Raw genomic sequence first — 72089 nt, 5'->3', positions numbered from 1 at the left:
AAAAATCAATAGCGTTCCTATACTCTAATAATGAAGTGTCAGAAAAAGAAATAGAAAAAATAATTCCTTTTGCAATTGCAACACAAAGAATAAAATACCTAGGAATAAATTTAACGAAACATGTGAAAGACCTATATAATGAAAACAAAAGACCCTATTAAAAGAAAGTGAAGAAGATACAAAGAAATGAAAAGATATTCCGTGTTCTTGGATTGGAAGAATCAACATAATATGGTTAAAATGACCATATTACCTAAAGCATTATATAGATTTAATGCAATCCCCATCAAAATCCCATCGGCATTTTTTAAAGAAATAGAACAAAAGAAATCATCAGATTTGTACGGAAGCACAAAAGACCCCGAATTGCCAAAGCCATTCTGAGAAAAAAAGAACGAGGCCGGAGGCATCGCTCTGCCTGACTTCAAATTATACTACAAAGCGACAATCATCAAAATGGCATGGTATTGACAGAAAAACAGACACACGGAACAGAATAGAGAGTCCAGAAGTAAACCCATCTTTATATGGGCAAATAATTTTTGACAAAAAAAGCCAAAAACATACAGTGGAGAAAGGAAAGCCTCTTCAATAAAAGGTGCTGGGAAAATTGGAAGTCCGCCTGCAAAAGAATGAAACTAGACTGTTGTCCGGAATCAATCAAACACATAGAAGAAAACATAGGAACGAAACTCAAGGACTGTGGACTTAAAGAGGATTTTATGAGTTTGAGCTCAAAGGCAAGGGAAGTAAAAGCTAAAATAAATGAATGGGACTACATCAAACTAAAAAGCTTCTGCTCAGCAAAAGAAATTGTCAACAAGGTAAAGAGACAACCATCCAAATGGGAAAATATATTTGCTAGCGATGCCTCCGATAAGGGCCTAACATCCAAAATATAGAAAGAACTCATACGACTCAATAACAACACAAATTCAAACGATCCAATCAAAAAATGGGCAGAGGACCTGAACAGACACTTCTCCCTAGAGGACATACAAATGGCCAACAAATATACGAAAGGATGCTCATCGCTAGCTATTAGGGAAATGCAAATCAAAACCACAATGAGATACCATCTCACATCTGTGAGAATCACTATAATCAACGGGACCTGTAATAACAAAGGTTGGAGAGGAAGGGGAGAAAAAGGAACCCTCATACACTGCTGATGGGACTGCAGATTGGTCCAGCCACTATGGATGAGTATGGAGGTTCCTCAAAAAAATAAGAATTGATCTACCATATGATCCAGCAAGCCCTCTACTGGGTATTTACCTCAAAGACTTGAAATCCCATATCCGAAAAGATATTTGCACACCGATGTTCATAGCAGCACTGTTCAGTGGCCAGGACATGGAAGCAACCAAAGTGTCCTATGATAGATGATTGGCTAAAGAAGCTGTGGTACATATATGCAATGGAATACTACTCAGCCATAAGAAGAGATAAAATACTGCCATTTGAGACAACCTAGATGGACCTCGAGATAATCATGCTAAGCGAAATAAGCCAGACCGAAAAAGTTGAAAATCACATGATATCACTTATATGTGGGATATAAACCTAAAAGCAACAAATGAACAGGACAAGCAGAGACTCAGGGACATGGACAATGGACTAGTGGTTACCAGAGGGGAGGTGGTGGGGAAGGAGGGAAGAGGTAGACAGGGTAAAGGGGGTCAAATATAGGGAGCTTGGAGGAGGGTGAAGTGGGGATTAAATATATGGTAGCTGAAGGAAACTGGACCCTTGGTGGCAATCACACAATAGAATATATAGATGTCAAATTATAATGTACACCTGAGAATTATATAATTGTATTAACCAATGTTACCCCAATAAACTTAAAAAAAAAAAAAAAGGAAGTGTGGAAGCCAGCTACTGGAATGAAAAGAAAGAATGATAGCAGTGAAAGGAAGAGTAAACAGCTGATTGATGTGAAAGATCAATTACTAATATTTTTTTCTTTTTACCTGGATTGTTTATAGGGAAATGCAAATCCTGTATTTTAATTCTGAATTGGCTATATATTTAAGGAAGTACTAAAGCCCCTCAAAATGTATGCATGATACATAGAACGCATGAGCTGGCAAAGGCTCTGAGCACCGTTAGAGACTGTGAGGAGACTGAGTAAGCAGTCGAGGTGAGAGAAGTATCAAAGTATTTTCACTAGGCCACATGACTAGTGAATTGCGAAGTTCCGATGCATACGCAGACATTCTGAATGCAAGTCCGGACCTTTGTCACATATGGCTGTCTTGTGCCAAATCATCATAGATTCTGAAATGTTCATTAAGTATACTAAAACTCTGACATTGTTTTTTGAAAAACCAGGATGTATTTGTGGCTCTTATCTACCTTGCCAAGAAACGTGAGTTCTCAAGCAAATCAAAACATAGAATATAATACGTGCTTTTCCGTCTGTAGCTAGAATTATAACTAATCCAACAATGAAGTTTTTTCAAAAACTCTGTGGCATTAGAGCACTTAACACATTCTGGAAAAGAAATGGTTAGTACTGTATTTAATTGCTGGTTGATAATTCAGAGCCACAGACTTGGAATATAATCAGTGTTGTTCACTGCCCACCTCTGCATATATATACATAGTCAAATGTCCTGAAATTTTCTCTCTTTGAATAAAAGATGGAAATGCTTGCTTAAAACTCCCATGATGCTTACATGTTTTGCAAGAGCAACAGCTAGAAGACAGGCAGAGATGAGGAACTTCAGAGTTACTAAATTCTATGAAAGTAAATAGAGAAAATCTGTAACGTTTTCCTCCTTTAACATACATTTTTGCGTTTATGTAACCTTGTCACAGATCATGGGCAAAAGGCAATGAAATATAGGAAAGCATGATAAGTTTATGCCTTTGAATATAATAAATTCTATTTAAGAAGCAATTGAAATAAAACACATTTTAAATTCATTTAAACGTCATTTAAAATGAGGAAATTTCTTTTAACCGATGTATTTTAATTACTTGGCCATAAATGTAATTATAGCACTATTTATTTATTTGATATTTCAATAGATATATCCTGAGTACCTACAAATACCTGGCTGTATTCTAGACATAAAATGGTGAGCAAATCAGACATTGTTAAGCCATATCCTAAGAAATTCTTTAAAATCTTTCATCTCTATGATAAGACGTTCCCTGTTGCTAATTATTAAGAATGCAAAAATGCAATAAATACTCTTCACAAATCAGATTTCAAACAAGCCAAAACATGCAACCAGGCTTTCTCAGAAAAAGTAGCAAACGGGAATAATGCTGTGTTGGCATCAGGAGTCTTGCTAGTCCCAGCTCCACCTTGAGCTGGCTTCAGAAGCTCGAGTCAGCCACTGCACATCACTCCTCATGTTACTTATCGAGCAAATGAGATTTAAGAAAGAGACAGTGATTCTTGAGAGGAAGCAGTATTCTGTCACCACCTTTCCACTCAACTTATGAACAAATTATTGGAAAAAGTGAAATAGAAAATCAAAGTTATCTTAACTTCTTTATCATATATAATGGTATTTTATTACTCCTCTGTATTTTTTAAAATCATTATTTTGTAAGGACAAGCTTTTTCTGCCCTCCAAATTAAAATGTATTAGTGACCCTTACTTATGACAAGCTAGAGGCCACTCGATTGTCCAAATTAAGATATGCATCGCTAAATGTCTAAGTAGTAAGCTGCATATATGTGCGTGTGTGTGTGTGCATGTCTGTGTATATATATACACATACATACATTTCTCTGACACATACACATAGTATTTCCCTAACTATATATATTCAGGTTACATTTCACAAAACAAAGAACACTTTCATTAGAACATTTTTAATATCTGACATTTAATGATGTGAAATAAGGTTATTCACTATAGCCGTTCCTAATATGTTACAGTTAAGGATTTTCTCTAGATTAATGAAATGAATTTTGCCATAAAAAATTAAGCGACAAAGAAATATTCTTATGTTAGTTTAAAAATAAAATAAGACATGTACTAATCGCTGAGCATCTGTTATTTTCTGGACACTCTGCTAGGCATATTTTGTATATGATCTGCACCAGAGTGATGTGTGATGTATTTTTTTTTAACTATTTTACAGATGAAGAGTTTCCTGAAATTCAAAAATCTTTATTTTGAGTGCTCTGTCATCAAAAAGCAAGATCTTAGCATATAATAATAAAATAAAGCTATCATAATAAACTGCTTCCAGTTTTTATATGTCAAATTTATCTAGAAAAATTTGATATTCTTAAAAATATTGTTTTTAGTCTCTATAAAATTCTGTTTACATTCTTTTGCCAAATATTATTTGATTGTACAAGCGTTTTCCATTGGTAAGAAGTATGAAAGAAAGGATATGTGAAAATATTACCTTGTTTTCTAAAAAAAAGACAAGTCCAGGCAATGGATGAACTGCAATAGGTTATCTCAGCATGATTTAAACCTTGTTTCTCCATGATATGGTAGTTCTGTGCTTTAAAATACCAAAACCATTGAATTCTATGAAATCACTATGATCACAGACTGTTTTTCTGCTCAATTTTTGTAACTATGCATTCTAAGGAGTATTTCATATGATGATTTAGAACATGATGACATGAAATGAGAGTTTTATTGTGAATACTGATTATTAACATTCTGTTTTTTATGTAGGCCCACCTTTGTTATGGTCTAGTTATGTGGTTCACGGAGGTTCTTAATTCTTGCCTGGTCTCAGTTCTCAGTTTCTCATGTGTATAAATTTAGGTGGCTACAGGCAAAAATAATTTCCAGATCTATTTTCTGGTTTTCTTTGAACACGTATCTGAAAAAACATTTGAATATGTAATAAAATTGCATTATGATAAAAATAAATGTGCCTTATTATTCAAATGAATGTATAACTGAAGCTTGGTAGCCATCTATCAATTATAAAAACTTGTTTACTGGAATGACAAACCACATAATATAATAAGACTCATATCCACTACCTATTAGCACTGTAAATTGCACAAATCACCTTCATCTTCAGTTTTTGTATCTCTGCGATGGTGACAATTAAATATATTTGTGTATGTGTGTTGTTGTAAATGTTTAGAAATGTTTATGTAGATAGAAGATACTAAATCAGAAAATACAAATACAGATCAAGTAACTCTAGAAGCCAGACGAGTGATTTAAATGAATAAAACAAAACTTGACATTAAAAAGATTAGATAAAATATGGATTATGTCCTTCTGGAGAATTCAAGCCTTTGCTGAGAAAGCAGTTGATATGCAGCTCCAGCTAATTTTTAACATCAATCGTTATATGTTATTTATAATCATTGACTAATTTAAAGTGGTTTGTCGTGTAGAATTATTTTTCGGAATTTATTTTTTAATATTTCTGATTTTTATATCTCCTAGCAATTGTGTTATTTTGCCTATTGATTTTTATAACGGACTATCGGCCATATCATTTTGTACGGATATATTTTAAAACTTTGTCTCCCGAGGGCGAGGAATCTGTCTTATTCAGTTTTCCATCCCCTTCAGTTAGCTTGCGGCTTGACAACTATGCTTGTTTATTTCTTTAACTCTTCAGAGAAAGTCTGGATCAGTCATTTGTGTTGGCTAGATCTGCTCTTAATGTCTCCTTTAAACCCACTACTTTTTTATTTCACTCCCTTACTCTCTACATCTTTATTTTATTTCCATTGGTCTTCCTTTAGCCTAGATTAATCATCAATTTTTCTCCCATCCTGAATTCTATGATCCTTAAACTACATTACCAGTATTGAATTCTCTGATCCTTAAACTACATTACCAGTATTGTCCTTCCCTTTAATATTAAATGTGTAGAAAAACAAATAACCAAAAAGATTTACATTTGTGGATTCTGCTCTATAATTTCTGCATTCAGCTGACTGTGGCTTCATTCATGTCATAATCTCTTTCTTGGATAATTGTAATTTGTTTCCTAACTGGTCTTTCTACTTCTAACCTGATATTGTCCAAGTCATTATCCACATTATTCTCAGAATTATTTTGCAAAAACAGATATGACAAGTCATATTCCTGCAAAAAAATATTTTATGTCTTCTTATTATATGCACAATAATGTCCAAGGTATTAACAAAGGATTCAAGGCCATTTCACACCTTTCCTGGTGTTTTCACTTTTTGCCTCTCATTTTGCCTTATCCATAACTTTTCTTGAAAACATTATTTAATTTCATGTCTTCTTGACTTTACTATAGACCTCTGACAGAGAATGCCCTCTCTTCACATTCCTTGACTAATGAACTTCTCTACATTTTCCAAGATATCTTCTGTGAAAATATCCTCCAAGCCTCAGTAAGGTATAGTCATTGCTTATTTGGTGTGTTGTTCATTAATGGAGTATTTACACTGATGCTGTACTTTAGTCAATAACATAGATTCATCATTCATTCATTCATTTAATAGTTATTTAAACTCTTTAAATGAACATTTATTACATAAAATATTTAAACTTATTTAAATAAACTAGATGAACTATTATAGGCTCTCAGGATATAGTCCTCAGGAAATTTACTTTCTTTTTAAGGGATACAGATTTATAATTGTACAGTGTAACAGAAACACAATTGTAGACAGGCATCAAAACAAATCATAGTTAAAAACAATAAAATGTATAGTATTTAGATTGTATTGTATGCCAAGAAGAAAAATAAGTAAAGAAAGTAGAGTAGGAAATGTTAGGAGGAGTGTGAGATAACATGGCCAGGAAAAGACTTATGAGAAAGGTAAATAAAGACTTAAGAAGAGAAGAGAGTGGGTGGTTTATGTGCGTTTATCTGGGAAAGAATTCCAGACTGAGGAAACAGTAAATGGAAAACTCTCAGGTGGAAACTCACCTAGTGTGCTCAAAGAATAGCAAAAAGGTCAGTAGGATAAGAGCAGGAACTAAATGAAGAATATAGAACATGAGATTAGAGAGGCATAAGGGGGTATGATGAAGTAAGTTATTTTAGGTCATTTTGATGATTTGGATTTTAATACAAATGAGTGACAGAAAACCAATGGAAAACTGTATGCAATGAAGTGAAATGCTATGAATTGCATTTAAGAGTGTCACTCTGACTTTTCATTTAAAAATAGCCTGAAGCAAAGAAGCAGTGAAACCCATTAGGCTATTCTTATAGTCCAAGGAAGCTATAATGGTGGCTTGAACTACAGTGGTAGCAATGAAAGTGATGAAAGTGTCAGATTCTGAATGCCATTTGAAAACAGAACCAAAGAGAACTGCTAATGAGTCAGATGTGGGATGTGAGAAAAAGGAGAAAAGTCAAGGATGACTACTAGTTTTTGGCCTGAGGGATGTCAGAAAGTCAATTGTAATGGAAAGTTTGTAAGGGTGGCAAGGTTTTGGGGACAATCAGGTGTTCAGTTTTAGATATCTTAAGTTTGACATTCTCTATTAAGACATCTTAGGAGACAGGTGATTAACCTGTTGGGTATACAAATCTGAAATATAGGGGAGAGGTTGGGTTTGCATCTAAATTTGAGAGACATAAGCTAATGATAATGAAAAACCTGATCCTGGATAAATTCAACAGAGAAGTGAGTATAGGCAGAAAAGAGAGGTCCAAGAACTAATCCTAGGACACTTTTTTATTACACATCCTCAAAATAAAGAGAAACTATCAATGAGTATGAGATAGAGTGGCCACAAAGGTAGAAGAATTGGGAGAGTATAATAACATGGGAGCCAAAGATAGTGTCACATATGTCGAATGCTGTGATAGCACGAGAGAAAGACCTAGAAAAAACCATTGGCTTTAGAAAAATAAATGTCAATTTTGACCTTGCTAAAAGTTTTTGTGGACTGCAGATGTGAAAATCCGATTATAAAAAAAATGAGAGAGAATAAATTGAAGATACCAAGTATGGACAATTTTTGAAAAAGTTATTCCTCCTACCCCTGCAAGTGTAGGAGAGAAATGGTGTAGTGTTACCAAGGGAATGGGCAAGAGAAGGACTATGTTTTCTCAGATTGGAGAAATTAAAGAACGTTGACAGGAAGGATGTAAAGAGTGGAAAACTGTGATGCAATGCAATTTCCTTGAGTTGATAGGAAGTTATGGTTTCTTGTGCACAAGAGTAAGATTTGGCTTTGCTAAGAACAGGTAACAAAGAATATGGAACAAAGAATAGGAAATAGGTAACAAAGAATATGGAAATATAAATAGATGGGAAAGTTATGTTTTGTCATGATTTTGAAAATCTCATCTCTAATTGCTTCTATTTTCTCAGTAAAATAGGAAGAAAAGTCACCTGCTGTTGGATATGCAGATGAGGAAAGGTGTTGTTGCTTTGATTATTGCATAAGGTCTAGGAAAGTGGGAGGAAATACATAATGTGACTGCTGGATTTCATTTTAAAGTGAGAACACTTATCATGTTTTAGTATTTTTTTCTCAGCTATATTCACAAGGACAGAGGTAGAGCTTGGATTAACATGGGAGATGATTTAAAGTCAGTATAGTAAAATAAGAGACAAGGGATTTGAGTGTATATGTAAAGGTGTGATAATAACGCTTACCATAAAATTCAAAGTGGAAGAAGTTTAAAGAGCAGTGAAAGATTGACGGGCTCATTGGAAAGTCTAAGGTTCTAGTGGAATCAAATAGTTTTTTATTTCAGTTATTAAAAGAGATTTATTTCATAGGTAGAAAATGGTATAAGAGAGTGTGGAGAGTGAAATTAAGAATATGGACTGACGAAATTACTTACATGACCATGTCTAGTTATTTGTCTTTCTACTTTCATGATCTATCCATTAGCAGGATCAATGCCATCTTCATCTTTGTATAATCATGTAGTCTTTTACATCATCTAGCACAGTGGCTCTAAATCCTGGATGATTTTATCTCCCCAGAGGACATTTGGAAATATTTTGAGATATATTTTGTTCTAATAGCTAGGTGGTTGGTACTATTGGCATCTTATGGGTAAAGGACAGCTATGCTGCTAAATATCCTACAATGCACAAGGTAGCCTTCTCAACAAAGAATTATCCTGCCCAAAATGTCAATAATACAAAGGTTAAGAAACTATGGCCTAGCATATAGTGTGTGCTCAACAAATGCATCATGAACTTGTGAGAAATTATGTGATTATAGTCGTATGTTACATAAAGACATTTCGGTCAATGACAGAAGGCATATAAACAGTGGTCCCTTGAGAGTTTAATGGTGCTGAAAAATTCTTATCACCTAGTGACATCATAGCCATCATAATGTGGTAGTATGATGCATTATTCACATGGTTATGGTGATGCTGTTATAAACAAACCTACTGTGCTGCCAACCAGCCATGTAAAAGTATGACGCAATTATGTACAATACATAATACTTGATAATGACAATAAACAACTATGTTACTGGGTTATGTATTTACTGTACAACTAATCATTACATTAGAGCGTACTTTTTCTATGTATTAAAAAGTTTCCTTTAAAACACTACGCCATGTTATACGGAGAGCAGCCTCATGTATCTCCTGTTTATGGAGTCTCGATGCATCATTTTCACTTGTGCTTGAGTTAATCTTGTGTTGTTCTGTATAGGCTTGTAGCTTTGAAGCAATAGACTATACCATGTAGCATAGGTGTGTAGTAGGCTATACCATCTAGGTTCTTATACATGTACAATAGACTATACCATGTAGCATAGGTGTGTAGTAGGCTATACCATCTAGGTTCTTATACATCTAGGTTCTTATAAGTTCACACAATGATGAAATTGCCTAATGATGCATTTCTTAGAACTTATTCTCATCATTAAGTGGCACATGACTGTATATGTAAAGTAAGAATCATTAGGAGTAAGAGTGTGTCCTATGTATAAATAAGCACTTTGAGTTTTATGCTTCCATGATGTCTGCCTGTTCAGAGAACATTTTTCTTATTCTATGATTCTTAATTTTATAAGTTTTATAGCTATATTTTAAATATAAGATGCTATTTTATATTTGAATAATATCATAGAAAAATTATAATTATCTACATAAATAATGCTAAGATAGTTACCCTTATCTAGTTATTTATAAAAGTAATCAATTATATGTTATATTCTACATAAAACTGGATCATTATATAAATCCATACTATTTGTTTATAACACTTTCTTTTTTCCCCTTGTTTTGGAAGTTCTTAACAGTGCCTCAAATATTACAGAGGTATTTAGTACCAGCTTTAGGATCCTAAGAAAATAATGTAAATTCTCATGTCTTCAGTTTCCTTATCTGTAAAAAAATCTTTAAAATGCCATATGAATGACATTTAGGGTCTTTTACAGTTTCAGTCCTTTTATTATACTTTTTATCTTGCTTTATCATCTGCTTTTTCTTGAAGGTATTATTTATAAGGCTTCAGCTATTACCTTTGCACTTCATCCGAGTCTCATGCCTGAACATTTCAGATCTGTCACCCAATATGGGAAAGAGCTTTGGATGAACAAATTCTGTTTATGACTAATAGTCCTAGAACATCTTGCTTTGATTATATCTTGCTCCTCATACAGGGTTGTCTTATAAAATTTTAATGGATGAAATTTTATTTTACCTTATAAAATAGCAACTCTTTAGTTATGCATTGGAAAAGCTTGGGTTGCCCACATGGCACTTTGTTCCTTGTCATTGTGTGCTGATGCTTACCTGGCTATGGCACCTGGTGTTATTCTAAAGCTCTGGCTTTTAAATTTTTTCTTGGACAAGCCCTTTTCTCTAAAATATTGTTAGTGATTTCCTTGATGTAGGTTTTGCACACTTTTCTCACCCAATTGAGTTCAAAACTATGTAATTAATGTAATTCAAATGATTAATGTAATTAATGTAATTCAAAATTGGTGAATGAGAGTCACAAGGAAATATTGTATTTATTATACAATATGTAAAGCATTTTGCTAAGAAATTAAAAAGGAAATGTTGAATGAGTAGAAAATGCTTGCATTTGTATTTCTTTTCTTAGAAATCACATGATTTTGCCTGTGGACTTGGCAACTGAGAGCTAATACACAGGGCGCATTCGGCAGCCACGACCTTTTCTAGTTGGACCTATGACTTTGGGATTAGTGCATCCTTTCTTTTTATGGCTCTCACCTTGTTTAATATAAACACAGTCTTAGAATAAATGTAAGTTGAATAGTTCAAATTCACAATAGACATTAAATTAGGTTTTCTAAGCAATAAAAAACATGTAAGAATTAGGAGTGTTCCTCTCCCTCTATATCTAGCATGACATAAATGCAAGTTATATTATGAAGGAAAATTGTTAATTATACAATACTTTTCTTACTTTATTTAGAAGGGTGTCTACCTGTGCTTAAGTTCCAAATACACATATTACAAGCAATGCCCAGAAAAAAAGAACATTGTAAAAATGAGTAGTGTCAAACACAATCAACCAGTTATATTTTTGAAAATCGATCACTAAAGAGACAAAGAAACTTAAAGGCTGCTTTTGTAAATAGGCACGTACTAAGTACTTTTGAGGCCTGCTCCTCTCTGTTCTTAAGCTACAAATCTATGTTTCTTCCATCTTCTGTTCTTCCATGCACATTAGCTGACAAACACTGTCACTGCAAAATGTATAAGCCCAAACTTGAGCAGTCCCATTTTAATAAACTTGCACTATTATCATTTTTCTATAGAAGCAGTTACTCTCTAAATACTCCTCTCCTTCCTAAAACACTTCAACAAATCCTCATTATCTATGGAATATAATCCATGCTCCTTAAGAATGTAGCATGCTTTGCTCTTCATTACTTGACCCCTTTCTCTTTCTCTGTTCTTATCTCCATCTACTCCCTTCTTTGCACTTCATGACCCTGATTCCCTACTTAATTTAGTTGTAGTGACTTATTTCTGATAAACAAGACCCTATTCTTCCTTTCCTTTCAGCCTATAATTCTCTCCTCTCCTCGGGTTAAATCCTTCTTCTTTTGGCTTCGAAGTCCTGCTCAGGGCTCATGGCTTCATGAAGATCCTCTTTGCCTCTCCTATCTATCAACTGAAATGAGCTAGGTATTTCTTTTGTGCCTATTGTATCTTATTACAGCTTTATGAAAATATTTATTCCATTTTATTATAAGTAGGTTTCATATTTGTTTTTCTACAAGGCTTTCATCTCCTTGGGTACAAAAATTATGCCTTTTTATTTATTGTTGCATTCTTGGCAACTAGCAAAATGCCTGGCAAGCATAGATGTTTAATATGAAATATATTTTACTCTTCACCTTCAACAAACTTCATGTCCACTTATCTTCAGCATTCTGCATGCGTAACTATTCTTTAGATCTAGGCATTGTCTAGAAATTCTTTTCTAATGCTGAAATTCCCATCTGATAAAAACGCAAATCTGTACTTCTTGAGATTGCTCACTCTCATTAGGCCTGCTTTTTGCCTTTTTTCCTATCTCTAGTCATTCAAGCCCTTTTCAGTGCTGTGGTTTATTTCTCAGCTACTGGCTTCTCTTTCTTCCTAGCTCAATCAATACTTTGTGATTAGTCATTTTTAGCACAAATACATTCGAACCCCTCTCTCCACCCCAACAATTCTATTGACCTATTGATATTATACTGCAACCATCTTGCCATAAATCTACTTGGGTAAGGAAAACAATCTGATGTCTACTTTCATCTAGATATTACTGCTGTGGATCCTTTTATTCATTTTTATTTTCACAATAAGGAAAAATTTTTCCTCTTTTTAATATCCCTAATCCATATCCACTTCCTTCATTGTAATTTGAAAACCCCATCCTCTATTTTCTGTAAAAGTTAGACCATTTAATTTCAACTTTCCTACATTGTATTTCGAAGTATGTATTATATTTGCTCATCTTCTCCTCCTTTTCCCCTGTCTCAGAAAAATTGGTACATTTGTATAGGTTTACAAATAATTCTTTTGTTTCTGACCCTGATCCTGCTGTAACTTGCTCCATGGACTTATCTCATCTCTTGGTGTGTTTCAGCATTTTTTTTACCAATAGCGCTTTTCTTTTAAGCTACAAATCTCTATCTTAAAATTACCTTCCCATGATTCTGTCTGTCCTTATAGTCATAGATACCATTCCTTAAGTATCCTTACCTCTTCTAAAATCTCAGTAGAGTAGTGTTGCTTTTAATTCCTCGCACATTATTTACTTCTTAACCACTTGGAGTGTATCTTAATGGTTACAGCAATAGTGATTTCATAAGTCTGAAAATATTTTCTCTGTTTCCACCTAACTCCACATCTGTGTAACATTTTCACCCTTGACACCACTTGTTTTGTCTAGCTATTTATTTCTATAGTTTCCATGACCCTCTATTCTGTTCTCCTTGGTACTCTGAATTGTTCCAATTTCCTTTTGCTGTACCAGCCCCTGAATCACAGGGTATACTAGTATACTTAAGTTCTATTCTTGGACAATTTCTCTTCTCACTTGACACTTTTCTCCTAAGGAAGTTTATTTATTCCTTTGTCTGAAAGAAAAAAAAATCATTTCTACAGTTGTACTTATCTTTTGAGCATTATATTTAATTCACAATACCTCCTAGATACCTTCAAACTTACCATGTATAAGATTTAACTCAGTATCTAATGTCAGCTTGTTTCAACTTGTTTTTTTTTTATCTTTGTTTATAACATGGCTAATTTTTTAATTATCTAGGCATACTTTATTCATTCATTTTCTTGATTTAACACATTTCTCATATTTTGAGAAGTTTGCCTTCTTGTTGCCCAAGATCTCAGCACCATCTCCCTAGTTGAGGTCATTATAATGTTTTATTTAGACTATAATAACATGATATGATAACCTCCTTTCTTAGGTTGCCTGACATATTGTCATAAAGACATCTCAAAATTCTATACATCCTTTTAAATGCGAATTAAAATAATGGCTCCTTAAACACCAGTTTCCCCTGCCCACACTCAACACCAGTGCCCCATTACTTCAATCTAGGCATAACAAATTATGCACATTTAAGCCCAAATGCTACATTGATGGCTAAAATTTATAACAAATCTCATGAGGTTAAGACATTGGCATTGCATATAATCAAATAGAAACACATGTAGTCAGACACATCTGGTTTTCAATGGTATCTTTGCCATTAACAAACAATGTGATTTTGGCAAATTACTTAACCTTTTGGTGTCTCATGGATTGATCTTGTCAGTTTCTCCATTGCAGCATAAAACACTAACGACTGTTTAAGTTAGCATAAAATTGCTTTTGTGAAGCTCATGTGTATATCTGGTGCTCATATAGAATTCCCCCACAATTAAGATCATGAGAACCACAAAGTACTTAAGATATCTAATTGTGTTCTCAGTAACTTGAGAATGGAGCCATAGTGTCATGGTCCTCCAGTGACTATCTTTAGTTATTAGACAATTGCATTTCCTACACAAATTTCCTTGATCAGATGTGAATTACTCTCTTGTTAAAATGCTCCCAAGAATTTCTGGGGACAGATATTAGGCAGAAATCATTTTCTAATCATGTGGACTTCTTGGAATTGCAATTCACTATTGATTTTATCAAGACCACAAAATTAGCATGTCATTAAATACAGTATATAAGCAGCTACAAAAGCAGACAGACCATCATCCACTTAACTTCTTCACTTCTTGTCCTCCACCTTGGAGAACAGGTAAGAATTTCAGATATAAATTTGATGTATCCCCTCTGTTACTTTATTTCAAAATAGATTGAGATATATGAAGAAAATAATTGCATAAACATAGTTTTTGAAATAAGGGTATTTAAAGTAATGCTGATATTATTTTGAACACAGGTTAAAAAAAGCAGAAGGGCCTATAAAGATTTGGTAAAAATTATAACGACAGCATAAGCTGTATGAGTCTAAGAAAATGTAGTAATAGTGATTACTGTTTTTTAGTACAAGGCTAGTGAACAGGTTATTTTAAAAGATCTATTTTCTGAATTAAACAGTTTTCTAATTTAATTAAACATGCCACAATCATAAAAGCAAGTATATTTAAATTATTATAAAAAGATATGATTATTGGGAAAGCTTTATCCAAGCTTTATTTATAATGTAGCATATTGAGTCAAGAAGCTGTAGGAGTTGTTTGGGAACATGCACTAGTTGAAATGTTTATGAAGAATTTTTTTTAGAGAAAGAAGGTATTCATCAAACTTGTTTACAATATGCGACATCTCACCTTATTCATCAATTTATAATATTTCAAAATAATATTAAAATAGATACAAGAAATACAGAATTAAGTTTTAAAAGATGCTGTGCTTTGTAAGAGTATTCTAGAAGAGACAAAAAAAAAAAACAAAACAAAGAGAAGATTTGAAAGAAAGTACCTTAGAATATATTAGCCAATAACAGAGCTCTAGCTTAAAAATTGGTATATAAAATGGTAATTGTAAAATATAGAAAATACAATAAGATCTTCCCAACCCATAATAATCTCTAATAGAATAATATATTCTTTTTTTTGAGATCTGACGATGAAAAATTATTGTTAAACTTATAGAGGTCTTAAGCAAAGTAAAGAATTATATAGCACACCTGAGAAAAATCTAGAAAAAATATTTCTTCCCCTAATAAAGAGACCTATTTTCAACCTTTCTATATTAGAAAGAACGTTTTTCAGGTGGATTAGGTACTTGTTCATAAACTATTTTTATTTCAACTATTTTATTTAGTTTCAAAATTTGGAGTTGAAGATTGTATGTCAAGGGATATGGGTGGCACAAATTTATTACAAGAAATTATGGAACTGCAACAAAACCAAGCATTTGGTACCTTTGGTCAAAAGTGTTAACATATTTTATGTTATGCTACGAGAAGTGGTAGGCTAGAGTGGGGACTGGGCAAGAGAATCTGATGCTTTGGTAAATCATTAAGAGATCAGAGGGAAGAGAGGCATAGTATATGACCTCTAAAGTTATGTGGCAAAAAGAAGAAGGGACATCTTTAGGTGTGTGAGGATGAAGACTGTGTAGGGGGCATAAATAGAGGAAGAACAAACAAATCAGTCCAAGAAAGCACTTGGATAAGTGGAGCAAATAAATGAAATGCTCAAATAAAAATCTGTCTTATTGGAAATAAAGGAATATGATTAAACCAAAATATTCATGGAAAATGTTTAGTTTAGTAAAGGGAAGGTAAAAATAAAATATGATCTTCTATGTATACATTTTCTTTGATCAGTTTTCCCAACAGAACTGAGGATCTCACCAGGGCTGAGAACTTAATATTTTGTTTGCTGCTATAATCTCAGTACCTAGACAGCATCTGGCAATAAAGGGTGCTAAGTAAATATTATTCATTTTTGAATAAATGAATCGATTAATAAAGCTTTCTATAAACATTTTTAATTAATTAATTAATTAATTTTAACTAGTTTCAAGTATACAGTACATTGGTTAGACATCTATATAGTTCAGAAAATGATTCCACCAATTGCTCCCTCCCTCCCCTGGCCCTCCACCTAGCCAACGTATTAATGCTAACTGCATCCCCTATGCTGTGCTCCCCATCCCCATAAATATTTATAAGTTTTTTTATCTTTTGAAAAAAAACTCAAAGTACTGTGAATAAGATGAAAAAGAATGAGGTAAGGTAGAGCTGATAGTTGAAAAAATCTGACTGACTGCCAATGAAGTATGAAATTGATATGTAAGAGTCAGAACCAGTGGTCGATTATGACTTCAGTTATATGCTAAAATTTCTACTAATTTTTTTTTCTAAAATGCAGACATTTTAATTTTATATTATTTTTGGTTTCTTTAAAAAGGAAGTAAATAAGAAAATAAATTGACCACTGTGTTATCATTCCCTCACTTCCCATTCACAGGACTCGATAGCCATGAAGATCCTCATCCTTGCCTGCCTGGTGGCCCTTGCTCTTGCTAGGGAGGTAAGAAAATCTCTAAATAATTAACATGTAGTGGACTATCTGCACCCATATAGACAACATCACCAACATTTTAAATGTACAAATAAAGCAAAATTAAACAATTTTTTGCTTTTACTTCAAAGAAAATCATTTATACTCATCTACTATTTCAAGTGTCCTATAGGGCCACAATTCTAGGTTAAATGCTATCCACACCACTGTGCCATCAGTCTCTAAAGGAAAAAATAACAAACTAATAAGCAGCAGACAAAAATAAGAAGAAACAAATATGAAAACAACAAAAAGAATAATATTGCACAAATACAGCTGTGTAAATGTGCAGCCTAGATAAATGTCTTATTCCCATGATGAAACATATGTGCCTCTTACCCTAGGGTACTTGACCAAATTCTACCTGTATCTATCCAAAGACATCCAGAAGATGGAGTATCAGGCCATAACTGTGAACATATTTATAATCATAATAAAAAGTATTTAATACAAATTAAAATAACTGCTTTCCTGTTACCCACACAAAATTATTCTTCATTCAGGTAAAATTAAAATACACCATTAGAGTTACCAAATATAAAAGACATAAAAACAATTACCATTCAATACTCTCAAAAGCTACATAACATTTTTTATTTCTTAAATTTGTGAAGGAGGTAGCTCTGCATAAAAAGGTAAGATGTAAGTAGGAAAAATGTTTAATAATGAGTTAGCTATAGAAACTAAGATTTTTTTTTTCTTTATAGAAGGAAGAAATCAGTGTATCCAGTGAGGTAAGATATTTTTATTCAGAGAAAATTTTCCAACCATAAAATAGTATTCTCCCATGATCTAGGAGAAACCAGTTGTTGACTTTTTTTTTCTTCTTTACAGACTGTAGAAAGCCTTTCAAATAGTGAGGTAAGATAACATTCATTCTGAAGAAATTCCTCGATTTTTTAACAGTTACATGCTGTACTATCTATTGTGTTACTTTAGGGCATTTAGGACAATGCAGCTAGTTCTGACATATAAGTTCTGATGTAAATTTCCATTATATATGTTTAAGGATGGAATAAATGCTGCAGAATTCAGTAATTGAGCACTTTCTAAGTTGACTTTCTACTTGAAATTGTGTCACTGCATCCCCTCACAAATGAACTGTACGGTCCTTTTTTTCTGTCTTGATCTCTCTCCATACTGACCTAATTTGCTGTTTTGACATTTATTGAGTGCCTTCTGTGGATCAAACATTGCCTAGGAGCTGCAGTACAAACTAAAAAGTGGAAGCCCATAGGAAAAAGCTGGCAATATAGTGAGTGGGCAAACATGCGAATAGATACATTTTGTAATTACAATACTCAATTTAGTAAATAAGAGGTAATAAGACTTAGTTTTAGTCCTAAATCTGCCCAAGAGAGTTAGATAGATATTTACCCTTGTATCATTTGAGGAGAGGAGGGTCTGTGATCATCTGTTAGTTAAATGTACATTGGTCTATACTGTCTCTTCACAAATGATATCAGATCCTTAGGAAGGTATTTAGTTTCTATAATTCATTTGAAGCCTAAACATAACAAATGAACTAAGAATGATGACCAGAATGTATCAATGGCCATTATAATGTATAATTAATGAATATTATTCTTTTGGAATTAGATAGAGTATTAGAGTTCATTTGTTATTGTAGGAAGAAACAGTGATAGAGAAAAATCAGCATCTATTAAATGCCTCTTTTTGTACTGTTTGCTAGTTTTCTTTTCTGTCTGACAGCATTCATCTTTCTTCCTTTTATACAATAGGTTTATAAGGAACAATGTAACATATAAGTTTCAGTAATTATCCTGAGTTTTTAATGATATTATTAAACAAGGTGTCCACATTAATCTGTTAAATGCCTTCATTTTCTGACTCATATTGACAAATAAAAATTGTTCATTAAAACTTAACCTAATTTTATTTTTGTTTTTTGGAAGGAATCTATTACACACATCAAAAAGGTAAAACTCCCATATTTAAATGTACGTATTTTCAAAATTTCCTGCATTTAATTTTTATAGATGATAACATTTCTTTTTATGTGATTTGTTTTTTAGCAGAAGCTTGAGCAGTCTGAACGTGAGAAACAGCAACAAAGAAAGGTAATTTGTTTATGATATTTCTAAAATTATTATAAAATGTAATACATACAAAATAGGTGTATGGTCAGTCTAAAGAATGTTAATAAGATAAATGCCAATATAAGAGATAAAACTTGATTAAGTCAATATATTTTCAAGACATAAGTGAATTTTTAAAACTCATAATCAACTTGCAGAGTATAGAATAAATACTTAAGAATGATTATTGATTTGCTCACTTTATTAATGCTATACCTGTTTTCCATAAACACATAGTAGTAGAAACATTTTCAGGCTGAGAACTAGGTTCCCCTTATTCTCAAGATGCATATGCTGATGAAAGATAATAGGAAGGCAAAATGTTTCAAATCCTAATTTGATCATTTATTAGCTGTAGACCTTGGCCTTAAGTTTCTCTGTACTTCAATTTCCTTATCTATAACAGAATATTCATAACTCCCAAAGGTTTATAAGCTGTGACACTGTAAATATTCAATAATTTTACATTGACATTTCATAGACAGTTTTATATTCATATTTATAAATTCATGCAGTTCATAAAAGAATTTCCATTAACAGATGAGAGAAGTAAGGTACAGAACAATTGAGTACGCAATCGTGTGACAATATCGCTGTTATTAAATAGTAGATCCTGCTTAAAGATAAAGATTTTTGGACAACATAAAATTCTTTATTTAATTGACTTATATGTATAGTAACATATTTATCTAATTGTAATATTTCAGATTCCCTGTTTTATCAATGGAGTTGGTTTGTTTGGAACTTACACCAAATATTTTTTTAAATCAAAATTAATTTACAAATTGATGCCTCTTTGAAGACTCACAATGGCTACCTTCTACCAAGGAAAATAGTGCTCAAAGTTGGCTGGTGTTGAGTAACTCCTTGAATTAAACCACAGAGTAATGTTTACTTTTTGTTAAAACGAACAAAAATAAACCTTGGAGTTATTTAACTAAGTCTTTTAAAGTATATTTTCCTTCATTATATGGAAACAATTTGATCTATTATCGACACACTATATTGACAAGTCCATGCCATCTGAATACCAGAATGCAAAGCCACAGCTATTGAAGGCAACTCAGAAAGAGAAAGGAGTTTCGAAATGCCCAAATATTGATTTTAGTTTGATCTGTGTTCACCTCTGAAGAGGTTAATGAGAAATCTCTCCAATGAATATTTAACTCATTAGTCTTCTTATGACCCCAAATAATTTCTTAACCAACATAAGTAAAATATTTTCTTTCTTTTCACTCAATTATGATTGTTCAAAACAGAGGCAGTTAATTCATCATGAATGGCAATTACAGCTCAATTATGAACTCAAAATTTTTTTTTCTTTCTTTCTAGAATGGACGCCGGGACGAAATCCACTCCTCTGTCCAGCCACAGCCTGTACTCTATCCTTACGCTGAGCCCATCCCTTACACTGTTCTCCCACAAAACGTCCTGCCTTTTGCTCAGCCTGCTATGGTGCTGCCTTTCTTTCAGCCTGAAATAATGGAAGTCTCTAAAGCTAAAGAGACCGCCTTTCCTAAGCGCAAAGTGATGCCGTTTTCTGAACGCCAAATCCCAAATCTCACTGATCCCAAAAATCCACACCTTTCTCAGCCTCAGGTCCAGCCCTTGATGCACCAGGTCTCCCAGCCTCTTTTTCAGATTCCTATGCTTCCTACTCAGCCCCTGCTCTCCATTCCTCAGCCCAAAGTCATGCCTTTTACCCAGCAAGTGATGACCTACCCTCAGAGAAATATGCCCATCCAAGCCCTTCTGCAGTACCAAGAGCCTCTGCTTAACTCTGACAGCGAGTTGGACCCTGTGGCTCAACCATTTGTCCCCGTTTACAATTTGCAACAAGTAAGTCCAAATTCACTAACTCTGCTGTTTTATTCATAATGTGTGTATACTAGAAGTGAGAGATCCAGAATAAAATAAATGAATTATGAATGAATCTAAAATGTACATAGTTTAGATCAGAGATTCTCAACACTAGTTATACAATAGAATAACCCAGGAAACTTTTTTCCTCCATAATCCCAATGTACAGGCCTATTCACAGAGATTTTGATACAATAGTTTTAATTTCCTATGTAGAAGATACTGAATATTGGGAAGAAATTATTTCAGAGATTCTGATTTAATTATCTGTTGGTAATATAGGTAAAGAGGATCAGGCTTATTAAAGAAAGAATTAAATTTGATAATCTGGGTTTGGAATAAAGAGGGTTCATTATTTTCTACAGTTCTGAAGTTTTCTTGTGCACATCTATTCCCACATGTCTTATTTCTCATCTTGTTTTTAATATATGTACATGTGAGGGCAAATGATTAAAATGCTTACTTCATTACTCAAAATTTCTAGTAAAAGTGTTCTCGTTTGTTTATTTTTTAAGGTCTGAGAAGATTTCAAAATTAATGTTCCTTCCTCGCTTTTGGTAAGATTTTGGTAAGATTTGAAGATTAGACTGATTATTTTTATAGTTAACACCTTTTTACATTTTATTCTCCTGGATAAGCCCAAGATAGTGACAAACTCCATCAATATACCACCTTATTTATTAATTATCAATGTGTCATGGACATGTAAATAGTTAACTATTATTTACTGACTTGAAATTATGTATCTTTTGTATTTCAAATAATTTTAATTTTAATAATATGCTACTGACAGATTTGACTGTTCTGCTTTCAAGTGCCTATATTGTTATGCTTGATTAATATCATTTTTAGAAAAAAACTGAAAATAGTTTTTTCTACTTTTATGTAAATATTTTTAAACTTTAAAAAAAATTAACTTGCATTCTCATTTCTACCTTACACTCCATAAATTCAATTGTTTTTATCTCATTTAATATTTATATATTGTTTTTAGTTCATAGATCAAAATAAAATTAATTAGTCCAAATGTGAGGATTTAAAAGGAGAGAGAATATAGCTTTAAGATTCTTAAGATACAAATCTTTTTCTGATCATTATAGACTAGACATTTCACTGAGACATTTCCAGACAAGTTGCTATTTGGTCTTAGGAGACTTTTGCATACCATCTAGAGCACAACATGGTGCATTTTAAATAAATTTCCCTTATGAATTAGTCACATCAAAATTACAAGTGGGAGGAGATAATTAGTTATTATCATACAATATAACTAATTCTATATTTGTTTTCTATTCCACAGAACTGACTGTGGCGGGAAATGTGGCATCTTTTCAATTTTTGTATCATGTTATCAAAAATTAATAATTTTTAAAATAATTTTATATGGAAAAAATAAAAATTTATTATTTTAATTTATTTTATGTATTATATAACATCTATTTTAACTTGAGTTTGACTTATAACTTCTATTTTCCAAATTTTAATTCAATAATTACCAAAAAAGTTCAATTTTGAGTTGGAAGTAGTACATAACTATATCAAAAATATATATAAAAATAGTTTCTGGAGTTGTGCTTATTATCATTATTTCCTAAGCAGTCATTTCAATAAATTAATCCTTTATGCATACTTAAGTGTTCTTGTCTTTATTATAATTTTTCAAACTTAAGATTATTACTTTTGTCAAAAATAGCCATGGAAAAATGGAAATTAAATGGAATGCTTTGAATTGAATATTAAAAGATATCAAAAGGTGGAAGAAAAAGGTAATGTGATCAGACGCTGTGTTGGCTCTAGAAAGTCTTGTTTCACCCAGCATCGTATATAAAAATGTATGGTCACCCTAGGAAAAAAACCTTCAAACGTGAAATTTAATTCACAGCTCTGCAACATGGTAGCTAAGTGGTGCTTTGAAAATTACTCAATCTTTTGGAGCTTCAATTTCTACACTATAAAATAGTCAATTCAAAGGGTTTTATTGAAGTTTTAAGGTGATTAGTGCACTGCACAATATATGATGTGTTCTCCGTTGCTCCCCGTTACTGATTCCACTTACTTTAGAGCAGCAAGAGCCAATTCCACAATCAGAATGAGATGGGTTACATGGTTTAGCCAGCAATGCCCAAGAACCTGACTTACATGAAGTTCTGATATTCATTGTCTGTGACTGTGGAGTAATTGTTTCATTGTGATAAATCATTCCTACACCAACTCCTTAACTTGTACACTCAATTGCATCCCCTTGAGTTTATACAATTATACATCTCCAGCAATTATTCCGCTTTTCCTGCATCCTCAGTGTTTTCCTCACCTCAAGATCAAATGCAAACCTGACTTATGCTATAACATCTCCCATCTTTAAAGAAGAAAATTCTCCACTCAGCAGTAGACCTCCAAACCACTCCCAGTTCTTTAGGTTACTCTGTGGCAACTATCATAAAAGTATCCATACCGCTCTTTCCATTGTCTCACATGACATTCTCTCATTAACCTGCTCCCATCAAACTTTTGTCCCAATGAAATCACTTTTTTTCAAGGTTACCAACAACTGTGTTTCCTAATCTGGGTCGATTTTATCCAGACTCACAGTGCTATTTGGTAGAGTTGATCCTCCCTTCATTTTTTGAAATACCATACTTCTCAAATCTGGCATGGCCGAGCTTAACTTTTCATCTGGGTCCAGTCTCCAACTTGCTCAAATTTAATCGAGCATATTTCAATAAAAAAGACAACTGATACAATAGTATGTAGGCAAAAGACTTGAATAAGCACTTCACCAAAAGAGGATATCTTAATGGCCAATAAACATTTATGAAATGGTAGTAAACCTTTCAAACCTTCGGTTTCTCTCTTAACTCACTAGCCACTTCACAGTCTCCTTTTTAGTATTTCCTTTTCTAAACCTTTAAGGATTGGAGTACTTTAGGGGTTAGCCTTACTTTGGCTGATATTGTTTAGTTCCATGGCTCTCAGTCCATCCAGAGGCTGAGAGCTTCAAAATGTATACCTCTAAACTTACTTCTTTCTTGAACTCCAAACTTATGCACTCCACTTGCTTTCTTGGCCTCACCTGAGCATCTAACTAATATCTCAAATCTGGCATGGCCAAGCTTAACTTTTCATCTGGGTCCAGTCTCCAACTTGCTCAAATTTAATCGAGCATATTTCAATAAAAAAGACAACTGATACAATAGTATGTAGGCAAAAGACTTGAATAAGCACTTCACCAAAAGAGGATATCTTAATAGCCAATAAACATTTATGAAATGGTAGTAAACATCATTAGTTCTCAGAAAAATGCAAATTAAAACTGCATATAATATTATGATAAACCACCAGAATGACTAAAATGAAAAAAAAAAAAGGCAATATCAAGTGTTTGCAAAAAACAAACAGAAGGAATGCTAAGCAATGCTGATGTAAATGAAAATTTGCACAAGCACCTTGAAAACTTGTGTCAATCTCTGTTAAAAATAAATATCTGCATTATCTTATGACTAGAAGTTCCACTCTTGAATATATAGCCAACTGAAATAATATATATGTGCACTAAAAGTATGTAACCAATATTCTTAGCAGTATTATGCTTAAAATCTAAAAATAAAATCAACGTTAATGTGAATCTAGTGTATTTTATATAAATAAATTATACAATACAATGGAATATTATATTGCAATTAACATAAATGAGCTACTGTCACACAAAACACCACGGATGTATTTTATATAAATAATATTGAATAACATTAACCAGACACAAAATATAACAGAATGTACAACTCCATAAATATAATCTTAGAATCTACGAAAAAGTGATTTCTGCTGAAATAAGTTAGACTGGTGATTATCTGAGGGGAGATAGATCTTGATAGGGAACATAAGGGGTGCTCTCAGGTGCTGGTAATAATCTTTCTATTAACCTGTATGATGGGTACTTTGTGATAATTCATTTTGATGTGTGAGTTTTTCTATGTGTGTGTCGCTTTATTAATTTAAATATATATTACATTTAAAATGATGTGTTTCTCCAGTGTCTTACCCACCTGCTTCTTTATCCCTGCAGGTGGGGCCTCACCAGTGCAGAATCACCTTTTGCTTCTGGACATAAACGAAATTCCATAATAGGGAATAGGGCCTGCTTTCTGCAGAAGCTGTGGAGTGTCTGGATAACGCTATTGTGAAATACATGGTTTTAGGCCCTATTGAGGTAAAATTTGAAAAACAAGAAGCGGTAGATGGGAGAGAACTTGCAGCTTAATTCTTGTTTCATTTTCTTTTCTGTATATTGTTCAGAGGTGCAGTCCTGTGTAGCCTGTGTTAATTACATAATCATCACCTCAGGTTTTTGATTGCTGAAAGAATTCAGAGGACTTAAACAGTTTATGCTAAGAGAATAGCTTTATGACAGACAAATGACAGTGTACAGCAACAGCAGGAGAAGGATATGCATTAAAAGAGGTGCTGAGGTCTCAGAAGCAAACTTGTTTGTCCTCCCACTGCTTGGTAGCACAGGATATGCTTTATCTCTAGGCCTGAAACCACTAATGAAGGGCATGAGAAACCCCTCAGTACTAGGAAGTTCAAAACTACTTGTCATGAGTGTCTCTTACAAGCATATTTTATGTCATATAAGCATATTTTAGCTGCATGAGTGTCTTAAGCATTGAAAACCACCCCATTTCACTCCCAGCTCCTAGACTCCACTGAACCTGGTGCAAACTATATGTAATCATTACTAAACAATCCTTACAGGCTGATAATATCCTGCCCAAAGCAAGTCACAGACGCGTGGTTACAGAATATTATTTATCTTTAATTATTAAAAACCATAGTGTTGCCCAAGGGTTATTAACTTTGGAGACAAGTGTATAGTCAATCCAGACTAACTGCGAGTAACCAATGCTATGCATAGATCTTCTGGAGAAATTTTGCATGCTGATAAAGCATAATCTATTGAATATCCTTCAACTTGTAGCGAGTGGCTCTTGCATTGCTTTGCATCTTTTCTGAACTCCATTTACTTAGTGCACGCATATATATAAGTCGTAATTTCTCCCAAACTTCAGCAAGCAATCAATCTGAAAAGAAGCTAAAGATGTAGAAATTTAGGAGTATTTATAAGTATACAAAGTAAATGAACTACAAAATATCATGACAAAGTTGATATTGGATGTAATAAAATACTTCATCATGATAGAATGTATTTTCTCTCTTTAATAATTACCAACTGGATTGAAGAAATGTCTGATTCTTAAAATCTAAAAATCTAAACCAATCTAAAAATCAATCTAAGTATACTAAAAAAAATATAGAATTTTCTGTATAAATGAGTATAGTGGGTGGAATTTTGTCCTTTCAAAAATTATGTTCTAGTCCTAAGCCCAGTGTCTGGGAATGTGACCTTATTTGGAAATACGGAGTTTGTAAATGTAAGCAAAGTAAAATAAGTTCATAATGGATTAGAGTGAGTCCTAAGTCTAATGGTTGTTGTCTTTATAAGAAAAGGGAAATTTAGACACAGACATACACAGAGAAAAGATAGTCATGTGAAGACAGAAGCAGAAATTTGAGTGATGCATTGCAAGATACAGCCACAAATTAAGTAGTGCTAAAGATTGCCAGCAGCCACCAGAAGCTAGGAATTCAGGGAACAATCTCTGGAGCCTTCAGAGGTAGCATGGCCATATCAACATATTGATTTCAAACTTGTAGCCTCTAAACTATGAGAGAATAAATTTCTATTCTTTTAAGCACTATGTTATGGTACTTTGTTATAGCAGCCCTAGGAAGCTAATATATTGAGGCATGCAGATTTCAGTTACATTTTATTCAAAAATCAGTTGAAAATATTTGATCAAATTATTTAATGAATGGAGAACCATAAAAAAAAAGTCTGCTTTACTGATATTATTAAAAGCAAAGTTTGCAAATGGGAAGACGTTGAAATTAATTCCCAAGGAAGAAATTTTTGAAAAATGATGAAAGCTCAAATAATGTACAACACTTAATTTTGAACTTCCATAATTATTTTATGTATCTTATTATGGAGGAAGAAGAGTTTAATGACTCTTGGATAAGGAAATGAGCATATGTTCCAGTATAGGAATATCATGATGCCACAATCCCTTATCCAAAGAGAGAGGTCCTTGATCCTAGCAGAGCCAATTAGCATTCTTTTATTGATGTCTGGACATTCAAGGAAGCTGCGATGTAGTCACTTCCTCTGGGAGTGGGACCTGAAAGGACCGTAAAACCCTGAGATGTGGACAAACCACATTCCTATCTCCTGCAAATTTAGTCCAAAGAGAAGTGATAGTGAAGGTTAGTTAGGGTTAATGACCACCTTCAAGTTCCTAAATTCAACTGTAGTTCACTCTTGAATTTTTAGTTGCATAAACTAATAAATTCCTTTCTTGTTTTCAGACCTAATTTGAGATAATATTTATATATGTCACTTGGCTTCATGAGATTCCTGACAGAATAGAATCACATTCCTGTATGTCATGGTACTATGCTAGTGGATTTTTCACTGCTATGGCTATAGAGCTTAAGTTTTTAAAGAAAAAAGTTCAAGATTCAGTTTTTGAATTAAACAATTAAAGTCTTAGTCAGTTCAGGTTTCCATTACAAAATACCATAGACTAAATGGCTTAAATAACAAACATTTATTTATCACAGTTCTGGAGGCTAGAAGTCCAAGTTCAAGGTGCCAGTTGATTCAATGTCTGGTGAAGGCTCCTTTTATGGCTTACAGATGGCCATCTTCTTGCTAGATTTTCACATGGCAGACAGAGAAAGAGAGAGAGAAAGAGATTATCTCATATCTTTTCTTATAAGGGCACTAATCCCACTCATGAGGGTTCCACACTTATGGCCTTATTGCCTCTAAAATACTCACCTCTGAATATCATCAAATTTGGTATTAAACTTTCAACATATGAGATACTAACATACTATAGCAATTAAAATGACAAGAATTCACAAACTTGGTAAGTCTCATGTAAAATCTAGGACAGTAGGGTCCTAGTTATTGAGAAAAAAATATATATCAGAAGATATGAAAGATTTAAAACAGCAGTCCCCAAACTTTTTGTCACCAGGGGCCAGTGCTTCTATGAGAATCTAATGCCTGATGATCTGAGATGGAGCTGAGGCTGTGATGCTAGCGCTGGGAAACGGCTGCCAATATAGATGAAGCTTCACTGGCTCGATTGCCACTCACTTCCAGCTGTGTGGTCCGGTTCCTAACAAGCCACAGATGGGTAAGGTCTGTGTTCTGGGGGATGGGACCCCTTATTTAGAGAACCCCCAACTTCTGAATGCTCCTGAAACTCTCAATGTGCCTCTTTTTTCATGATGAAATCGCGGTTGCTTTGTTTACTGTAGCTATTAGTTACCTTAATTTCCCACTACTTGCTTTTGCTTCAGTATAACCAGAATTCAACCTTGATATGACTGGAAGTAAGTATAAAAAACTAGAAAGTTCTTTTCTTAATGTACAGTGTAGTATATAGACTAGGGTCTTAGACTCTAAATCTGGCCAACAAAGAGAAGGAGAATGTGCGTTTTGTATTGAAAAAAAAAAAAAAACCTAAACCATATTTAAAAAATTAGGAGATTTTACACACCAATTTATGTTCCTAGTTTCTCCAATGAGTCCCCAAATCTCATCACACTTGATGTATGTATTTCTGCATGACCATAATAGATTGGAAGGTGTAGCAGAGGAGAAGACATATTCTTCAGATCACTATCAGCATCATTTTTCTGCAACTGTGTTTTACCTCACTTGTTACTTGTTGGGTTCTAGAAGAGAATTTGGTAACCATAATGAAAAAAGAAACATTAAAAAATATCTGTAGATAAATATGCTTAATTTTAATGACACATAGTTTCCCCATGTCTATAGACAAAAAAAGTAGATGACTATGCTTTAATCTTTTCCATGAAAAATAGACTTTTATAAAGAGTCTTTGCTGCCTACTTACAGTTGACTGAGAACTTTAGTGGAAGCACACAGTATTTGAAATTTCATTTCTGACCTCAGGGAAGGTAGGAAGAGCATTGTGTTACCAAACCAAGTGATAGCAGAGGAGATAGCAGGTAAACTCTTGTAGTAAGACGATAATTAAAATTTATCATAGATGTAGTGCAAGGGTAGTAATTGCATTAGAAAAGATCAAACCAGAAGTGATTTCTTTGTGAGGCTAATTATTATATCTCTAGGAAAAATCGAATGGCAGTCTCATCAGAATGATTTTGATATATAAATATAAAAATATTCTGGTGAACAGAAATCTGGCTGAAGCTACCATCAGGTAAAGTGATGATCCACCGCACTTCCAATTTCCAAATAAGAATCCATTTATGAATCTAGAGAAAGTCGAAGCTCTTTTGAAAAGATCTTACTATAACATCATAGTAACAATCCTGGTCTTTGCCTTCAACATTTGAGTTTTGGAGCATTTACCTGGAGAAAGGGAATTATCTGATTTTCTTACAGATTCTCTGTGATTCATTCTCAGCCTTACTTACTTACTATTTGGAATGGAGAATATGATGATGTGTTGCTTATATTGGAATTTCTTTTAGTCAAGTAATAGCTGATGTTGTCATTAAAGTTTATCTCCTTTTATACCTAGTGATAGTCTAAACTATTCATGGTAAGTCTTCAGTTCAGAGTGTATTCTTTAAATAGATATAGTTAGAAACTGGTCTAATCCCCATACTACCTCCTTGATGTAAGGAGTAAAACTGCCAAAAAATACTGACTAGAAACCATTCTTGTGTTTCTTTCTATAATTAAATAATAATTTTGCATATCTAGGGGAATTTTAGTGACTGTTAAAGGCCAAAAAAAGCAAGATTAGTGAATTATATCATTATCCTATTTCCTCATTTGCTTTTGCAATAGCTTCTTAAAGAATAACAATAAATTATGGCAAATTTAATGAGGTGGTTGGTAATAACCTATTACAGTTGGTATTTTAAATGTAGTGTCAGATAAATTTCTAATACCTGCTTTATAGCTAGTAACCTGACAAATCCACTTTTCTCCATTCTCACTTTAAAACTAAAGAAAAAGAAGAAAATAATACCAAAAATGATTTGCTTTCATCTTGCAAAATAGAGGTTTCCACCTCATGGGACAGTTTTAAGGACAGGTCTATTCCAGTCTTGCACCACAGTTTAGTCTATAGGAAACATGACTGTCTTATCTTGTAGTTCATCATGCAGTCATTAAATTGATGACTTTGTTCTTATGGGGTTCACAACGCAAGAAATATTAAGTACTCTTGATGCCTTGGGAATTGACATAATGACAGAAGCTGAGAGATGTATTTTATGAAGACACAGGGGCCTGCACCCTTCATTAATTTCCTACAGGTCTAGTAGTCTGAGAATGTCGATAAACCTTCTCTAGATTGAAAAACAAATTGTTTCACATTGTACTTGTTAACTCTGAGTGAAAGCAGAAGACTGATTGCTAAACAACTTTCTTTTGATTTTCAAGGTAAAAAAAATCATATCTGGGTCTTATGAATGTATGTGTGTGTGTGTATACACACAATCAGTAGGATGCAGAACAACTGCTGACCATCTAGATAGTTGAAGCTATGGTATGAGAGGCCTTGTCACTTGTATGTTATGGCTTGGTAGATACAATTGTTCTTAAAGGGTCATGAAATGTTGTGTTGAAAAGCAAATCCCATCTGGGGCTTTGAGAATATCAGAGTAAATAACTTCTCATTTTAAGAAATAGCTCCTTGTTTGGCTTTGAAGGACATTGAAGAGCCCACCATAGATACTAGATGACCTGTGTGTGTGCTGAGATGTGCATTTAAATTGCTATCTAACCTATCTAACTATAAACTGCAGTATAATAAAGTGGAATGGGCTCAAACAAATCCTGACAGCATAAGTAAATTGCATAACCAGGTTGTTCAAATTCCCAGTGTGCCCACAACAGCCACACTGCTGTTTCTTTCTGGGAAATATTTCATGTCTTCATAGGAAATATTCTATAAACAGCTGGCTTCAAATGAAAGATCTCAGATCCAGTTTATAATCTGCCATTGTCAGACAAAAGTGACATTTTAATATTTTTTCATTAAAATGTGATTGAAAGTGTCATAAAAATTTAATGAAAAAAATTACATACGTAAAGATTTAAGATTATGTAAAAATTGTTGAATGGAATAATGACAGAAAACATAGATTGTGCCTTAAAATGTAATTTATTGAGAAGAAAAAAGTCTCAGGCACTGCACACAACTATTTGAAATGATGATACTTACAGAAGAAACGATTCAAAAAATGTTTAAGCAAAATTTGAATAATAGAAATTTAGTAAAGACTTTAAATACATTCTGATCCAGTGGCCTTCATACTGGCATGATACAACTGGAATTTAAACAATAAAGTGTTAGGAAAATTTAGCTTAAAGAAAATAATAACATGCTATCTAATATGCAGTAGAGAACTCAAGAAGAAAGATTGCCCTCAGTTTGGGAGAGTCTTGTTATTCTAAAATAATAGTCAAAGCTTTTTTGTAGGAAGGTTGTACATAGTAGACAGGAGAAATTTAGAGAATGCAATTTTCAGTCACATCTGTAAATAGAAAAAGTAGCATTTATTAGTTACATTACATATTTTTGAGGGGAAGAGACATTATTATGATATGATATATTTAATAGTCATTTTCTCTTCATCTTGAAGCTCACAGTGTTATTCTTGTTTTCCTGTTACATATCTATTGATCCTGATTTTTCAGTTTTAGAGACAATTTATTGCTAGATAAGTTTTGTTTTTTTGTTTTTTTTTTTTCAGTAAGGTAGTTAGAAGAAAGACCTTCCACATAGTTCAGAGTTTTATCTTTTTCTTAGTTTGATTTGTTCAAAGGGAAGTTTCTACTATTGGAGAAGGAAAACACACACACACATTAGAAGCTCCAATATAGAGTATAAAGATAATTAAAACAAATCTGTAGACATTTGAAACACTTGGTTTCACTATGTGACTAGCTAAGGATTTTCTTTTGTAGTGATTATAAAGAATGGATCCCACTGTTGTATTCACCAGAGTTTCAAAGTCATATTTTCATGGAAAATTAGCAACATCCACACTTGTACTTGTATAGGAGTTTCAATATTATAAATTATATTAGTTAAAATTAGATAATTTTGTTTTTATTTAAATATAATATTATAAAACAAAAAATTGCAAATGTGCAAGACAAATTATTATCTTAGCGATAATGTGTTCACAAGTAGCTAGACTGCAGGAAACAAAACAAAGCAAAAACTTCATAGTGTATAATCACATCTTTGTACTAAGTTCTCATAAGGAAATAGGATCAATGGTTAGACAGGTAATTTCCAAACTTACCGAGGGCCATAACTATGGAGTTCCTGAAATTCATTTAAGTTTTCTGAAGAAACAAAAATTGTTAAAATGATGTGATGAAGGTAGTTAGTAATAAATTTTTACTAAATCAAATGAAATGTCTGCTACTTACTGTTTTATTTTCCTAGAGACTTATTAAACAAAGATTATTATAATCATAATAATTGTTTTATGATTATCATTATATTATTTAAAGTAAGCAAAAGGCCAGGATTTGAATTTAGGACTACAAAATGCCAAGATTTGTGCTCTATTCTCTACATTGAATTCTTATGTGTATCATAAGCATAACCCAAAGGAAGGCACTTAAAGTTTAGTAGGAGTGCAAAGACCATAAAGTCGAATTACATATTAGAACACTTTATATTTTTAATTTGGGGAGATGTTTTTCCCTACCCTTATCAGAATGAATTTCACTCCTAGAATAGATAGCACTGCTCCACATATTCCCAAGTAATGGATTAATATTAGTCATGGATACCAGAAAGTATTATCAATTTCCATTTCAGAAAATTCTAGTATAAGGCATTAAATATTGATTTTTTCCATGTTTATTTTAAATTTTTTTCCTATGGTATATTCTATAACAATTTTTAATTAAATTTATTGGAGTGACATTGGTTAATAAAATTATGTTGGTTTCAAGTATACAATTCAATAATACATCATCTGTATATTGCACATTGCTTGTTTACCACCCAAAGTCAAATCTACTTCTGTTGCCATTTTTATTTCCTTTGGGGGAACATTAATATGCAGTAATTGAAAAAAACTTACCACTATTCTGACGTAATGTCAGTTTTCTCAATGTTCTCAGAAGTGATGGGTTTAGTGATGTCATAGAATGGTAAGTAAGGAATATACTGTATAATTTGTGGAGGATAATACCAAACAGCATAGGGATAGACATCAAGCTGTTGGAAAAACAAGAGGAAAAGATGATTGAAAAGCAATAATGTATGAGCAATAGCTGCTTGGAATCTCTAAAAATGAATTATGTCATTCATTTCTGACATGGCTATTAAATAAGAGATGTTTACTCTGAGTAAAAAAAAAAAAATTCAAACTATGCTCTACAAGTGGATCATAGTTAAGAAACTTTTGGAAAAGACTTTTAGAGTACTTGAGGAACAATGAATAAAGGTTTTCTTAAGATCACTCTTCAATACTGAACTCCAAGAACCTATGTTGTTAACTCAGGTCCAATTATCAGAGCCCAGAAGAAAGCAGTAGTGTGAATGTAGAAATCATTTCAAAAAGTTGGGAGTGAGAAATAATTGCTTGAGAAAAAAGAAATCTCTTCAAAGTGTGAGGCTATTTAAAAACAAACATTTAAATGTCACAGTATATTATTATTCCATAATTTATTAAGCAAACTGTTACCCTTTGGACGTGGTCGTATTCATTTGTCCTGGAAAGTTGTTCCTGTATAAAACAAAATAAATTCTTAATTACTTAGACATCTGGTTTAACACATTTTTCTGACAATGTACCAAGAGTATAATATCATCCATGAAATTTAAGATAAACTGTGTTCTATGCCAAAAATATGAAAAAACGTCAAGACACTTTTTATTTTCTAACTTTAGGAAAAATATTCTACTGAAGGCTAAGCTTAATATAGTTTGCAAAAATAAAGAATATTTAAGATTCATACACTGGGGAGAAATAATAATCTATCAGTTCTCTAAGACTACGTATTTTATGTTCATGACTATGAATCATTTATTTAAATTTTATCTTTGGTTACCAAAGATAAAGTATTACAAGATATGAGTAATACAAAAAATTCTTTTAGAATATATTTCTGTTAAAAAAAAGAAAAGAAAAAGAGGAGCACATGTTATAAAAACATAACACATGAAGAAAATATTAAAATATTCTAGATTTAATCAATAATCTTACCTGGTCATGGACAGCTTCTTAAGGAAGAGAAAACCTTTTGTTTTAGTATATTGATTTTACCACTTACAAATAACAAATATTTACTAGGTACTTTCATTTACGTAGAAACTATGCAAAATACTGGGGACACAACTATGAAATGTAATGAACACTATGAGCAAAACCAACATAATTCTCACACTTGTGGAGGTTACAGGATAGCCATATTATAGCTAAGGTAATAAAATATATTATTCAGGTAACTTCTGGATCAGTAATGATGAATTCCAGTGGGGTACTGATATGTTTAAATTTATTTGGACTTTAACCACAGGCAACTTAGAAACAGAAACAGAGTAACAGTTGGGTCTAAATTAAATCCATTATTGACTTTCCTCTCCCTACGTTGATAACAGAAGAAAACATGAAAATGTAATTTTGCTAAATTAGGACAGGGTCTTTTCCCAAAAGTCCTAATTAAGTCAAGTTTGCTTGCTGTAACCAAAAGAAAGATTTTTGGGTTTTTTTGTTTGTTTGTTTATTTTTGTTTTGTCTTTGTCCTCTATGATAATCTAAGGATCATAACTAAATACTATAAGAGGATTGTGCTGATAGGTACGTTTTAGATCTATCCGTACCCTCAGCATACAGAGAATTTAAATAGTTTAGATGCACATACTAAGGAAAGATCTTCAAAGTGTTGGCTGAAGTCTCATGAGCACAGCAAATTTTAGACTGGATAGTGGAAATAGGAGGAGGAGGAATGAACATTTTACTGAACCTACTACAAGCCTGACTCAGGGCAAATTCAGAAGGAGATTGTTCATTCATATTAAATATGATATCAGGAAGTAAGTATAACAATATTTCCATTTCACAAATAAGGAAACAGATTCAGAGAGAATTAGATCAACTCCTTCATTCCCATTTCCATTCTTTCTTAAAGAGTTTTGATAAAAACAATTTGAAGGTTTAGGACTCCTGATTTCTTCTCTAGAATTTACATTGTTTCCTTAAATGGAAAATTTATTTGTCATGTCTGTGCTTCCACAAGCAGACACGTTTGTGGAAACCCCAGGATTGGATTTGGGAAAATAAATACATGATAAATTTCTGAATACAATGCATCATCAAGTAGGCTATAAGAGGATTCGATAGAGAATTCAGTCAAAGTAAATTTATCTCTCTTGAGTAATTATGTATATGACATACAACATTAGTCTAGGCATAAATAGAAAGAAATAGCTTTGACAGTATATAAATATAGGTAATCATTTGTCAGCTATTATTAATGGTCAAAGCTAGAATATATAATTTCTTCAGAAAAAAGAAAGCATATTTAGAAGTGGCCCCAATTTAAAACAATGTTAATTTAATTCTACAGAATATGATTTTGTATTAGAATAAATAAAACATTTGCCAGCTGGAGTTGGTTATATTTGTTCAACTGTTCTTAGTAAAAAGGAAAAATATTCTCAATTGCTTAGACATCATTCAGTCCAACCTGCCATTTTCAAGTGTTGAAGCTAAAATCCCACAATGACCAGTCCGAGAGTAAAAAATGAGGAACTATTAATCCTACTTTAGTGTTGTTTTTTTTTTTTACCACAAATAAATTTGGATTAATTCAATTATTCCTTTTTAAAACATTGGAAAACAACTTCCTTAGCTTATTTTTAACTTAAAATAAATTACGATGTAGATATAAATGAATATTTAGATAATTTTACTTACAGTATATCTTATGTCAGCATTACTAAGGAAATTTAAAATGAATTTTGCTTTCTGGTTAGATTTAATTTTGGTCAAATTAAATCAGAATATTAGATGAACTCAGCAAAAACTGATGAAGTTCTGCTACAAGCCACATTTAGACTTATAGTAGATAATTAAACTGGTAAAAGGTAGAGCTTAGAGTCAAACTCAAGTATGGCCAAATGTGTAGACTGATTTTTAAATACTATGCTATTCAGATTCAAAAGCAGACTATAAAATACAAATACTCAACTAAATGCATAAACTAAATACTTGGGATAATAAAGTATTTAGTTTTATTTTCAAAAGGGAATTAGTAAACAGCTAGAGTCCTTCAGACTGCTTACTATGGATTAAAGTTAGTAGGTATTGCAAAGGAGACATAACTTGTCAATACAACATTCTTCATTTTTTGGTATATTTGCCTTTGATAAAGTTTTAATGAAATTTTACCAGATAACTTTGGTTAAGTATATCTTCCTTAAGAATATGTTTCTGCTAAAAAAATGTGTGTGTGTGTGTGTGTGTGTGTGTGTGTGTGATTTAAATAAATTGTAACATATATAAGATAATATTTATATATTTTAAATTTAGTAATATATCTTACCTTAGTGCTAGTGGGAACAACTTCCTTTAAAAAAATAAAAACATGCACAGTTTTAATTTTATGACTTATTAGTTTACATTACATTTAAGGTAAGAATACTAATTAACCAGGCACTATTGCTAAACAACTGTGGTTAACTGATTTTGGCAACAAATTCCTGGATAATTAAGACAAGGGCAATAATTTGAGGTACATGTTATATACAAGGTTACCTTTCCCTTCTCAGTGCTTTCCAGGGAAGATATTCATAATGTTTAAGGAGGATCTGAAATATTCACCTTTACTGAATTCACATAAACTCTATAATGTTGAGTTGGTTTTATCTGTAACTTGGTTGAGGGTCTTTTCCCAAAGTTAAAGGAAGGAGTCCATCATCTTCTAAGGCTATCATCTCTGCCCCGCCGCCTCCCACCCCGCTGCCATTTATCTTAACAAGGAGCAAAGGATTCCAGCATCTGACTAACCTAGAATTGGTTGATTTCTACACAGTATGTAACATCTTTACATCATTGATTTGGAAGCATAGCCATTATTGCAATTTTTAATGACAAGTTTGAGTTCTACCAAAAAAAAAAAAAATGGGAAAGGCAAAATAATTAGGAAAAACAAAATGGTTGGACCCACAGACGGCCAGATATTATGGTTTTCCCAGAAACAATTCTTTAATTTTATCTCTGACAAATAGTTGCTTTTTATATCTGTTAGGTCGATATTCATATGTGTTAAAATTAGAATAAAGCTGCATGCATAGTGCCCTGTGTAATCAGACCTTATAAAATATGATCTTTATGGAAACAAACTTTCATAAACACATTTTCTACCTAACTGAAACATTGAATTAACATCAAAATCATTTACCTCACTTAATGAGCTACTGCTAAGTATCTTTTGCTAAGAGGAAAAACAAAAACAAAAAACACATAGTGTTAGTGACCCTGAGACTTTTAAAAGTGAAAGAAGACTAGTACCATACTTTCTTACTGGGTTGCTAACTCCTGGTTTCAGAACTGAAACAAGTGGTATGAAAATATTCAGGCCAATGTAATCTATTTTCTTGGAGTATCAATTTTATGTTAGAGGGGAGAAGTATAATAACTTATCTGATAATTTAAAACATTTTTATTAAAATAAACACAGATATATGGTTGAGTAGAATGCAAAATGTGTATGTATTTCTGTAATATAAATAAATCCTTAAGGGAAAAGCCTTATTGAACTGAGTGATCCAGAACTCTAGGTTAAGTGTTTATTCTCATCTACCCTTGGAATTACTTTGATTTGAATAAACTGGAAAAATTAAAATACAACAATCAATTTCAGCATGAAACTAAGATTATACTAGCTTATAAACATCTACCCTTTGAAATACCTAGTTTTTCTTCTAAGTTATATACCAACTATACTTAAATAAAAAATAAATTAAATAAATTAAAAAATAAAATAAATTTAAAAAGCAATTACATAGCAATATAATTTTTGATCCCAAGCACATATTTTAAAAGATTGATTGTGATATTCAGCAAAGTAGTCATCTCTTGGGAGATTTGATTAACCAGATATTATAGGCTAACAGATATTTTTCACATATATTTTCTAAATTCTATTAAATTTATTGGGATGACATTGGTTAACAAATTATATAGCTTGCAAGTGTACAATTCTATAATACATCATCTGTATATCATATTGTGTGTCCACCACCCAAACTCAACTCTTCTTCCAATATCATATATTTGACCCTCTTTTCCATAATTTTAAATTAGGAAGCACAGCCCATTGATCATAGATAGTTGCTACAATAGATTCTTTCTGTGCAAGGACTACTCTCGGCATAGAAGAGAGTGACCTCATACTCTGGGATAGCAAAAGCAGGGTTTTCTTGGAGTCTCATGTTTCATTTTAAACATTCATGCACATTTTGCTTCTTACTCTTTATTTTAATAAATAATGTTTTCACTGATTATCATTCAAATTACAAATTTCTTCTTTCAATTTTAATTTATCTGGCAAAACATTATACATTATCGGGTATAATAGTCCTGCTTAAGGTGTTCAATTTGAGAAGATAGCTCTCTTGAAGCATACAGCACATATTACATATGACATATAAATGCAGAGTTTATTAAAATAAAGATGTCTTACTTGGGAGTCACTCATAACATGTTCCTTAGGGAAAATAAAAGATAATTAATTTTATTTTTTATGACAAAAATTAAAATGAAAAATAATAATTACTGAATGAAATAGATGCCAAAGAAAATAGAAAATTGAGGCAACAGCTAAGTGATAAGAAAAACAAAAAAGCCTGATTACTTTGGCTTGAGCTAACCAAAGGATTTACCTTTCTAATTCTCATTTCAGATTTTAATAAAAACTATTTTGGATTCTTATATGTTATGATAAATCAATATAAGTAATCTCACATTTTCCTTTAACCAGCCTAACTTCTTTTTATCTTTAACCTGGATTTGGCCATTAAACTGGAACATTAGATTAAAGACCATATGATAAATAAAAGTGCAGAAAGCATTGATGCAATGTGGATAAATACATAAACAAAATAAATTTCCCCCATCTAATATGCAGTGTTCAGTTTTCATGACCGTAGCAATATAGAGAGTAGTGACATTATCCAAAGAATTTAAGCTCAAAATATTACTGTGAATTTAGCTATCCAGCTAATTCTGGCCAATATAGGATATAATTTATCTTTTTTTCTTAAAATTGAGATATCTGTCTTAGTGTTGACTTAAGAGAATTATTTATTCATTTTGAGTAGAATATTTAAAGAAAATCCTTTTACTTCTTTCTTTTCCTTATATAAGATTTATTCATTTTAAAACGAATTATTAGTACCCTGCCAAGAAAAGAATCATTCAGGTATGAAGGATAGTTAAAAATACATATTTTTTAATCTCATAAGTTTTGAGTGTGGTTTCTTATTACAAAATCTATTAAAAATATAGTAGACAGCCTAAATCCAAAATAATCATGTGTAAAGAAAGTGAATAACCAACCATAACTATGTAAAACATTCTTGGAGCAGATATATTACTTTATATAATAATCTCAATAAAGCATTCCTTCAACTTTGGCAGTAAGTGCAAATAATTGGCCAGTCCTGCATGCATTTATGCTTTGATCCATCCATCCATCCATCCATTCTTCCATTCATCCATCCATCCATCTTTCCATCTATCCTTCCATCCATCCATCCTAATGTTTTGTCTCTTCATTCTTAAGTCAATAAAATTAGTATTTTTTAGAATTCTCAACATTATTTGTCATTTTGAATGTCTAACTAAAAAGTTCAAGTAAAGTACATATGCTAAAGGGAAATTTTTTTTTTTTCTAAATTAAAACATACTTTTTGGCCACACTATTTTAAGAATATTCTGGTACCTTGAGTTCATCGCTCTGTTTTTCTCTCAGTCGTCTCTGTTGAAACCAATAAAGTATAACTTGTAAAATGTATTTTTGAAAGACAAATTTTTAAAATAATTTAAGTATCATTGATGTTCTTTACCTTGTTCCATTCATTGTTGTGTTCCTTAGTAATAGAAAAGAAAAAAATAATAGTGGAGAAGAGCATACATAAATAAAATCTATGAGAAACTATAGCTTATACTGTGCTGCTGCAAATTAAAAAATAAATATACTTTTCATAAATGTATTAATATTTTTGCTGCATCATTTTTAACACTGTCTTGTTGCTAAGCTCTCCTTGTTTAAGCTGTCAGCATGTAAAGTACACTTAAAAGTATTTAAAAATTATTGTCCATTAAATTTGTTATTAATTTTCACCATATTTTAGTCATAATTCTGAGTTCTATTGAGCCCATCAGTCTAGTTCAATAAATCTAATGTTTATTTCCATAAAATGGCAATAAAGAATTAGACAGATCATTTGCTTCCCTTTGTTAGCTCTACAGCACATCTTGGGGAGAATTTCTTACCTTTCTTATCTCTCCTGGTATAGACTATGAAAAATAAAAGATTATATTAAAAATCATTTAGACAAAGTTTGGTTGCCTATCAATTTTTTAAATAGTGGCCTTCAAGTAAAATTTCCATTTGTGTTCTATTTGACAATTAAGTCACAAAATTATAGAAAATACTACATATACTGGGTGTTATTTAGAGAAAGAGAACACTATTGTAATAACCACAGAAATTGTAAAGTTTTACATAGGTTATGCAAAGGAAAGCATAGGTGTTTTTGCAGAGAGACAAATGTACAGGTACAAATTAAAATTTAAAGCAGTTCTTTAATATTTACATATCTGTTGTCTATATTCTTTACAGGTACTTAGGTGAATGAATGAAGAGAAAGTTTGATCAAGTGAAAAAACATATTTATAAACTAAAATTATATTAATTTTCTTAGAAAAATGTTTGTTTTAAGAAGAGTAAGTAACACTTACCAGAGCAAACTTGAAAAACTTTCTTTGTTTGAGGACCTCCTGTAGAAATTAAATTGTGAATTATAAAAATAAAAAAACATCTCCCAAATGAGCATGTTTTCTATTTTTAATACAAGTTCTCCATTTAATTGGATAAATCAGCATATTTCACAGGTAAAAGAAAAGATAATTAGATTTTGTTTTATGATCAAATTTTAAAATCTCAAGGAGACGCCCTATTTGGTTTCTTTCTTACCAGGCCTAGATTTAGTAGACCATGTCAAAGGAGGAATTGAATAGGGATTTAATCAAAACAGAGAATTGAGAGAATAATTCAAGTACTCGAGTACTTGTATATATTTAAAGGTAAGTAAAAATTGGAATGAAGAAGGCGTTCAACATTCATTATAGCTAACTGAAAGAGAGTAGTTTGTTGGGGGTGGGAGTGGGGAGGTGAGAAAGAACCTTACCTCTGTGCCGTCTGGTTCATTCTGCAAAGAATTAAAAAAAAAAAAAAAGAGAGATATTAGTTCAATTAGTGGACAGAGTGAAGGATTAATAGCTATTGTGGAAAGATGTGGTAGCAGTATCTAATTCAAGATTCAGTGTGCAAAATGAGACCAAATTGTAAGTCATATGTTTGAATGCAAGTAAAAGAGATAGAAAGAAGCAGAAATACATGAAAATAAACCATGTTATATTCATATATGTTTAATTAATTATTTTTCTTGAGTAATAAGACTTTTATTAATCATATATATTTATAAATTCATTTGCTCTTCTCTCTAAAAAGGTTTGTAAGAAGGAATCAATAATGGTAGGTAAATGAACTGAAGATATGATACCTCAGTGAATGCAAAACTGGCTGTTTTATAGAGAAGGGTGGAATAGGTCTAGAGTCACTTAAGTTTCACAATGAGAGCAAGTTCTTGGAACATAGAATACTCACTTGAATGAGTTCTGGGTGTCTTAGAGGAAGTTTCTGTGAAAAACAAAGCAAGAGTTGTAAAACAAAACAAAAAGCAATCAAAATACAATAATAATAATAATATTACAGTACCAATATAATCTATAAATTTTAACATTACTTTATAAAAATGGTTTGTATCTTAACAGTTAAATTTGTCTGAGACCAAGTTTATTTGAGAGTAAAAAAAAAGAGAGAGAACTAAAATTATTTTATGAGCAAATATCAAAGGAAAATGGGTTAATTATTTCCTTTATAATATGGCAGAGAATTGAGAAAACTATGTAAAAAGTCTAAAAAAACTTTTTTAGTTATTTTGAATTAATCCAGAATGATAAAGACGTTATTTAGTATTCTTAACTATTTATATTATATGATAGTTTTAAAAGTGATTTTAAAGCTTATAAACTTTTGGAGCAAATCTATACTTTCTTAATTAAATGTTGTTTATCTTGGTTTTATTTTTATCAATTAAATTTATAAACATTTATTTTGATATGAATTTTGACTATGGAATGACAGGTTTTTTAAATGATAGCATTAAAAAAAAACATGTTTTCTTTGGAATAAGGATGTAAAATCTGTTTACTGGGGAACCTTATCCATTTAGTTTTTAAAAGAACAGGATAAGAACTACTCCAATGACACATTTCTGAGGAACTTGAACTTGTTTTTTTGTAACCTGAAGTCGGAGATTTCTTTCTAGTCGTGCTTAATGTATAGCAGAAACACTATTGGGTTAGAAATTGAGTTATTGATGATTCTGTATGGAGATTTAGAGGTTAAGAGTCTCATCAAAAACACTAGACTATCTCAGCATTTCAGCATTTCAGAAACTTTGCTTCTGTATGAGATAGTTTCAGTATCCAAATATCCCCGATCATTATTTTATCTGAATTGTTTTCTAGTCAGATAATCGCTGTTTATATATTGTTCTCACCTGCATTAACTACACATCACAAGAAAACAGAATAACTCTTAGCTTCACATAACTGTCTAAAGAGTTGGAGTTTTTTGGGAGGATAGGAGTGTGGAAGAAAGGTTATTTAATTTACATTATCTAGTTTCTCTGTCTACAGTGACCACAGTAACTTGATCTCTGAATCAGCAGAATCATCCCAGTTTTCTAGACCTCGGGAAAAAAAATGGTTGACACAAGCTATCTTAAATGAGATAGGTTTGACTCTAGTTCCAAAAGTATATACTGAACATGTGGATTATTGTTATATTCGGTAAGGACATATGGGATACCTATTCTATGTCTACAAATATGCTAATTTTATAATGGGCCCAGGGAAAGAGCCTAATCACATTCTTAGATGTTACTTATTTTTTGTGCAATTATTTCTTATTTTCCTTTTATTTTTTAGTTGTGAGATGCTTATAGTTTTAGTCAGTTTATTTGGAGTTAAGGCTTTGGGTGAACTATATAATGATGGTCAAAATATGAAGTATTACCACAGTTTTAATATCAAGACTTTGATAGCTAATTAGAGATCATCCAATGTTTTAAGATTTTTTTCAATATCTTGTGTTTGATGAGATATCAGGTCATTTCTAAAAAGAATCTATAATTTTTTTTTAAATTTCTACTCTACTCACAGGCTTGGCAAGGGCAACAGCCATGAGGCAGGTAAAAATGAGAAGTTTCATGGTTGTCAAGATCTATGTAAGAGGACAAAATAAAAAGAGTTAGGTCTTATAATAAAATTCATTTTATGAAAAACAAAACCTTTGATTTTCCAACAAAAGAGCATATTGTGATAAAATAGTTTCATTTTAGAAATAATATTTTTATTAAATTATGATTTTAAATTTTGTTACTCAACATGTTTATCATTCTAGTTATCTTGCTTAATGTTTATAGTAATGTTTATACCAGTTTCTTATCAATACTTTCATTCATTCTCTCTCTAAAATAAAACATTCAATCCTTAAAGTAATAATATCGTTTTGTCAAGTGAGGTAGGGGAGCATCAATATGCAAATAAAATTTTAAAAATTTTATCTCCTAGATCATCAGATTTCTAAAGTAGTAATAAACTAAAATCCACTGAGAACTAGCATTTAATTTTACCTGAAAAATTTTAAAATATCTTTCTCCTTTTAAATCTACTTGAAAACGTCCTGCTCTTTGAGGGTCTTCATGGAAAATGCTATTGAGACATTAGAAACTATTAACCTCCATCAATGATTTTTTATTAGAATCTCGCTGTTACTTCATGTTTTGCTACATTGACATATCCATGTTGTGACTATATGAAGATCTTTGAACTGAACAGAATCATAAGATTCAGATGTCTCATCATGTTTGAAATATTTCATCCAAATTGTTTTCTAGTCAGATGATCTCTGTTTATATACTGTTCTCACCTTTATCAGCTATACAACACAAGGGAAAAGAATAACTTTTTGCTTCACATAAGGGTCTAAATAGTTAGGGTTTTTTTTTTTAGAAGAGTTCCACCAAATTGCAAGAACGTAGAAGTACTGACATTTACATATGTTGAAAAAAGTTTCCAGAGAAATTAGAAAAAAATCATATTACATATGCAATTTGTTCATGCCTTAGTCAACAAACTAATACTGGCCTATTTTGTATATACTGCATCAGTTTACAAATGTAGAATCTAAATGTATCAGCAAAAATGATATATTTATAAACCCAAAATAAATTTATCCTTATCTATCTGTATCCTTCCAAATATCCAAATTTAACCATCTTCACAAAAGTACACATTCATATCTAATTCTTTATCATTGACTTATCCTTTATAGAATTAATTTTAACAAAATAATATGAAATAAAAATGACCTTAAAACATTCTACTAGAAATAATGGTAATTACAAAGATCAGAAATTATTTTGCATAACAACTTTCCATAGAATTGGGCAAAAATAATTCAAATTACCTTACCACAATTCTCTACTGAAATTATGCTGTACTTTTTCAATATATAGGATTTCAGTTACCAAATTCTCAAAAATGATTTGGTCTCTATAAAACTATATTAATTTTCCACTTAAAGCTCTAAAACGGTGTCAAAATTTACAAATACATTTTTAAGCTACCAGTATATCATAAAATATATCAATATATAAAAACATATAGAAGAGTTACAAATACATCTTAATAAAGAATGAAAAAAGGTTAGACAATGTGAAATCATAACAATTTTCCTTATGTAAATATAGCACCTTGAACCCAAGACTAGGAAGAGCAAGTTGAGTTGATGATCAAGGTGATGATAGATCTCTACTTCACAGGCATTTAAACCTATTGACTAGTAAAATGCTAATCGTGTGGTTCCAGTGAAACCAATAAGTTTATTTAAATTCTAGGAATTCTCTCAAATAGGAAATTAATTTTCTGTCCAATTTCTTTCCCAGGAATTTCTGAGAGTTTTCAATAAAAGATTAATTCATACTACTGTACAGATTAAACAGGAAATGGAATGGCATTATTCAAAATTGAAACACAAAAATTTTTAGATTTATTATTTTTTATAGAAACATGATTTGATGTTAAATGAACAATTGGAATAATTGATATATCAATAACATTTGCTTTACATCTTTTGAAAAATTCAATACCTATAAAGGAAATTCTTGAACAAAATGGGGACTTTAAAAATTTTCAATTTTTATCAACTTACTAGACCAGAAGAAGAATTTATCATTTTTTTTTCAGTTTTTAAAACTTAATGTGCCCTCTATCATTTATTTTAATTATTTACATTATGGAATAATTCATATTTTATGTGTTCTGATATTTTTCCCCCCAAAAGAAGTACAATTATTCTATAAATTTTGTTGGTATTTTAACTATGCCAAGTAATTTTTGTTTGCTTTGTTTTGGACATACTAGTTGTGATAGCATTCATTAACATACTTATCAGACTGTTTTAATTAAAAGTAATTATTATTAAAGAATATCCATTTTAAAATGTTGCAAAAACACACGCACAAGAACAAAACCACATCTTTCTCTGATTTTCTATCTCTTAAATAGAAAGAAAACATGAAAATCCTTCTCTTCAATCCCCAATTCTACTTCTAGAATTGTGTCATTGAATATCATAGAAAACATATGCTGAAGAAAATATTCATACAAAAAGAGGGTTTTAAAATTATTGTTGTTGTTCGTGACTGCTTTTTTACAAGGAAGTAATCATACTATACATTTTAAATTAAAAAAAAAAAAAAACTATAATGATTTTTACAGCCTAGTCACAATATTTGACAAGAACATCATTTTGGATTAAAAGATGTTCCAGAGTGGTTCTGGCTCTTTAGATTGGGGATCAGAAATGATTGTGGTTTTCCATATTGAAGTTCTTTTTACATAGTATCTTCTTTTGCTGACTGCATCACATCAATTTCAACAACTTATTAGTGTTTTCTGTTTACTCTGATTCATTTAAGGGACTGAGGATAAACATCCTCAACTATATCCTCAACTTTTGTCTTTTCTCAGGAATGTATCCAGGACAATTGAATTATTTTATTCCTAACTCAAAATCATACTATACATGAAAATTTACTGTAATTCGTAAAAAGCTACTGTATCCTCATTTGTGTATTCATTCTTTTATTCATTTATTTATTCATAAAGGTCAAGAAATTGGACTAGGTACTGGGGATTTAAAAATGGAGCAAGACAAAATCTCTGACCTAGTAAAATGGTGGGGAATTAACACAGAGAAAGCAAATAATTTTAATATGTTTAATTTTGATATTTTTGATAATCTCAAAATAGAGATTTGAACAGGTTCTCCAGAGTATCTATGAACAGCTGAGAATTGGGGCCATGCTAGACAAAACTTCTTAGATTTTATAATAATGCTTATAATCAAAGGGCTGCAGTCAGCCTTTTTAAAGTGTCTAATTTGCATTATAAGACAACCTACCTCTTTAAGAACTTGTGTCTACTGCGGGAATTCTCATGAACTCAAAATCCAAATTTTTCAATCTCTAATCCCCTATTGATAAAGATTAATCTTCACTTTGAATTTGGTACTGTAGCTAGTTAATTAGGTATGTTTTTTAAAAATAAATCATTTTTATCATTTAAAATATAACTATTCATTCTTACCAATGTAAAATATAACTGTTTATTTTTATCATTGCAAAATATAATTAGAGAAAACAGTTTTATGCGTTCATCATAGATTTGTTTAATGCCATATCCTGCAAAATTTGAGCCTAAGTTTACTTGCTTTATCTCGATATTTTTCATTTGCTTTTATCAGTTAAAGTTAGTCAGTTCCAACCATTAAAACAAAGCTCAAATTGAAACACATATTTAGATTATTTATAGTCAGATGGGCTTTTGACCCATGAGTAATGAAAAAATGAGATTATTACCTGATACCAAAGTTCTGATGTAATAGAGTCTTGTGTAGAGTGAACATACAATTGCTCATCCAATAATGAACATTCATGATAATGAAAGGGTCTGCTCTTACTAATTATAATAGAAAAATAGAAATAAACCAGAACTATTTTAGGCATACCAAGGCATGGTCACTCTAGTGATATCACACAATTGTTTTTGAAAATCCAACAAAATCCCTAAAGAAATGGAAGTAGAAATAGACCAGAGAAGAGACAACTAAGTAGAAAGCTGCCTTGCTTTCCAGCTTGTCAGTATTGGAAAAACTCTTTCTTGGAGTTACAGTTGTTAGAAAACTAATTAGCAGAACAATAAAAGGAAATATCATTAGCAACAGACAGATTTTGAAAAATTACTATAAGTTAAGAGGTTAAACTACCATGCACAGTTATGTATATTGTTGCTATGCATTCTGGTCCAGACACAAACCTCCTTTGAAGGACTCATTTTTGTTTGAGACAGTCCATAATTCAGAACATGAAGATTCAAAGTTTGTTTGTCATAGTTCTCTCAGGAATATTTAGGTTATGAATGGTAAGTCTTCCTGGAAAGTGTCTTTTAATTACGTAACAAACAGCTAACCTTCCAGATGGAAACTTACTGAGAAATGTAAACAATACTTTTGTTTTTCTCTAGGAACACATGCGTCATTTAGAACCTAAGAGAGAATTCACAATGGATGCTTAGTAACTGCTCTTAAGTATTGAACCTTGGCACCCACAACTAAAATAGGGTTATTTTCAGAAAGTTTTTGTCTAGTATGGATATATGATAGCTCTGGAAAAGTGGAACCTATGCTTAATTTTGTGGTTGTATTTTTTAAAATGTCCTCTTTAATTCTTTGGTGGTCTATCAATAGATCTCTGAAGATCTAAAATAAAACACATATTCTAAGTAAAGCAATACAATATAGTCGTTTCAAATCAAATCTTTGAAATCAAATTATAAGTTTAAATCCTAGCTCTTATTAACCCACTGTGTTATCTTGGGTAAATCACTGTGCCTCAATGTTCCCATCAGTTCAATAATATCTATTTCTTATGTGATTGAGAGGAAAGAATGAGATTACACCGTGAGAGGAGTACCTGAAATGAAGTAAATGCTTATTTAAGATTATTCATTTTTAGAACATGATTAAAAAAAAAAAGAAACTCAACTAATTACTTTGAACCCAAATTATCTTCTTACTTCACAGATTTGAAAACTATAAGGATATATGAATTATACTTTTATATTTGTATACCCATAGGAAATGTGTAGAAAGGTAAAGACATTTCTATTAGTGACGACAATTAAAGAATGTTTGGGATGGGATATGAAAGGAGAGTAGAAAGAACTTTGAATCTTTATTAATGAAATCCCGCACCATTTGATACTTTCACAGAACAATGAACTAAAACAGTATTTCTCAAAATTTAATTTGCTTATGAATCACTAGGGCATCTTGTTAAAATTCATATTTAGATTCAGTAGTTCTGAGGTGTGTCCTTACATCTAACATTTATAACAAGTTCTCAGGTAATATTATCACTGGTGATTTATGGGACACACTTTGAGAAGCAAGGGACTAGAAGATCTGAGAATGTAATATATAGTCTTATCCTTCAAAAGTATTCAATCAAGAAAATTTGCATATTAAAGAAACATTAAAAAAATACTTAAAGGCACAAAAATTGTTAAAACATGTAACATATATAGCAAACATAAAGATGTTAAAAATGCTAAATTGTGTTTTCATGAAATTGTTTACCTTCATAACAATGTCTAAAGTAAAACATTTCTTTACCCTACACTAAATTCTTTGTAGGAAAGATGTCCCACTAGTAATAGTTTATCTATGTAATAATACAAATATCACTACTCTCCTGTTACCTCCAACCAAAAATTCATCTTGCCACTAATGAGGCTTTTACTTACTCAAGACATCTAGGGAAACTGGGCTAAAATTTAACTCTGTTAACTAAATCCTACATAATGAGTTCTTCCTGGAAGATTGTGCAATTTGATGAGTAAAGAAATTTTTATCAATCAGAAATATCTCTTCTGATGTGAAAAAACAGTTTTCATAATTGATATACTTTCCTGGGCCTAATCATTGGATGTTATTTTTAACAATGTTATTATGAAAATATAATGTATTTAACAGACATTATTATCTATCAAACCATAGTTTACAGATAGGTTAATGAGCCATCCATTAGTAGATTGGAATATATTCATTTATCAATTTATTTATGTGTTCTTTACAACATTCAAAGTCAGCTTACAATTATTAGTCCATTACTTCTCATAAGAACCATGGAATGTAGAGAAAGCAGACACTATTTTCTTTTTTTATAGATAAGGAAACAAAATCTTCCACAAGAAAATTAATTTCCATACAATGTCATGCATCAGCTAACATGTAAATGGTGACGTGAATCTTCCCACATCAGAGCCTATGCTCTTTTTAATATATCCCATGCTACCACGATTTAACTCAATAAGAGAACTTAATGTATGTGAGGTGTTGTAGCTTTTGGTAAATGATCGAGGAAGTAAAATCTTAGCTAGTGGAGAATTCCTAATATAAACTGAATTAAGCCATCAAGAGATAGTATGAGGCTATGAGGAGCTAATAGTGTAAAAAATGTCACAGTATCGCTAACAACAGGAATTTGAAGCGACTTTAAATATTTGGGTTAGATTTGGAAAGTTGAGAAGGGAGAGGAGAAGTTTTCAGATGAGGGAAATGTTAATGGCCAGTGTGCAGAGGCATAAAATTAAAACAGAAATAATTCTGTTGGGGAAATGAATCTATAAATTAATAAATTTTATATTTTGAAAGGTTGTTGAGAAATACAAAAATTTATGAAGGTATAAAAGGGGATATGTTATTCTTAAAATGAAAAGATTTGGAAAGGAGTCTTGAAAGATGAGCTGAAGTGTATGAGCTAAAGAAGTGTGGAAAGAGGGAAGAGGAAGTACATGTGGAGGTGAGAGTGTACCTTAATGGCTGGAGTCTGAAGTGACTATACCACAATGCTAAAAAGGGAAGTGACGAGTGATATAGTTGGAAAGGAAGACAGCAATCAGAACACAGAAAACCATGCAGTTCAAAAAGGAATTTGGATTCGATCTTCAGAATTGGAAATTCCCCTGTGGAAGGCAGAAATCTGAAAGGCGGGCTCTTTCTCCTTGAGCCTTGAGGTGAAACTCTGCAGTGCTCTTCACTCCACCCCAGCTCTCTCCACCTCCAGTTCTTTTTTGGATGGCATAACTTCCCCTTGTTTAAAATCAAGATGGTCACTTATTGTTCCAGCCCAAGTATCTCCAGGACCTTTCTCTTCCTGTGCCTGGAAGCTCTCCAAGAAGGATACAAGAGTTAGATCTCTCCTTGATTCAACAATTCACTCACTATGTTTCTGGCCTCCAGCTTCCCTTGTTTCTATGCACTTGTCTATGAAGACGGGAAAAGGCATTCACTACAATGTACTGTTTATTGTAGTGCCAATCCTCTAACAAAATTAGATTCTTCCGACAGTGGTGAGAGCTGACATTTGTTGAGTACTTTTAATAAGCCACACACTCAGGCACTATGTTAACACTTTCAAAGATTTTCTCATTATAAAGATTTTTCTCATGACAATCCAAGGAAGTAAATATTGTTATTTCAACTTTAGGGATGAATAAACTAAGACTTAAAATATTTAAATGACAATTTGAACCAGGCTGTTTTATTTCAGAGCCCCCACTCTTGAGCGCTGCACTTTATTTTAAAAAATACACTCCCAAAGACTTTCTGTGCCTTAGCTGACAGTAGAGCACATGGCTTTATTACGTTTCTGTGTTTTGTTATTTAAATTTTCAAAATCAAGTAGATTAATGAAGCACCAAAGTCAGTTTCATAAGGTTCTGACATTTAACTTGTAAAGTGAGGTATAGGGTTTGCATCACAAGCATGCACTTATTATAGAACAGTTGTAAATTGTATTTAGTGATTAGTTAAATGTTTACAAAGTTTTTAAAAATCAATGAGGAAAAAAAGGAAAACAATTCATTTACTTACCACCCAAAGATAATCAAACATTGGTAAAAATGTGTTTTTAGCTCTATATGTTTATGTATATGAGTATTCATGTATAGTATATCACATCAATTTCATAAACTGCTTTTTTTTTTACTTTTTGTTATGTCATCATTTCTCACACTATCATTTTAAAAGACTAGTAATATTTAACAAATTTTAGGCAGTTGATTCTATTCTTCAAAGCTCAAAATGTAAAATAGATAAATGTTTACTTTCTTGGTTGGAATAGTTCCCCTCCTAATGGGATATCGTCCTTTTATTCCCTTGGCCACAGGAAAAAACAACAACAATAGCAACAACACAGTTCTATATAAGTTTTTATTATGGCTCCTCAATATTTTAGCTACCTAGATGGTGCAAATTATTTAGCCACTCTTAAAGGGGCATTAATATTATTTTCAGAATTTGGTATTTGTTTTCTGCTGTTAGACATATAGCTATAACATGCACACATGTATATAAATTTTATTGCATACTCTCTAGCAATGTCTTTTGTATACACTCCTAGAAGAGGACTTGGGAAAGAGTAAAAATATTTCTAATCTTTGATTTATATTTATAAATATCCTTGAGAAACATTTTTTAATTTCTAAAAGCAGAATTAATGTTTGATATTGCCTGTTTGGCCAGTTCTACATCAAATATTTTTCATCTACTTTTGGGTTTTATATTTTAGTTAATTTTATAATTTGAGGGTCAAAAAATTGTATCTTATTAATAGTTTCATTTTACTTATTTTAAACAAGGTTGGCCATTTTCCAAAGGTGTGTTGGCCATGTCTAATCTTTTGAATTATTTCATATAATTTGTTTTTTTCTTGGGGAAAGATTTTATATTTTTGTAGATTTTTATGTAACTGTGTTACCACTGGGACCAACTGGAGTTCCATGTCACCCCAATCAATGGTAGGGGGGAGGGAGAGGGATAATGACAGCGCAGAAGTGTAGTTAGCATTTTTCTTCGGTTCTTCTTCATTGATGTAGTGAAGAATCACAGGTCAGTGAGATTTAGAAAAGACTTATTAAAAGTATGTTTTAGAAAGACAAAGAATGCCTCAAGGAGGAAAAAGTATATTTTAGAAAGACAAAGATTGTCTCAGCACTGTAACTACAATAACCAATATAAAAGATCCAAAAGGACCACAAAAAGGCCACAAAAAAGGGACCCAGAAGTGAGAATATCTGCCTTATATTTGGGCTATGATGGGTAGTTCTACAGGCATTCCTAGGTGATTGGCAAGTAAGCTCATTTTGAGCTTACTTGTATAACTATATAACTATACTATATAACTCTTTGCCTAGTGAACGCATGTGCATACTCACAATCCCCACTGGGGGGAGCTCTTTGGGTGGTCTCTAGGCTGTGCCCCTATTCCCTTGTTCCCTGCTCTGTCGCTCATGTCTGACTAGCCACTTAACAATTATAAATATATTTACCTTTTGTCAATCATTAATTTTGTGAACATATTTTCACAAAAACCATTTGCTTTTCGATGTTTAGAAGTTTTCAATGCTTAAATAATAGAATACAAAGTTTCATTGTGTGGTGTTTCTTTTTTCAATATTTATTGTCTCTAAAATTTAAAAAATATCATAATTTTGTATTTTTTATTCAATGAGTTAATATAATACATATAGACTACTGTAATAGGTTTAAAAACTCGTGTTTCTACAGTAAAATTATCTTTTCCAAAATCCAAGGGAAAAAATTCTAAGCATCCAAACACCTTCAGAGATAGTGTTTTTTGGCCTCACATTTGGTTCGATCTTAGTTTTCCTATTTTTAAAATTTTTGCTTGTAATATCTCTATTTTTTCTTCTGGTTTCATTTTTTTTATATTTAATTATGAGTTACTAATTTTTAAGACAGAATAGGAAGTCAAAATAATCATTGTTATCTCTGTTTAAAGCAAAAACAAGAGGTCAAGGACATTTTTTTGCCCTAAAGCTATTGTTCATGGATAATATTAAGATAAGTCACTCAAGATAAGAGAGACATCCTTCATCTGTAAAACAATGGCTTTTCTTTGGTGTATCCAATATGGGTCTTAAAAATGCCCTTTTCTCAATTAGATAGGTTGCACAGTGTGGACAGAAAAAGGAGTTTTATGGAAAGTAACCTCACAGGGTGATGTGATCATAAATTCTCAACTGGGCAAGTCGTGGTGTGTAGTCATGCCTCTAGCATACAACTTTTTAAAAAATTTCCAAGTGTTTAGTTTTATTGTATCAAAGAAGCTTTGAGGATTATAGAAGGGTTGTTATATGATGCAGCAAGACCAACTGCTGATCTGGCCAATCTTCACCAACCACAGGCAGAAAAATACATATGCCAACTGTGCAGAGCAGAATGGTGCTCCCGTGAGCCACCCAGCCATATAACTTCTTAATAAATGGTTTATCTTTGCCTTAAGCAAGCCCTGTCTATTGTTTCTGTGCTTCTAAAACACGTCATTGAAATAACCACCCTCAAGAAAACACATAATCTTGTTAACTATTCTGTAATTCAATCTTTGCCTTGCTTTTTCACACTTCTGTGTAATCTTCATTACCTTCCCTCTTTAATTTCAAATACATAAAAGACAGCTGCAAAAGTGTTATTCTCCATAGCTGAGACCTCATAAAATAAACTCATAAAATTTTTTATAGGTTTGGATGTTTCTTACACTGACAACAGTTTACCAGAATTCTTTGAAAAAATTAATATTTAAAGACTGGATAGTTTCTATTTTACGATATAAATTATAATGGTGTCTTTTTCACTCAGAAAATGAATAACAAACAAATTTCTATATTATAGCATTTAAATTTGATAAAAACAAATAACATTAGATAATCTTTATCTCAATTACCATTCACATACAACTTATGTTATACATAAAACTTCATCTTAAAATTGTGACAGTATATATTATTTAAACTTATTAAATAATAATTTTTTAAAGCACAATAGTTGCTTATAAAGTTTATTTTAATGTTTTGTTCACAGTTCAGGGAGAGGGTAAGATAGAATGTAATCTTTACCTATAATACAAATATAAGGACAATGATTTTCCATGCTTGCATTTCTCTTCTCTTAAAAAAACAGAAACAAAAACAAACAAAAAAATCACCATTCTTTTATATTGTCTTTTCTTTTTTTTTTACCTTTATATTGTAGAAGAAGAATGGAGAATCTATGCTATATGCCTAAACAAACAGTCATCTTTATACATCTCTTATTGTCTTATTGTTGTAGCCGCCAGCCCCTGATAGACATACGGACCACCAGAAATCAGTGAGTTATAGGAAACACACTCTTTATTCAGCCAGCTGGGTCTGCCAGGGGTACGTAGACCCCAAATCAAGCAGCCCCCAAATGTAGAGGTACAGGGTTTTTAAGCCCTAAACCCCTATTCTTCGTCCTGTTTGAACACACAAGTCTATTTTTCTTCTTTTTACTAACTGTCAACCAACAGGTCAGTTGCGCAAGCGGGGATACAGAAGCAGAAAACTTATTGTTAGAGCATTATGTTCCCATGGGCGATAGCCAAGCAATAATTTTCCAGCCAGCACATTCCCCACTGGCCTTAGCAGAAAATCAAATCCTTGATTCTTCATGCAGAATTTGCTCATAGCCTCTATTTTTGTATTACTAGAAGTTTACTAGAATTAATTCTTTTTCTTATATATGTAGACAAGAAATTGAGGAAATATGGGCCAAAAGTTAACAAGAGGAGGAGGAGGATTAAAGGTCCAGCTACAGCAGATAGAAGTGTTGTTAGCCAAGGCGACTAAATGAACATCCTGCGAAACCAGTTATCTGAGTCCAGTCTTTATTTTTCCCTGGCATCTAAATTTCTCTGTACTAGTAGTAAGCTTTCTCTAATTATTCCAGAGTTATTGGCATAGAAGCAACAGGTTTCACCTAGAGCCATACATAATCTGTCTTGTTCTAAGAGTAGTAAATCTAAACCTCTTCTATTTTGGAGGACTACTTCTGCTAGCGACTCGACTTGAAGTCTGGCCTGCTGAGCTCAGTTAAGTTTAGGGGAGTTCCTACCCCGACATAATAAGGGGGTTTTGGGTTTAGGCACAACCAGCAATCTTGTCCTTTGTCTGGGGTGTTCTTAGTTAAGACTTTGTGTATTGTCGTTAGCATAGTTATTAATGTTCCTTCTGGTTCTCGTTGTGGCTGGTTGAATGCCTGGGGTTTAATAGCTGTTAGGCTACTACCTGGAGGGGCTAGAGCTGGAGTTAGGTTGCTTCAGAAACAGAAGTTTTCTTAGGTGTAAGACTTTGGGGTAGTTCTGGAACTAGAAGTGGTTTGTTGGGTCCTATAGGGTTAGCCTTCCTGGGAGGGTCCTTAACCTATATAGTAAAATATAATCCTGAATCATACCTGGTTTTATATAATCTGATACCCCATGTCTGTTCTGTGAGCCAATAGTGTTGTCCCCCAGGGCTACCAGTTTTGATGGTGATTATGATAGGATTGCAAGACCCAAGAGAGCATGTGGAGGGGCTCGGTCCTCTTATTAACCTAATATGATCATCATTCCATTTTTTTTTATAATTAACTATAGTGGAGATAGTCTCACAACCCCAGTTAGCACAAGAAAATTGGCCTTGGCCCTCACATCCAAGTCCCACATTACCCATGTGGCCAGATATCCCTGGGTAATGACCTTGAGGACAAATATAGAGTCCTATCTCTAAGAGGCTTTTCTCAGCCAATAATATGTCACAGCCAGGTCCCCCCTTGCAGCCTAAGTATGCTCCTCTGTCTAGGAAGGATCCCGATCCAAGGTGGTGCCCGGCCGTTGCAATAGTGAGGGGATCTCTGGCAAGCTGGCACAAGTTTACTTGGATCTCTGGAGTACCGTGGCTGGTGATATTCTGGGCAATGATTTCACCGGTCTTGTTTACTATAAGCTCCTATACTCTAGGCCAGTGTATGTTTCTGTATGCTTGGGCTAAAGAAGAAAAAAGGAAGAAACAGAGGGTTAGACTTACATATGCTTAGTCTTAAGGGCCCGTCTTCCTGAGCTGTCCACTCTTGTGCTGCCTTCATGTGGGAGTGATGAGTCCATGATGGGATGCCGTCTACTTTAACTGCAATGGGCATTGTCAGGTAGACAGTGAAGGGTCCTTTCCATTTGGGTTCTAGTCCCTTGGAAGTGAACTTCCAGATCCACACAGAGTCCCCAGGCTGAAACTGATGGGGAAGTCTGTCCTCTGGGGCTGAGTGGGCAGCACGAACCCGGGACCAAATCTCCTTCTGTACACTTTGAAGGGCCTGTAAAGACTTAAGTAAGACAAGGTTATGTGGTTCTGCCTTTTTCTCATCTTCTATTCTAGGTACTAAAGGTGGGGGTTTTCCAAAGAAAATTTCAAATGGGATGAATCTATTAATATACGGAGTACACCTGGCTCGGAGAAAAGCAAAGGAGAGAAGTTCTATCCAGGTCCCACCAGTTTCTAATCCTAACTTGACTAATGTCTCTTATAGGATCCAATTTATTCGCTCTACTTGGCCTGAACTTTGGGGCCGGTAGGTGCAGTGAAGTTTCCATCACAAATTTAGGTAGCTAGCCAATTGTTGTGATACCTTTGCTATGAAGGCTGGCCCGTCATCCGACCCTAAAGTTCTGGGGAGACCAAATTGAGGGAGGATTTCTTGTAGTAATTTCTTAGTAACTACTAAGGCAGTCTCTTTCCTGGTGGGGAAGGCCTCTACCCATCCTGAAAAGATGTCTATAAAAACAAGTAAATATTTGTAGCCCCCCACTGTTGGGGTTAACTCAGTGAAATAGACTTCCTAGTGGCCCCCAGATAAGTTCCTCTTTCCCTGTGCCTAGGTTCTTTTAACTTCCCCTTCTTTGGATTAACTTGGGCACAAACTGGGCATTGTGAGGCAATCTCCTCTGCAGTTCTTCTCCCTTTTAACAAGTGAAAGTAAGGGTCTAAGTCTTGGAGCATCTTAGTTCACCCTAGGTGTGTGGTCTGGTGTAGTTGGTGGAGGAGAGTCCTTCCAAGGGCTTGTGAGAGCCCAATTTTTCCATCTGGGGGTGTCCATCACCCCTGTTGTTTCCTAGTGGCTCCCTTATCTTGAAAATATATGTTCTCTTCCGTCCTATAGGTTGGAGACAGAGGCAGTTCTGGGTAAGGGACAACAGTCAGTAGATGTGGTGGGGGCCCCACTGGCCTTGTGGCCGCTGTTCTTGACTCTGCATCGGCTCAGTTTCCCTCAGCCTCAGGACTATTCCTTTTTTGATGCCCTTTACAATGAACAATAGCAAGAACCTTAGGCATCCATATGGCTTTAAGTAAGGCTAAGATCTCCTCCTCGTTCTTGATGTCCTTCCCAGCTGAAGTCAGAAGCCCTCTTTCCTTGCAGATGGCTCCTTACACATGTGTAGTGGCAAAAGCGTATCAGCTGTCAGTGTATAGTGTGACTGCCTTACCCTTTCCCCATCTTAGTGCCTCAGTGAGGGCGATGAGTTCGGGCTTTTGAGCAGAAGTCCCATGAGGAAGAGCTTGTGACCAGATGGTGCCAGTTAGAGTTATGACCGCTGCCCCAGCATACCTTCTTTCTTCCTACATGAAGCTGCTCCTGTCCGTGAACAGAACTTCATCAGCCTCAGGCAGAGGGGAGTCTTTGAGGTCTGGTCACGAGGAACACACAGCATCAGTGAAATCTATGCAATCACGAACAGAGGTCTCGGGGTCTGGGTCTGGCAACAGATTGGCTGGGTTGATGACAGTATTCTAGCCATATATTTGGGGTCATCTGGTGCTTCCCTGTTGTTGAACACCTTCTGGGCTATTGACAAGTTGGGACAGGTTCATCCCTGCAAAACCTTCTAATTTTTGCAATTTATGCCAAATATCAGGGGCTGCCTGAGTAGCAAAGGCTGTATTAATTGCCTGCTGGTTCTCAGGGGCCTCAGGATCAATAGGGGTATATACCCGATACGCCTCCTGTAGTTATTTATTAGTTGGCAGACGAGCAGCCATCCTAATTCCCTCAATTAGAATCTGGTGGTATCGACCTAATGTTATTCTCCCTGCCTGAGAATTGTGTCCCCGGTCTGGGCAGATGGAGGGAAATTCCTCCTCAATCTGTTCCCCTGCTTCCTCAACTTTCCTCCCTCCCGCAGCTATATTTTGTGCTTCGGCCCGAATGCATCCGTGTTCTTCCACGGTGAAGAGGGTAACTAAAAGCTGTTGGCAATGGTCCCAAGTTGGGCAGTGAGTCTGAAAAACACTTTCTAAGAGTCCCATTAATGCCTGAGATTTCTCAGAGAAAGGCAGATTCTGTGCCTTCCAGTTGTACAGGTCACTAGTCGAGAAAGGCATGTAAACCATAAAGGGCCTATCTGTGTGATGTCTCTGGGGTGGTGCTTCTCACAAAGGGAGGATGGCTGGGGTGGTGGTATCAGCTGGTGCCCTGCTTGGAGTGGGAGCAGGAGGCCCATAGAGGTTACTTGCCCTTGTCTGAGGAGGTAAGGTGGTGTCTTCTGTGAACTCAGGCCTCCCCCACATCCCTTGCGCAGAAAACACAAGACAGACACTCAGACGAGAACAATTACTGGGGTGTAGGTGGACCTGGAGAGGTCTGCCACCTGCGACCTAGACAAGACCAAAGATGATAGACAGAACCCGATGACAGGGCACAGGAAGCGGCATCCCGCGGTCTGGCCACGGTCCGGGAGATATGACTGCGTCTAGTTTCTCTATGGACCCCCAACAACTGGTCAACAGAAAGGTACCTTTTTATCCAGACACCAAGGCTTCGGAGATTCCCGGCAGGATCAGGAACAAAGGGTGCATCCTAGAGGTTGTGTCCTTGACGATTGCATTGACCCTGTCACGGAGTTCAAAGGCCCTGGAACGTCTCAGGTTGGCCACCCCTGTGAGTACATAACAGAGACAGCAACCGCTTTGGAGGCTGGTCCGGTCTTAGATCTCAGGGCCACTCCCTGAGATCTCACTGGGGCCTCCAACTGTTGTAGCCACCAGCCCCCGATAGTCACACGGACCACCAGAAATCAGTGAGTTATAGGAAACACACTCTTTATTCAGCCAGCTGGGTCTGCCAACAGTATGCAGACCCCAAATCAAGCAGCCCCGAAATGTAGAGGTAAAGGGTTTTTAAGCCCTAAACCCCTATTCTTCATCCTGTTTGAACACACAAGTCTATTTTTCTTCTGTCAACTCCACAGGTCGATTGTGCAAGCGGGGGTACAGAAGCAGAAAGTTTATTATTAGAGCGTTATGTTCCCATGGGTGGTAGCCAAGCAATAATTTTCCAGCCAGCACATTATCAACCAGTATTAAAATCTGGATTGCATTTTGGCAGAGAAGATATAAAGTTAAAAATAAGGACTATTAAAAAAATAATAATAAAAAAAGAAATGTTTGGTTTAGAGTCTATCTTTTCAGAAGCATTTGAACACCTTCTCTGGGTCTTCACCAAATATTAAGAGACAGTTGCCCAACAGAGAGAACTGTCTTGCTTTTCTGCATGTCTTGCTAGTAGAGGCACAAACTGCCTTAGTTTTGATGCTTTTATAGTAAACATCTTAGGAAAATAGAAGTAGTGTCTCCCTTCAAAATAAAGGCAGGGTTATTTACCGTTCAGTTATAGTAAAAATAATGGCTCCCTCCAGAGTCAAGATCAGGTAAGCTTACTGCTCATAAATTCCCTAAGTTTGCAGTTCCTCCCTGTAAAATAACCTCTTGTATGTTCAGATGTGCCCTGGTCCTCTTCACAAAGCACGGCAAAAATTGAGACTGGGAAGCCAGTGCAAATGCTGATACTCTACTATGATTGCTGTGAATAATAGTCTTTTGTCCTATGTCCAGGAGTCTTATGTCTTCTATTTATATCCCTAAAACTGTGGGAGGCTGTCTCGTTATCTTATATGTAGGATGAAATCATAGACTGTTTAAAGTTTTTGAGACTGAAGTCTTGAGACATTTTAGAGTGCTTTAAAGTCCAGTCAATGGAAATCATATCAAGCAAGCTAAGTTTGCAGATCTTGTTTTGGGTTCTTGATGTTGAGAAAGAAGGGAGTAAGAAAGGAGATAAATATCAGGGAAACCATCAGAAATGGTATCAAGCTTTTCTCTGATGAATGATTCTGAAAAAAAATAAACAAGAAGTTATGAGAGAAATAGCAAAACACAAGACTGAAGGCAACATCTCAATAGTACCAGAGCTCTTTCTCATGACTAACGTAAATTTACCTTAGAGAATGATAATTATCATAGAAATAATTTCCTTAAGTGTTTTGGAATATTATTGACATGATAGCCCTAAATCATAAACTTGCATAAAGGAGTTTTCAAAATAAATATGATTTTAAAAATTGTTAATCACTTAGCATCTAGAACCCAATATGGTGATATAATTTAAAGAAATTTTTATATATAGAAGTACTTTACATCTCTCAAAAAAGTTAGCAAAACTTTTCAAAAGTAGTAAGTCAAGGTTTTCAGTTTTATTCATAATTATACCACATTTTAGTCAGTTAGAAGTTAAATTTTGGGGGATTACATGCCCTTTTGGTTTGGTCATTTTGTATACCAATATTAACAAATTAGAAAGAAAAAATCCTAAACTGAAGAAAAGAAAGAGCAATGAGAGAAAAAGAGGGAAAGGAATATACAAAGGAGAACAAACAGAAGTAAAATGAACTATGAACTTACATTTGTGAAAAGGCTTCCCTTTATTTTTTTATTTTTCTTAGTTGTGTTTATTTCTATTTCTCTTATTCCACCATTATATTTGATTAATTCATAGTCCTTGTTTTTTTCATTACTTTCAGTTACTTTGCTTAATTTGTGACTTTATCCTCAAAGTCACAAATATGCTATATTTAATAAACATTCCCAAATTTATCAAGCAACAAAAAAAAAGACATACAATAAATAAGCTAGCCCTGTGTAAGCTGTTTATGTGGTATGATAAGAAGATTAATTAAAAATCACAAATTCACCTGTTTTAAATCCTGAATTTTGGTAAAAGTAGTGTGTTTAATCACCCCTATCTAAATTTTCCGTACTCAGTGAACTTTGTTTTGTTTTTGTTTTTATTTTCCAGATTAGATTACCTAGAAGAGATTAAGATTATGCCAATGAGAGATGTAAGACACCTAAAATTTGGTAGAGGGAAGATTTTGAAAGGTTAATGGCAGATGGAAGTGGCTGGTTCATGTAGATTTGTGGGCCGTATACTGCTATGGGAGGTCCAGGGTAACATAAAGTTATTCAGTACTTGGTGATATTGGTGACCACCAATGTGGTCAGAGAAAGACTGGATAAGTGCTTAACTTGATATTTCACCATTTTATCTAATTGCAAACCCACAGGCATCATTTCTCACTTTGTATCTAAATTTCCATATATTTATTATAGAACTAGGAAGTCAGGCACCTTTCAAGCACCAGGAGTTTTTGATTCTAGGTTGCAAACCCCCTTGAGCAAAAAATTGCTGGAGAGGAGGATTCAGAATTAAAAGAGAATTTAATATTAAATGAGCTTTGAAGGGTAGAAGATAGAACAGCAACGCATCTAGATGAAATAGTCTGAGCTCTATACAGAGGCTGGGCCAAAATATTTAAATTTGTCTTTACTTTTGGGTTACTCAGTCAAGATTCACAATTTCAGGAGGAAAGTTCTGATTATCAAGCTTGGGTCATGTTGGCTATAACAAAGCATGGGGAATTAGGATTTGGTTCTTTGAGCTTCCACAGTGGAAAACCAGGCATGTGCACATGCCCTCACACTAAGACTACACAGAATGAAGGAAAGGAATATTTCCAAAAGGAATTTAGAGAACTTTTCACAAGTGGAAGTTTGAGGATTTACACAGTATAAACCCTACTCAAACACAGATGGAAATTCTCTCAATCATGCTGATAAAAATTAGTAGCTTGATAATCTGAAAGTTATTTATATGTGATACATTGTAGCAAACCAGGATGCATAGGTTATGAGTAGAATCACATTTCTTGGAAAAAAGCAGTAAATAACCCAGAAGAGAGTTTGAATATAGATAACACATATCTACATGTTATTTATAAACTGTTAATCATAGTAATTGTCTATTTACTTGTTTATTTTCTGGCTTCTCAATTAGAATGTGAGAAGTGATCCTTTTTGTCTTAATCTAATGCCTAGCACCATTCTTGGAAGTGTATGTGCTGGATAGAGATCAGTATATCTCCCTATTTAGATAAGAAAGGAATAATAAGGTCTCTGAATTTCATTTTCTGAGTTCGTCTCATATTACACAATAAAATTTGTACTGTAATTAACTTAATCGACTTGAAACTTGAAGTGCCCTGAAATCATACATGTTTTTCTGACTTTCTGGCTTTTGATCTTATAAGAAACATTGCTCAGGAAGTGCTTTGATGAAAAAATGTGGCTTCTACTCAAATCTATAAAAAGAAATTACTAAAACAGTATTTGTGTAGTTTATTCACCATGGAATGCATTCTTATTCTTATAACTAAGAGAATAGTTAGTCTACTGTGGGGTTTTCACCAAATTCCAAGAACGTGAATAAAAAACTGCAACCCTTGATAGACTTACAAGGTTTGACACAAGAAGGGCCTTCTTTCTTGGCAGTCAGGGTCATTCCATTTTAAGAATCCTGCATAAAACAGATTAAAAAGTGTATGACAATCAGTGGTTTTTCAACAATCTTAAGGAAGTTACTTATATTTTGCTCTGCAGTATCCAATAGATAAATCCAAATCTGCATTTTGCAAAATACCACTTTGCATAACGTTACTATGTAAGGAAAAAGAAATCTATGATCAATTATGTTTGGAAATGGTTAAAGACTATCGAAAGCTTTCTTTCTTTCTTTTTTTTAACTGCAAGAAGTTTCAGAGCCTTTAATTCACTAATCTGTTTTACAAATTTCCAAGAGAAAGGTTATAAAATGTAGTACTTCTAAAATGTATTTGTTAAAAAAAAAAAATTTATTTTTTGACCTGTCAATTACATCTTGGAAAATTTTGGGAAATATATATACAAATAATTAGAAAGAGGCTTTGTTGGTGTATCTCAGAGTTAAAAAAAAAAATTTAGTTACTTTGATTATTATATGCTCTCACCTTCTGTTGCTACAATTTCCACACAGACTTCTTTTTTTATAGTGACTGCCTGGTCCTCCACTGTTTTATGTTGCCCATTTTTAAACTGATGAATAATTTTCCAATGCCTATTCTAAAATAAAATGAATCTCCAGTAGAAAAAATAATTTTAGTTAACGAATTGGAAGTTACTAAAATATAGAGTATTCTTTGGCCATATTATAGTACAATTATAGTATAGACCACAGAGCAAGAGCTTTTAGAACTTGTAAAGCATAATATAAAACTTTAGCTTTCCAGGATGTGGTATAGTCTATAAGTTATATTATTTCATAGCTGAAGTTATAATTCTAATAATTATAATAGATTTCAATTACTATGTGGATAGATTCAACAAATATGTTATTTTTAATGAACAAACATAACTAGAAGACTAGTTAAAATATTAAAGTCATAATCCCTAAGAGCAAAAGGTCAAAAAATATATTTATGATAAAATTAACTGCTTATAGAGATTTAATGTCCCAGTATTCATCTTGTTCCTTAAGTTGAGTATTTAGAATATTCTGGCTGTAACGTTATAGTAGAAAAAATTTTATATAAAATTATCATAGCAATAGAATTATTCTATATTATATTCATGTAATGTAGCAATAAAGTCATGATGCTTATGCAAAAGTAGATTAGAGGTTATTAATGTACTTTATAGAGTATTCTTTAACTTTTAAAACAAAATTTTTTAGCAAATATTGCAGAAATGATACTGATTCTCTTTACAGAGGTAGTATCCATAAACTTACACAATACAAAACATTGTACATTGATCATACTTTTCTTAGAAAAAACCCTTTGACCTACCAGATCCACCTGGATCACTAAGATGCCATTAATAAATTAGTAAATTCAGACTCTTTGTGAGTTCATTAAATTTTTTTTTAAAAAATGTGGAATTTAGTTAATAATTTTTCAATCTCTTGAAAGTGGAAAATTGTGTGAAAATCAGGAGAGCAAGAAGGTGTCTCTAGGTTGATGAGCAGGCCCCTAATACCACCATATAATCGATCACCTTTTAGAAAGATAATTTAGCAATACTTTAAAAGGTTTTTCTAACCTAATCCAGATGTTTTCCTTCTGTTGGTAATTGTTTATTTGTTTGTTTGTTTTGTTTGTATGTTTGTTTGTTTTATCAAAGCAGCAATGTCAGAGGCTTCATTAAAGTTTTGGATGGTGATAAGATGGCCACTATGATGTTGGCACATGCTCTGGGAAAGGAAAAGTAGAAAATTTAATCCTGACTTTTTGTATTATTGTTCACATTATGCTGAAATAAAAGAATACGATGCCATCTCCATATTGTATTGTTTTATGTAACTGGCCTGAATGAACCAGAGCAATGAGGAGGAGGACTTAAATTATAAGTAAAAATATGAATACATACCTGTGCCTGAGCCCAGTTCATTCTATAGTTAAACTAGGTAAAGCAACTGGGTAAGTTATATAAAGAATAAATAGTGCACAAAGAATCATTCTGAGAAAAACTAGACTCCCTGCTGAGAAGCCATAACAGAAAAACCAAAAATACTCTCATCTTTGATGCCTTCCTGAAAACCTATAGAAAAAAAAAAGAGCATATGGTGAGAGATAAAATATTAATTAAACATTTAAATACACTAATTTAACTAACTTTTCTAAAGTTAAGGCATACTGTTTCATTTGATATTTAATTTTCTATCCAAGGCAATTAAGGTAGCTGGTGAGGGGCAATCTTGAGAAGTAAAAGACAGTCTGAATCCTCCAATCTACGAGGACCAAGATAGCACAGGTACTAAATTGATAAAGAGAATATTGCACTAGCGTCTAGGTAATATATAGAATATTCAAAAGTTGGAATGAAGGCAATGGAATGAGTGTGCAGTTATATGGGATGCTGTGGATGAACAGAATATTGTTCCAGATTCGTGGTTAGGACACAATTGATTCAATTCTATCGTCTACTTTAAGCAATGGAGCTTTTATATCTTGCTTCTTTTATCTTCCAAAGTTTCTACTTTGTTGGCTACATAGCACCTGTGTGTCCAAACATCTTAGTATTAATTATTCACATATGGAGTGAAAACAAAATTATCTTTCCAAACAATTCTCACAATATTCTCCAAAACATAATCCTTACTTCATTCAACTTGACTATTGTTATTTCTCAAACTTACTTCTAGTTTTCCCGCCTCTCTGCCTTTGTGATTCTTTTCCCCAAACTACAAAATATACTTACTTTTAGGTGAAAAAGTGACATAATGAAAAAAGAATGAGATCTGGAATAAAATAGATCTCAGTTCACACCATGCTCTTTATACTAGCATAGTTAGGTAAGATGGAAGAGTTGTCTTTAATGTAAAATGAAATACAGACATTTCTTTTTTCTCTTATCACTCCTAAAAATGTGTTTAGTTTTGTTTAAATTTGCAAAATCTTAATTGGAAAAGATGAGGTTAAAGAGGTGTTGAACTGTTTTGCAAAATAGTGTAAAAGAATATCTGTTAAGGGTGAAAAAAATATTTACCTGCTAGTTAATTTTTGACTTTTATTAGGCATCATGAGACAAGGACACGGGGTCTTTGAATCTAGCTAGATATGACAGGATATGAGTAACTGATTTCGAAAGAGTCAACAGAAGGTTGTGTAACAGAAGGTTGTGTAACAGAAGGTTGGGGTCAAGAAGAATGAAGTCATGTGAAAGACTCGTTGGATTTTAACTAATGGACATTAAGGGCACTTATAATAATTTGGTTAATTGTTTATTTTTATTTTTATTTTTATTCTGTAGTCCTGTTCTAACATCATTAAGTGGCAAGAAAATTCTAACAAATTCAACAGCCTAGGGTGAATGGTGTCCTGGGGAAAAGAAAAAGCATGTGCTCATGCTTGGAAGAAGATAAAGGTAAAAAGGCTTCAATATGAAGAAATTTTGATGCAATTGCCAGAATTCATGCCAGGAGCTACTGTTCAGAATGAAAGAAAATATCTTTAAAAAAACAATCAGGAATATTCTGGATGGGTCTCAATTTCCTATGGTCACACAGAATGTAACTTTGATGTATCTTATTAAGATGTTTTCAGAAAATACTGGTCTCTAAAAAGGAGAAAAATCACTGCGTGACCTTGGAGAGTTAGACTATATGAATTTCATTTACCTGAGAAGTGGAAATTAGGATTACAATGACTCCTAGGATTGTTATAAACATGGAGGGAAATAAATCTATGAAAGTTCTAGAAATATATCTGAAATAATAAATTTATTATTTCTCATTCTTCCTTTCCCCTTAAAGAATACTATTTTCATTCACGAAACCCTCCTCGCTTGCTTCATTTGGAAGTAATTTATACTCACTTTATACTTTTATAGTACATCAGACATCTATTAAGTTATTTAAGGTATTAAAGGATTGTAATGCCTAAAAGATAAATTTTGTATAGCCTATTTCTCTTTATCATCCTTCCTTCCTTCCTACTTTTCTTCCTTCCCTTCTTCCTTTCTTCCTGCTTCCTCTCTCTCTATTTCTTTATCTGACAGGTTAAACATTATTATTTATTCTTGTAACCCTCAACGTGTGTTGCATCTAATAGGAATGCAATATTTTTTAACAGATATGGGAATAAATTTATTAAAAACATGAAAGTATTACATTTCTTGGATTGAGATGTACCACGATTTTGTGACTCAGAGACAATAATTTCCAATCCATAATTATTTAGTTTATAAGTCTGAAACAAATGTAATAATACTTTGCAAATAACAGCTATTCATATATTTTTGTCTCTCCAGTACATATCATTCCTATCAGACAAAATTATTCAATTATTCAATCTTTCAATGATGAACAACCTGAAGTTTGGCATGTGCACTAGCCATAAAAGAGAAAGCAGATGAAAAGAGATACAATAAATAATAGAAAGGGAGGTGAAATAATCCACAGTAAACTTTTTAAGTTCTAGACAATTTTATATGAAAACCATTTAACTACTTTGTTACAAAAAAGTTGAACTGAATAGACGAACCCAACTGATGATATCATAATTAAAATTTGAACTGAGCTCTTGGACAAAAAAAATTGCCACTCAAGATTATATTTTGAACTATGTTCAGGTAGCATGTAAACAGAAATAGTCCCTTATTATTTATCTAAAATCAAACAAATATTATTCCAAATGCATGTACTTCATCCTGGAACTTCAAAATAACCAAATAAATGTGATAACCTTTGAAGTGTCCAAATCTATTCTTTTAGAGAACATTGTTTACACTGATGTTAGATAGACCTAATTTTACAGAAATACTTTCTTAACTGAATTCGTAAATAAATTGATAGAAAAGAGAATTAATTATATTTACCATTTAACTAATGCCCACCATGTGGCATGCACCTTATCCTCACAATGAGCTTTTTACAACTTTTTTCTTCTTGGCCATCTGACTAGTCCAATCCCCGTTAGCCTGCTGTAGAATATAAGTACTACAAGACAGTATCTTTGTTAGTGTTATTCACTAATGTAACATAAGTATCTAAAAAAGTGCCAGACTCAGAGTATTTGGCCAGTAAGTAGATTTTTAATAAGTTAAAAAAATAAAACATGGTTAAAATAGTAATTTAGAGTTCTTAAATAATATAAAGGTTATTATACATTACATTTAAGTGCTGTACTTCATAAGACTATTCTTATTTTAAGATATCAAATTTATTTTTCTTTTTATGACTTCAGCTACCTGCACTGATTTAAAGTTACTTTTTGGATGTGTACAGTTTAGAAGTATATTAATCACTTTTTGATCTCTAAACATGTTATGCTTATGAATAATTCTTTATAAAATCATATGAGTTTTAAAAAATACTAAACCAGATAAATGTGATGAAAAGGTTTGTGTTTTGGCACTTAATCATCCATAAATTTAAAATAATAAAAAGGATTAAAATGATGCATTGGAAAATGAAGATGTCGCAGATAAAGTGCTTGGAAAAATAAATGCAATACATTTCCTAGAAATGTTCTGAACGCATTGGCATTTATTTACAGGTAAACTTAGAACCAGGAAATTCTTTGCTAGGCATATTTCAGTGACACAAAGTCTCCGGCGTTAGTATCTTCCTTCAGTCAAAATTAAATGTATAAATATAAAAATGAACAAATTACTCTAAAATATAGATTATATTTTAATCTAAAGACATACTGTAATTATTTCAAATGTGCTCTTTAAATTTGGAATTTTAAAGTATTGGAGAGGAATGGACTAGGAACCTATCTAATCAAATCATGTATCTTAATAGAATTCAACTCTACTACTAATCTCCTATTGTTGAGAAACCAGCTCTTACAGTTAAAAATGTAATTTGGCAAATGTTATTAATATTATCCTTATCAAGATTTGAGGCCAAACTTAGCTCAGAAAAAATTAATTCTTTAATATATGAAAAAGTAATAGAGACACAAAAAATATCATAATTGGAAATTAATAATAATGTTGTTTATTATAATAATAATGCCTTATGAACATAGACATAGATCAATTGTTTAAGATAATGAGAAAAAAGATCCTTGCATTTCAAAATGTAATTCTAAATGTGATGTTTATATTTAGCATTCATAAAACAAATAAGGTTGATAAATATGATTGAAATTTCTGATTAGCATCCATAGATCATATTTCACCAGTAAATATCTAACCAGTAAATGGCTGACACAGAACATAGCATCTATGGAGAAACCTGGCAATCAGTCAGAAATCAGTTTCACCAAGTTTTTGCATGGAGTTCAAACCTACATTTCCCCTTTACTAAACGGATGAATTGTACTATGCTTTTTCTCCCAATTCAACCAATGATCCAAAAATCTTCCTCAATTTCTGGATCCTTCATCTGCAAATTCCTCTTCTGTGACCACCTATTCGCAGATCAGATATTTGGTTTTATAAGTAGCTAAATGATGATGACATTCCTAAATAGACTTATCTCTGCTTTTGGGACCAAACCCCAAAGATATGAAAGATGAAAGTAGAAAGGAATTCAAAATGTGAGAGAATGTAGAAGAAAATAAGATCAGGATTAGGAGTCTCAGGGAAGAAAGAGAGAGAAGAGAAACAGGGAAGATAAACTTTTGAGTGTCTGGTTTACTCAGCACACTTTACAGTATCTGAGATGGCCAACTGGTATCTGAAAGGCTGACTATTTGATTTGGCTTGAAACATTCAAATGTTTGCATCATTAAAAAATTTCATACATATTCCAGTAATCTAGCCTCTCTAGATAAATCAGATAACTTGACAAGACTGGACCTGCATTTCTACAGGGCTATATTGACAGGGTTAAATTGTAATTATGTGCTTCAGATAAGCTATGCACTTTCATTTAACACACAACTAGACCCTTTTAATGTACATGTAGCCTACTTCATTCATTTCCTTTGCTTTGATTGCCTGGCCCCATAGAGGTTTGACTACACTAAACCAAATCACTAAAATGTCATTTACTCATTTATTCAAAAATATTTGCTAATAATCTAGAGCGTGCAAAATATTATACTAGCTGATCCAGATTATATAAAAATCCTTTAAAATATGGGTCTTGTCTTTAGGGAGATTAGAATGTAGAAAGGGAAATAAATAAGCACAACATCTGCCGTAATAAAAGTAGAAAAAGATTAGCATTTCCAGGGATGTTTTCACTACATAAAAGAGAGAGACTATATTTCCAGTTATATTATCGCCCCTTGTGCCTATCTTTATCGCAACACTTATCAAGAAAGCTTGATGAGAGAGAGTATAATCAGAAGAGAAACTTGGTAGACAAATGGGTAGGTAAATATATATTTATGGAGTTATGTTGACGAGGTAAATCTTATTATCTGTCTATAAGATTGTCAGTATTAGGCATTAGATTCAAGTAATTTAAGTTTATACATCTATGTCTATGTATATAATGTATATATGTGTGTATTACATTTATATGACATTTACATGGTCTATACAAACATAGAGATTATGTTGATAATCATCACTGTCCTCGTATGTATATATAAATTCCATCGTTTTATTAGAAAGATCTCTAAGATTTTTAATAATTACATTGTACCCTCTTCTATGCACCTAAAAAGGCATTTGATTATAATAATAATAATAAATAATGTTTACTGAATAATTATAAAGTTCCAAGTACCTTACACAAATTATGCCTTTTAATCCTTACAAACATCTTGTAAAAATTATCTCCAGGTTATAGATGTGGAGCCTGAGTTTAAGAGAGGGTAAACGACTTATGGCAAGAAAGAAAGTGGCAGAGCCAGGATTTGAATCCAGATTTATATAGCCTCAGAGCTAACACTACTATGATATATAATGACTGTATTTGCAATAGCAACATTTTTTTTTTTATCAATGGGAAGGGACATTCAAACCCAGGGCCATCACAACTGGACTAGTCAAAGACACATACATTCTCATCTGGTTTGTTAAGTTCTCTTAAGTCTCCTTCCTAGAAATTAATAGCGCCTCTCTCCCTACTCTGAATTCTCAGCTGAAAAATGTACAATAAAGTTTAATATGTTCTGTGACCTGTCCTGTAGAACATTAAATTACTTACTTGAAATAAAGAACTGCATCTTAATTCAACCTAATGTGGCATGTTAAATAAATGGGAATTTAAGTAAAAAAAATAATATGTTATATTAATCAATTAGGTTAGCAAAACAGTGTCTTTTACGATATTATTCTTAACAAAACGATAAATGTCACCAGTAATCAGAGGTCTAACCATGGTGGCATCTTTAATTCATCACTTTTCACTAATTTCTACATTCAATTAAACACAAGTTCCATCAAATCTTCCCTTTTAGTCACCTGCAAATCAACCTCCTCTCCATTCCCTTTTATAAACTTCATACCATCTCCATCTCTCTCCATTTGTTGGAGTAACCTCCTGATTGGACTTGACTTTTTCATACTGCAATTTCAGTGATGTTTCTAAGGCTTAAATAAGAAAACCTCACTCTCCAGCTTAAACCCCTAAACTTTACACAATCTCTAGGGCTTGTTAGATGCCTCTGCTCTGTATTCTCAACCCCTTATGCCTATCTTTATCATAACATTTATCTCACTATACTGACCATTTACTTATTTTTCTAGGACCTCAAGTTCCTGAAAGGGAGGAACTACCCATAAATTATATAACTGGCAGTAAATAATTGTTGAGTGAATACATAAAAAAGAAAAAGAAGTTAACAAACTTGACACTTAAAACATCACATTAAATACTTTAAAAGAGACAAGAAAATATATACATTACCACACTAAATCAATTTAATTTATCACATGCTCTAAATATGACTCCAGGGAACTGAATTTGCTTCCTCTAAAATACATTATTATCCTCATTATATCACAGTTGGGAAAAGGTAAATAAGGGTACCTCTGAAAGAAATGTAAAATAATGCATAATAGAAGTCAGTATCTTTGACAAAAGTATAACCTAATTCTCATTTGAGATCATTTTTTATTGAATTTTACTCTAAAATCCTCAAGCCATTTTTTTTATCCTTTGGTTTCCTTAATTCCAGTAGGGTGCTCAGTTTT

The 72089-nt window shown here is 32.8% G+C and overlaps 2 protein-coding genes across 5 annotated transcripts; one reads left to right on the top strand and one right to left on the bottom strand.

The window, feature by feature from the left end:
* Positions 1-16854: 16854 nt before the first annotated feature.
* On the top strand, positions 16855-20912 carry CSN2 (casein beta). Its single transcript, XM_039845336.1, has 5 exons — positions 16855-16905; positions 17770-17796; positions 18852-18875; positions 18975-19016; positions 20367-20912. The coding sequence occupies exons 1-5, from the start codon at positions 16855-16857 to the stop codon at positions 20910-20912; spliced, it is 690 nt and encodes a 229-aa protein (XP_039701270.1).
* Positions 20913-31364: 10452 nt separating this feature from the next.
* Positions 31365-59456, bottom strand: CSN1S1 (casein alpha s1). Of its 4 annotated transcripts, XM_039845369.1 has the most exons (16): positions 59135-59456; positions 54405-54455; positions 43519-43581; positions 41899-41931; positions 41420-41440; positions 40971-41009; positions 40503-40526; positions 40073-40096; positions 39949-39984; positions 38689-38712; positions 37405-37437; positions 36547-36570; positions 33684-33725; positions 33078-33214; positions 32283-32325; positions 31365-31505 (listed from the first exon to the last, which is right to left on the bottom strand). In XM_039845369.1, exons 3-14 carry the CDS (start codon positions 43567-43569, stop codon positions 33080-33082), a joined length of 486 nt encoding a protein of 161 aa, XP_039701303.1. In that variant the 5' UTR covers positions 43570-43581; positions 54405-54455; positions 59135-59456; the 3' UTR covers positions 31365-31505; positions 32283-32325; positions 33078-33079. The 4 variants fall into 4 exon arrangements, 3 of the variants coding, with proteins under 3 accessions (XP_039701303.1, XP_039701302.1, XP_039701304.1); XM_039845368.1 differs by lacking the exon at positions 54405-54455; XM_039845370.1 differs by lacking the exons at positions 38689-38712; positions 54405-54455.
* Positions 59457-72089: the final 12633 nt, after the last annotated feature.

This window comes from Pteropus medius, unplaced genomic scaffold (genome assembly GCF_902729225.1).
Source record: "Pteropus medius unplaced genomic scaffold, Ma_sr-lr_union100, whole genome shotgun sequence".
In the NCBI taxonomy this organism is placed as follows: Eukaryota; Metazoa; Chordata; class Mammalia; order Chiroptera; family Pteropodidae; genus Pteropus; species Pteropus medius.
The sequence above is the reverse complement of the archived record's forward strand: the minus strand, read 5'-3'. Positions and strand labels throughout refer to the sequence as shown.

What these genes read in the sequence shown, in the direction of transcription:
- CSN2 (XM_039845336.1), top strand. Translation starts at nt 16,855, where the DNA reads ATGAAGATCCTCATCCTTGCCTGCCTGGTGGCCCTTGCTCTTGCTAGG. An exon ending in AAAGCCTTTCAAATAGTGAG is followed by an intron (nt 17,797 to 18,851) that starts GTAAGATAACAT and finishes GTTTTTTGGAAG; the next exon opens with GAATCTATTACACACATCAA. An exon ending in AGAAACAGCAACAAAGAAAG is followed by an intron (nt 19,017 to 20,366) that starts GTAATTTGTTTA and finishes CTTTCTTTCTAG; the next exon opens with AATGGACGCCGGGACGAAAT.
- CSN1S1 (XM_039845369.1), bottom strand. Translation starts at nt 43,569, where the DNA reads ATGAAACTTCTCATTTTTACCTGCCTCATGGCTGTTGCCCTTGCCAAG. An exon ending in GACACCCAGAACTCATTCAA is followed by an intron (nt 41,441 to 41,898) that starts GTGAGTATTCTA and finishes AATTCTTTGCAG; the next exon opens with AATGAACCAGACGGCACAGA. An exon ending in GCAGTAGCTCATTAAGTGAG is followed by an intron (nt 36,571 to 37,404) that starts GTAAATGATTTT and finishes ATTTTTTTAAAG; the next exon opens with GAAGTTGTTCCCACTAGCAC.